This window comes from Oryctolagus cuniculus, chromosome 18, assembly GCF_964237555.1.
Source record: "Oryctolagus cuniculus chromosome 18, mOryCun1.1, whole genome shotgun sequence".
NCBI lineage: Eukaryota > Metazoa > Chordata > Mammalia > Lagomorpha > Leporidae > Oryctolagus > Oryctolagus cuniculus.
Window position 1 is genome coordinate 634913 of NC_091449.1, and position 70470 is coordinate 705382.

General features: G+C 44.9%; 5 protein-coding genes and 1 pseudogene across 14 annotated transcripts in view; 2 read left to right on the top strand and 4 right to left on the bottom strand.

Annotated features, from left to right (window-relative positions):
• LOC108175679 (zinc finger protein 154) overlaps positions 1–3347 on the bottom strand; it is a 40363-nt gene extending 37016 nt beyond the window's left edge. For 2 of the 6 annotated variants that reach the window (XM_051835308.2, XM_070063375.1), the window contains exons 1-2: positions 3108–3334; positions 1485–1606 (exon numbers count right to left, since the gene is read on the bottom strand). In XM_051835308.2, coding sequence (XP_051691268.2) covers positions 1485–1520 — 36 coding nt within the window. In that variant the 5' untranslated portion in view covers positions 1521–1606; positions 3108–3334. Of the gene's footprint in view, positions 1–1484; positions 1607–3107 lie in introns of all 6 variants that reach the window. The other 4 variants (XM_070063379.1, XM_070063378.1, XM_070063376.1 and 1 more) reach the window with 2 other exon arrangements.
• Positions 3348–5538: 2191 nt separating this feature from the next.
• On the bottom strand, positions 5539–31506 carry LOC108175678 (zinc finger and SCAN domain-containing protein 4). Its single transcript, XM_017337914.3, has 4 exons — positions 31441–31506; positions 8899–9378; positions 6774–6939; positions 5539–6684 (listed from the first exon to the last, which is right to left on the bottom strand). Exons 2-4 carry the CDS (start codon positions 9286–9288, stop codon positions 5933–5935), a joined length of 1308 nt encoding a protein of 435 aa, XP_017193403.3. The 5' UTR covers positions 9289–9378; positions 31441–31506; the 3' UTR covers positions 5539–5932.
• LOC100351453 (zinc finger protein 211) lies at positions 28291–40926 on the bottom strand. 5 transcript variants are annotated; one of them, XM_070063358.1, is made up of 4 exons: positions 40809–40926; positions 40481–40519; positions 39823–39964; positions 28291–31508 (listed from the first exon to the last, which is right to left on the bottom strand). In XM_070063358.1, exons 2-4 carry the CDS (start codon positions 40511–40513, stop codon positions 30037–30039), a joined length of 1647 nt encoding a protein of 548 aa, XP_069919459.1. In that variant the 5' UTR covers positions 40514–40519; positions 40809–40926; the 3' UTR covers positions 28291–30036. The 5 variants fall into 5 exon arrangements, with proteins under 5 accessions (XP_069919459.1, XP_069919460.1, XP_017193394.2 ...); XM_070063359.1 differs by having other exon boundaries at positions 39823–39949; positions 40809–40915; XM_017337905.3 differs by having other exon boundaries at positions 40669–40904.
• Positions 40927–53893: 12967 nt separating this feature from the next.
• ORYCUNV1R1575 (vomeronasal 1 receptor oryCunV1R1575) lies at positions 53894–55240 on the top strand. Its single transcript, XM_070062675.1, has one exon. It carries the CDS (start codon positions 54153–54155, stop codon positions 55074–55076), a length of 924 nt encoding a protein of 307 aa, XP_069918776.1. The 5' UTR covers positions 53894–54152; the 3' UTR covers positions 55077–55240.
• A 5192-nt stretch (positions 55241–60432) lies between these two features.
• LOC100350698 (ER membrane protein complex subunit 4 pseudogene) lies at positions 60433–61355 on the top strand (annotated as a pseudogene).
• An 827-nt stretch (positions 61356–62182) lies between these two features.
• Positions 62183–63106, bottom strand: ORYCUNV1R1639 (vomeronasal 1 receptor oryCunV1R1639). The gene is given in 1 exon segment (NM_001167323.1): positions 62183–63106. A coding segment is annotated over 1 exon segment (924 nt).
• Positions 63107–70470: the final 7364 nt, after the last annotated feature.

Sequence of the window (70470 nt, forward strand, 5' to 3'; positions counted from 1 at the left end):
ACCCCATGCCCATCCTGTTCCCAAGCTCCAAAGCACAGTGGAAAATCAATCTCAGGACCATCGTCCTCTCAAGGACTCACTGATCTCGGGATGCAGCCATCAGCAACAACAGGCATGAGGACAACTGCACGTCTAAGCTGGGGGCCTGGCACAGAAGAACCTGTCCCTTCCTGCTGGGTTACCACCCCGAAACGTCCAAGATCGTGCAATTCTCAACACCAGGACCCTAGTGTTGTCAGATTCATTCTCCAGACTGTACACTCCTCACCTTTTCAGAACCCAGTTACCTGCTCGTAGTCACCACCACCTCACTGTTCCATACCACAGCCATCTCCCCCTCTCACATGTGACTTCAGTTTAATCACTTCCACTTCACCACATTGCTCAAACTCCTACCCTGGGGTTATAGGATGGCCAAGACCCAACACCCAACAATGGACAGATGGGTTGCACAGTAGTTGATTAGACACATAGCATGGGAGAAGAGGCCAACACATATCATACGGGCCAAAGTCCAGAAAAAAGTGACAAATAAGGGATACAGGATCCATGGTTGGTAAGACCAAAAGGGTCAGTTGCTCCCTGGTTCCACAATCGTTTTATGTGGATAACTCCATGGGTTAGCAAGGAACTGAAATCTGCCACAAAAGAATACACAGAAATTATGTCTGGTTCTCTTGCTAAGAAGTGGTGTCTGAAGACATTATCAACAGAAGAATGAGGAAGGAAACTTGACTTCCACAGCTCACATTAGTGGTGGCAACCCCAAATCTTCTTCTTCTTTTTTTTTTTTTTTTTTTGACAGGCAGAGTTAGAGAGTGAGACAGAGAGAAAATGAAAGAAAGTGAGAGAGAGAGAGAGAAGAGGAGCAACTGGGACAGAATTTGGCACCCCAACCGGGACTAGAACTCGGGGTGCCATCGCCGCAGGCGGAGGATTAGCCAAGTGAGCTGCGGCGCCGGCCAACCCCAAATCTTATGCAGACTTCCTGCCTGGTTCCATTCTTTGCCCCAGATTTAGCAAAAAGAATCCGTGCCTTACTGTCAGAACCTGTCTCTGTTCACCTAACACTCAAAGACCAGCCCCACTGGTTGCCCACTCCAGGTCAAATGACTCTTACGGGCTGAATGAAACACTCCAGACTTCATCAGAGTCATCACAGAATTCTGCTGATTCCACAGAATGATGAGTAAGCACCATGTCCAGCCTGGGTGTCATCTTGCCTCAAATACAACTATGCATCTGCATCCATCTCACTCCACTCCTCTGAAAGTCTACACCACTTGCCAAACTATTCTGTCAGAGACGCTACTTCCATAGCCACTTACCTCCCTCATCCGAGTCTGTAAAGCCCAATGCCATCACACACATTCAACCGAGAGGCCCAGGCCTCAGCTCCCTCATACCCCTTCCAGGCAGCGTAACAGCTGTAACATCAGAACTGGAAATACCGCTTCTCCTAATGTGATCCACAGCCTACTCACCTTCTTCCTTAACCACCTTATCCTGGATGTCTCCATCTGCAACCACTTGCCAAATTTCCAGACCTATGTGTTTAGCTGCCCATCCAATACCACCATTCACTGGTTTCTTTTCTTTTCTTCTTCTTCTTTTTTTTTTTTTTGACAGGCAGAGTTAGACAGTGAGAGAGAGACAGAGAGAAAGGTCTTCCTTTTTCCGTTGGTTCACCCCCCAAACGGCTGCTACAGCTGGCACGCTGTGCCAATCCGAAACCAGGAGGCAGGCGCGTCCTCCTGGTCTCCCATGTGGGTGCAGGGCCCAAGCACTTGGGCCATCCTCCACTGCCATCCCCGGCCACAGCAGAGAGCTGGCCTGGAAGAGGAGCAACTGGGACAGAACCGGCGCCCCGACCAGGACTAGACCCCGGGGTGCCACTGCCACAGGTGGAGGATTAGCCTAGTGAGCCGCGGCGCCGACCCATTCACTGGTTTCTGAAACACCTCACTTAACATGATCAAATCAAGTGTTTTTCTTAACCCTGAATTCTCCATCTGTTTGTGAAGTTCGCATTCTTACAGCAGCTAAAACAAAAACCATGGGGTCCTGCTTTACTCCTTCACTGTCGTATTCTAAATCCACACCCAGAAAGCAACCACATCTCCTGAGGCGTGCCTATGGCCCGCTAACCATTACCTGGACACGGCAGTAGCCTCCACCCTCTTCTTCTTGCCTCTGCTTTAACCTCACAGTCTATTCTCCACTCTGCACACGATGGAAACTAGTAGGACTTTGCTAAGACCATGTCTCCCTTCTGACCCTACAGAACAGGCACTCCATTTCTCAGGCTGGCATTTAGTCCTGACTTCTCCCTACTCGTCATTCATGTCCACGGCGGACAGTGAACAGATGATTCCTATTCCTTAACCTTGGCTGTCAGAAGAGAACCCCCACATGTAACCTTTGACCTAGGACCCTGGGCCTGGAGGAACAGTACTGAGGAGCCCAGGGCACCGCAATGCAGATCATAGTAGGTGGGGGTAGGGAGCCTTGCACTTTCTCCGCGTTCCTCTGCAGGTTTCATAAGCGCGCCTGCAGCCACGGGAACCACGGCGAGCCAGAGCTCAGAGGAATACATCCAAGTGGCTCAACAGGCTCGCGACGCGTTGGGCTGCCTGTCACCTCCTGCCACCCGTGGGGCTCTGAAAAAGGATGCGGCATCACAGCGCTGCAATTTCCCAACGGCCCCTTGCACTCTGTTCCTCCTCTGAACAGTCTCCGGTAGTTTTAAAACTCCCCCCGAGACGGCCTCTCCTTTGTCCCCAACCCCGCCCCCCGGCCTCAACCGTCCACAGAACAACCTTCATCCAGAAGTGACTCCGCTTCTTTATCGTTGTCCGGGGCAGGGGGCAGACCTCGGGTTTTCCAAATCCCCCCGCCTCAGTCGCACCCCCAAGCCTTTGCACAAGCCAGTCCCTCCGCCAGGTAGACACGCCCACACCGCACCACAGGTGCCGGCGGATACAGCGACCCCGGCCCAACACACGCTCTCCGGGACACCACGTTCGGGACTGCAGTGTCGTGGGCGGGCGCCCCACTCGGAGCTGCAGGGCTCGGCCAGGCGAGGGCCCGCCAGACACAGCACTGACCTGAGCGAGGTCCTGCCGCGCGCCTGTCGCCATTGAACTCTGCGGGCGAAGCGGGGACTTGGGCGCAGGGCTCCTAGCGCAGCCCGGGCTCAGGTAACACAGCGCGGCGTCGCCACGCCGCGCACCTTCTCAGTCCCTGTCCTCCAACCACGCTGCGCGCCCCAGTCTCTGAACCAGTAAATGCACCCGACATAAACCACTATGGCCTCCACGAGGCGGAGGCCGGAAGTCCTGCCCCTCACCGAGATTCTTCCGTTCTGACTCTCATTGGCTCGTCTAAACGCCGCGCGGCGCGGAGCATTCTGGGTAATGTAGTTTCACTCATTCCGAGACCGGAATGGAACAAAGTCTGAACTCCGGAGGTGAGGGCGCTGGAGATGGGTGTTCAAGACCTAGGGCAGGGGAGGGAGTCGGAACCAAACAGCACACCTGAGGAATTCTGTCTGCAACTTATTACCCACGTGTGGAAATCTATTATTTCAAACTCCATAAAGTTCTGTATGCTCCACAGAGACTACCAATCCAAAAACGTGTGAATATTATTTGACTCACTCAGACACAAAAATGTGTGCACTGGTAGGGAAGCTGATAAACACTGTTGTGTTCCAATTAAAATACATGCACTCTGAGGTGCTGAAGCTACCTTCTCAGTCTGTTTTCTACCAGAGACAAGAGAAAAAATATCCCAGATAGTGTGTCTTAATTCATTTTCTGTTGCTGTTTAGCACAATACTGATATCAGAATTTGACCCCTTAAAAATATATAGGAATGTGGCCCCTTTCAAGTTCCCCAGCAGTCCCATCTGGGGTGGGCCACCTATGTTATCGGAATTTGGGGTACCATATATCACCATATGCTTATTAATAAATCCCCAATATTAATAAGCCCAAGTGGGTTCTTGCCTCATATTTAGAGAATTCTAAGTGCCAGAATAAATAACGAGGCAACATGGTACATTTTAAGCTTTTATTTAGTGAGAAAGATGCACAGGAGAGTGAGAGCTTTATCTAAGAGAGAGAGGGCTAAATCTGGGTTCATAAGAGTAGCAGGAACCAGCCACGTGGAAGAGCATCTAGACCTGGAAGCCTATGGGTAGGTAGGCCAGGAAGCCTAGGGCAGGTAGGCCAGGAAGTCTAGGGTAGTAGCCCAGGAACTCTAGGGGGGATTGCCCGAAGGCCATGCACCCTAGAGGCGCAGGGCTACAGCCAGCCCCCTCCTGGCCAGAGGCCTGGGTGAGGGAGGGAGGAAAGGATTTGGACACACTCTGTTCCAGGTTTTTAATTCACTCTCAAAGGGGAGTGCTTAATTAACCTGGTGCACAGGTGTGGCCAGGTAGGGGCCTGAGGCCACACAGGGGCGTGGTGAAGGCATGGTCTTCCAGCTCACAGACCTGATCAATTTTAACCTGTGTGTCTACTTCAATACCACACAGACTGAGTTTTCACCAAAAGGCTTACTTTGGTTTCCACTTCTGGAGGCCCAGGTTGAGGCTAAACGTCTGCCGAAGGCCTTCTTGCTGGCAGAGTCTTGCAGGATTCAGGGAGTGACCATGTGTGTCTGTCTCTCCTCTGGTCTCTCCCTCTTCTTATAAAGCCACCGGTAATTCAATCATAAGGCTCAACCACCAGTGACCTTCTTTAATCTTAATGACTCCCCTCCCCCCCCAGCCAACACCAAAGTTTCTACCCTTTTAATAATTTACAATAAGAATTAAATTTCAGCACATGAACCCTTGGGGGACTTAAATTGAAGTCACCCCCATACACGCCTGTTGCATGATTGTGGACATGGAGCTAACGCAGTTTCTGTTAAACGCTGACCCTTTCATGGAGAGGTTGGATGTTACGGTGCTAGCCTGCCACCTCTCTGGTTGCTAGCATTTAAAATAAAGGTTCTCCCCTCTCTTTTCCCCATCCTCATCCTGTGTTACTGATTTCTATCTCTCTCTCTCTTTTTTTTTTTTTGGACAGGCAGAGTGGACAGTGAGAGAGAGAGAGAGACAGAGAGAAAGGTCTTCCTTTGCCGTTGGTTCACCCTCCAATGGCTGCCGGGGCTGGCACGCCACAGCCGGCGCACCACGCTGATCCGATGGCAGGAGCCAGGTACTTATCCTGGTCTCCCATGGGGTGCAGGGCACAAGTACTTGGGCCATCCTTCACTGCACTCCCTGGCCACAGCAGAGAGCTGGCCTGGAAGAGGGGCAACCGGGACAGAATCCGGTGCCCCGACCGGGACTAAAACCCAGTGTGCCGGTGCCGCAAGGCGGAGGATTAGCCTAGTGAGCTGCGGTGCCAGCCCACTGATTTCTCTTATAGTAGGTACCTGATTTCAGGCTTAGTAACAGTATCTGTGTCTTCTAGGTTGGAACTTTACTATCTTCTCGTGTGAGGGTACATTCCTGGATTGTAGACATCAATGATAAAGATTCACTCATCTAACAGATCTTTATTAGACATATACAATATCAGCCACTTGCAATACATTAATGAGTTCAGAAATCCCAGGGGACAATGTGGACATTGTTCTAGCCAACTGTGAGCAGTGTGCCCCACTGTTAAAGGTGTACCTCAGGGCCATCAGCTTCCTCTGGATGGTTCCGCCCAAAGGACTCAAGCAACTGGAGCCCTGTGGGCTCTGGCCAACCGGTCTCAGCTCTGGCAACAATGCTCACCTCCCTGACTCACTTCTAACACCTGCGTCTAAGTGCGGAGACCCAAGAAGAGCCGGGAGCAAGCTCCAGAGACTTTCTGAGTTCTCACAGAATCTTCTAAATAGTTTTCCAGTGTCTTCTAAATAGATTCTAAATAGTATGGAAACACACACATCACATCAGGGAAGAAGCTGAGGAGGCGTCTGGAGCGGAGCGAGCATTTTTGAGAGCAGTCTTTTGGTGCGTCCTCAGGTGGCGGTGGTATGTGGATGACTGGCGATAGCTTTGGTGGCACAAGGAGCATGTATAGGGTTTCTCGCCTGTGTGAATTCTTTCATGAGCCTTCAAGTTGGTTTTGTGGCTGAAAGGCTTTTGACAAGTGCTGCATACGAAAGGCTTCTCTGTTTGGTGAATCATCTGATGCACACGCAGGTCTGAATTCTGGAAGAAGCCTTTGTGACACTCAGCACAAACGAACGGCCTCTCATTTCTGTGTCTTCTCTGGTGAGCTATCAACTGACAGGAATAGCTAAAGACCTTGGAGCATTCCGCACATTCATATGATTTTGAGGCACTGTGGGACCTCTCTTGATGTCCCCCACTTGTGGAGTTTCCCTCACTACTCTGATTGGTAGGGGCAGGCTCAGGGGAGGATGCATCTGGACTGGGTGAGAGCCCTGTCCTCACCTCCATGGGGCCGTGTTGCTCAGAGGGCCCCTCTAGGCATCCTTCCTGGGACCCCTGGATGCCTTGCTCTGAACTTCTAGAACTGTGTGTGTTCCTGAGAGAAACACATCCCTCTTCAGAACTGCTGGGACTGTCCTCTTCCTGGATAATGACTAGGGAAATGATTTGATCGCTCTGACTGGTAGGAGTGTCATTTACTTGAGTAGTCTTCAAAGAAGCGTTGCAGCCATCTTCTTCTTCTGCAAAACAGAGAAATCACTCAATGAAGCTGCACGCAGGAAGGGGCTCACTAGAACACTTCTCTGGCGTGCAGATTCCCCTCACTCACCTTGTGCTGTTGCCACGGAAGTGCCGTGGTGAGTACATAAGGGTGTCCTCGTGTTGTCTGCTGTTGGGGTTCCTGCTGACAGCTGTCTCTTGAGGTAAAAGATGACGTCTTTTAGAGGCATATTCTCTGAAAAAAGGGCTTCCTGTCCCTGCATGTAGACGTGGACCTGTAACCAAAGTCAGATCACCATTGAGTCTGCAGCTGTTGTAGGACAAGAGGCCTTCTGGGAGTCCAGCCCTCGGCAGGATTTCACAAGACCCTCAACTCGAGCTCATCTCCTTGTCTTGCCATCGTTTCTGATGGCGTCCTTCTTGTTATTGCCAACTTATTGCTATGTTCTACAGTCACTGTGGACACTGGGTTTGCAAGCACTGAATCACTGCTTCTAGGAAAATACAGTGTTAGTGCCCTGGGAGCTTGTGGCCTCAGTATTTTCTCCAACGGCTTAACTTTATGTGAGTATATACCGAAAGTGTTTATGAATATTTAATATATATTTTCTCGATTAATTAACACTGTACTAATGGCCAAAAACGTTGTTAACTCATGCCTGAAGGAAGACTATCTAATATATGTATTGAGTTCATAAGATATACTATCCTCTTGCTTTTAGGAATAGTAGTAACAGCACTTAAGCACTGCACACACATTATTTTAAAAAATTAAATTACCAACAAAAAGCACAAGTGTGAAAATGCATGAAATAATTGAGAGCTGAAACAGAATGTAGACTTGTTCACCACCATCTGGAATGTGCTCAGCAGATGACTCAATAAATTTTTTTTGCCACGCTACACAAGTTTGCAGATGACAACATGCTTTGGGTATTGGCTTGGAAGTTACGAGTGAATTTTAATGGTTTTAAAATATGAGATACAAGAATGAGTATTCGGGGTTGGCACTGTGGTCTAAATTAAGCCTCCACCTGCAGTGCCAACATCCCATGTGGGTGCCAGTTTGAGTCCCTGCTAATGTGCCTGGGAAAACAGCAGAAGATGGCCCAAGTCCTTGGGTCCCTGCACCCATGTGGAAGACAAGGAAGAAGTCTTGGCTCCTGGCTTCAGCTGAAGGGAGTGGCCAAGAGCCACCGAGAGCCGCCGAGAGCCGCCGAGAGCCGCCGAGAGCCGCCGAGAGCCGCCTTAAAAGTGGCCTTGATAAAATAGAAAAACAGGAACTTAAGACAAACAGTTTCAACCCCTCCCCATCGTGCCCTTTTGACCTAGTACTTTTCCACTGAAACCCCCTCCCCTGTGCTTGCTCAAGCTTGACAAAGAAACTGCAAGGCACATAAGGCACGTAGCCACCCGTTCCTCTTCCTCTATGACCCCCTCCCCTTGTCCATGTACTTTGCCCAACTGTGTAGTTGCCCAATGAACTTAAGCCACCCTATAATATGTTAATCTTGTGGTTTTGCCCTTTAAAAGCTGTGTGAAATGATTGCTCGGGGCTCTCTCTCTCTTTCCCGCTGCTTGCAGCAGCAGAGGGCCCATTTGTGCAAATGAAATAAAACTGCCTCTTGCTTTTTGCATCGCCTGGTCTGGAGTCTGTGTTTCTGGGGTCATCACAAAAGGGCACCACTTTTGGGTTCCTTCATCAGCCTGGCCCATCTCTTGCTGTTGTGGCCATTTAGGGAGTGAACTAGCAGATGGAAACTCTCACTCGCTCTTTCTCTCTCTCTCTCTCTATCTCTGCCTTTCAAATAAATAAATAAATAAATCTTTTAAAAACAACTTAAAAAAGAATGAGGATTCATTGTGATTTAATATCTTTCCAGATAAAAATCACAATAAGCCTTTTTGAGGAAAATAACCAGTTTTTAAGGCATTTCTTCCTCATCCTTGAGTTATTAGCTCAAATATTAATTTCTCAGAGTCCCTTGCCACCGTACCAAACAAAATTAGCTCCATGTTTGGCTCCTATATGTGCTACAGAACAAATACATACCTTTTTGCTTTTTTTTTCTTGCTTCCTTAAACCCGTGGAAATTCTCCTTGGTGAAGAAGAGTGGTGGGAGAGTACTCTGACTAATAAGGGGGTCTACAATAACTGTCTCTACCTCCAGGTGGTTCCACCTGACTCTCGCCTCCCTGTTCCCTCCCCCCAGGGCTCAGATCCCTTGACTTACTAAGACAGGTGGCTTCGTGCAATCATCATTTAGGTCTTCCATTAGTTTCTCCAGGTTTCTGTCTCTTGCTTCCCATTTCTTCTTCAACGTGGATGTGTCCCTGGCATGGCCACTCTTCAGAAACTGCTCAAAAACCAGTTGAGCGATCATTTCTTCCTTGCTGTGCTTTTCTGGCTGCAGCCATGAGTAAAAAGACTCAAGGAGTCTCTGCAGCTCCTGCCTTGAACTTGCGTTACTGTTGTACTGAAATGTGTCGACTATGCTCGAGCCCTCAGATGTCTCTTCCATCTGGACAGCGGATTCTTGGGTTGTTGTCAACTCTGGGTTGTCTGGATTAAGATCATTCCTGGATGGTTTCCTTTTCAATGAAGTTGTAAGATCTAAAGCCATTTTTAGTTAAGAGTTCTCAGACTCCGATTTAACCATTCAGCCCTCTTTGTGTCTCTGAAAATGTTTCAACAGTTGGTGAATGTCTAAACACTGCAATAAATAGAAGAGATATATGTAATTAATTGCACCACTGATACAGTTAAAGACAAACAAGTCAGTCCGATGGCTTCATGGATGAATTCTACCAGATACTAAAGAAATTATACAGTCCCCCAGAACACAGAAAAAGAGGGAATATTACCCATTTTGGCTAATGAATTGAGGACTTCACTGAAGACAAACTTCACAAGTGCTTTAAAATAATCCAAAGCATAATACTCACAAATCAAATTTAAAGAAAACAATACAGTATAAACAAGTGGTGTTCATTTTCAAAATTGAAGATTATTGGGTTAAAGTTCAAAGACCAATTAATTACACTGAGAGAATATAACAATGTTACATCTCAGTATATATGTTAAATTAAGTGAATATGAGCACTCACTCCTGAAAAAGGCATTTAATGAACTAGAAATAAAGAAACCACCTTGATGTGAAAAAGTTTCTACAAAACAAATACAACAAAAATGTTAAAAGTTTCTGGACTGTTCCTTAGCCAGTGAAACAAGGAAGGAAAATATCAAATATTATGTGATTATTTATAGAAGTCCTGATTTTGTTCACACAAATATGTCCATCATTTAGTAACCTAAGAGAATGTAGCAAAGTACCCAAACACAGGCCAATAAATAAACTGAGTTTTTTATTATTGTTATCACAAGCATCGGAAAAATATTTTAAAAAGGCTTTTCCGCTTATATTTGCATTAAACATCAATATTTAAGAATAAATCAAGGGGGCTGGCACTATCTCTCCCTCTCACTGTCTGTAACTCTACCTCTCAAATAAATAAAAATATCTTAAAAAAAGAAAAATAGCAATATGTGTATGTATATAAGGTCTACTGAATATAGCAAGATGTTAAAAATTGTTAATATTTAAATAAATTTATAGAAAACTTAAATTCTACTTCGTGCAAAATGAATAAGACTTTCCTCCCTTCCCAAACTAGAGCATTTACCTTAGAAAAACTGTAATTGAGAAATTTCTCTACCTCTTTTTGACAGAGTGTAAACATTTTCTAAAGCAAAACAAACCTTTTGCCAAGTTTGAAAGCCACAAATGTTTTTCTCAAGGGCCTGGTAGCCATTTTATTTGCGATGCAATCAAGGAAAACAAGGCTCCTGTTTCATTTTTGTGGGATGGTAGGAGCCCAACTTCAATGGGTGCCTGGCTTCAGGTTGTAAACCCATCTCATATATATTCAAGTTTGTGCCATCATAATCAGAATAGTCCTAATTTCAATCTAAATGTGTCATATTTGATGGGCTATATTGTGATTTATTCATATAAACATTTATGATAGCAATGAAAAGAAAGAACTGCTTCATTAAACAACCTGTATTAATCTTGAACCATAATGTGAACTGAATAATCCAGACACCAAATACTTTGTTTATATTTTTAAAAGATTTGTTTGTTTATTCAAGAGGTAGAGTTACAGACAGAGAGAGAGTCAGAGTGAAAATTTTTCCATCCACTGTTTCACTCCCCAGATGGCTTCAACATCCAGAGCCAGGCCGATCGGAAGCAGAGAGTTGGATTGGAAGTGGAGCAGCAGGGACTTGACCCAGCATCCATATAGTATGCCGGCACTGCAGGCGGCGCCTTTGCTCCTTACGCAACAGTGCCAGCCCCTTGTTTATCTATTTTTTTGTTTGTTTTTTTGATAGGCAGAGTTAGACAGTGAGAGAGAGAGACAGAGAGGTCTTCCTTCCATTGGTTCACCCCCTAAAAGCTGCCACGGTTGCCATGTTGAGCCAATGTGAAGCCGGGAGCCAAGTGCTTCCTCCTGGTCTCCCATAGCGGTGCAGGGCCCAAGCACTTGGGCCATCCTCCACTGCCTTCCCAGCCACAGCAGAGAGCTGGACTGGAAGAGCCCCTTGTTTATTCTTAAGGATATGTTAATGTCAGACTGCTATCTTTATTTAATCATATATAAAGTCCAGTTACAATTTAGTCTTTTTAATTTTTATTTAATATTTGTATAGGTGACCAGATTAATCAATGTTATCAATGCTCTTTAGGATGTTAGTTACTTTTGAGGCAATAGTAGAGGCTGGGATGGGTGTATGGAGGGCTTTATAGGAGCCTTGTCTCAGCATGGGCTAAAGAACATAGGAAATTAGATTTCCAGTCTTAGTGGGTAATATTTTACTGCTTTTTCCCCTAGGAAGTAATTCCATAGGCATGCTGACTTTTCACCAAGCTATATGCTTATGATTTTTACAGCTTTCTGTATATAATTAGACTTCAATAAAAATACCCAATTGAAATACTAAATGCATGGGACCATCACTGTGGCATAGCAGGTAAAAGATGCTGCCTGTGATGCCAGTTTTCCATTTGAGTGCTGATTCATGTCTTGGCTGCTGCTTTTCTGATCCAGCTCCCTGCTAATGGCCTGGGAAAATCAGCAGAGAATGGCCAAAGTGCTAGGGTCCCTGCCACCCATCTGGAGACAGGATTAAATTCCTGGCTCCTGGCTTCAGCCTGGCTGAGCGCTGGCTGTTGTGGCTATCTGGGGAATGAACCAACAGATGGAAGATATCACTCTGTCTCTCCCTCTCTGTCTGTAATTTTGACATTCAAAAATAAATACATAACTCTTTAAAATACTAAATGTAGGATGGGCATTTTTGGCTCAATAGTTCAGATGCCTCTTGAGATACCCACATCCCATATTGTAGAGCCTGGGTTTGAGTTCTGACTCTGATTCTGATCCAACTTCCTGATGATGTACATTCTGGGAGGCAGCAGGTAATGGCTTAAATACTTGGGTTCCTGCCATCCATGTGGAATACCTGGATTGAACGCTAAACTGATGGTTTTCACCTGGCCCAGCCCTTGCTGTTGCAGGCAAATAAAATACAAATATTAAATAAAATAAAAAGACTAGATTGTAACTGGACTTTGTATGATTAAATAAAGAGAGTAGTCTGACATTAACATGTCCTTTGCATAATGAATTAGGAAGAAGTAGATTATTCCTAATAGCAAAGACAAAGAAAAAACCTAAGTGTGTGTCAACTGATGAATAGATGAATATGTGGAATGGGGGCCAGCACTGTGGCATAGGAGGTTAAGCACCCAACGGCAGTTCTGGCATATTAGAAATTTAATAAGACAGTAGATCCTGAGTGTTTCACCAGAAAAAATACTGAAGAGATGGATATGTTAACTGACTTGGTTGTGGTAATCATTTCACAATGTTTAACACATTACATTGTATACTAATTATATCAATTGTCAATTATATCTCAAAAAGGCTGGAAAAAATAAATGTTAAAAAAATTAACAGATTTAATCCCTTTTTTATTACTGCTCTATTAAAAATAACATTTCATGCCATAATAAAAAAATATGTGTTTGGGGGCCAGTGCTGTTGTGTAGCAGGTAAAGCTACTGCCTGCAGTGCCAGCATCACATATGGGTGCTGTTTCCAGTCCCAGCTGCTCCACTTCTAATCCAGCCCCCTGCTAAGGCTCATGGGAAAGCAGTAGAAGATGGCACCAGTCCTTGGGCCCCTGCACACAAGTGAGACCCAGAAGAAGCTCCTGGCTCCTGGCTTCAGCCTGGCCCAGTTCCAGCCCTTGCAGCCATTTGGAGAGTGAACCAGTAGATGGAAGACCTCGCTCTGTCTTTCTCTCTCTCTCTAACATTGCCTTTCAAATAAATGAAAAAATCTTTAAACAAAGGGTGTGGTGGGAATGATGTATGGGCACACAAAACCTAATTGGTTTGCTAGTTATTGTTTCCTGCTCATGGTAATCTCTTCAGTTTTGATTAGACTTGACATTCCAATCTTATTAACCTGTTCCACCTCTTTTCCAGGCCCCTGGTCCAGCCAGCCCCACCCAGACTGTTTTGACCATTTGGGGAGTGAATTAGTGGCTGGAAGCTCTGTCTCTCTCTAACTAAGCCTTTCAAATAAATTTTGTAAAAAAATTTATGGGCGGGGGGGCGACACAATGGCTTAGTGGGTAAGGTCGCTGCCTGCAGCGCTGGCACCCAATATGGGCACTGGTTCGAGTCCCAGCTGTTCAACTTCCGATCCAGCTCTCTGCTGTGGCCTGGGGAAGCAGTAGAAGATGGCCCAAGTCCTTGGGCCCCTGTATCCACGTGGGAGACCAGGAAGAAGCTCCTGACTCCTGGCTTCGGATCAGCAGAGCTCCAGCCATAGCGGCCAACTGGGGAGTGAACCATTGGATGGATGCCTGCCTCTCTCTCTCTCTCTCTCTGCCTCTCCTCTCTGTGTAACACTGACTTTCAAATAAATAAACAAATCTTTTCAAAGAAATTCCAGATATAAGCAATTTGAGTTTTAAATCTTGTGCCCTTCTGAGGAGTGTGATGAAATCTTGGGCTGTCCTACTCTCTCCTTCTCAGAAATAATTTTGTACAATGTGTCCCCACTGTACACACTACTCACATTAATTATTTAATACCATCTTGGTTAATCATCTATACCATCATGGAATCACAGTGCTTGTGTCCAAGTAACCCTTATTTTATTTAATAATTACCCCAAGTTACAATAATAGTAACGACAGAAATTCAGCTATTCCAAAAAGCAGTCACAAAGTGCTTCCTTTGAGCGAAAAGGTGAAAGTTTTCAACGTAAGGGAAAAAATACTAAACTAAGATGTATGATAAAAATGAAGCACAGTGCATACAGAATTCAGCACTGACTGAGGTTACAGGCATCTACTGAGGGTCTTGGTATAGATCACTCGTGGATAAAGGAAAACTGTTGTTGGCACATTTTAAATTTCATCCCTACCCCATTCCAATCTGTTGTGGACCAACACTTACATAAAATGCAATGAAAATAAACTGCTAGGAGGCCGGCACCATGGCTCAATAGGTTAATCCTCCGCCTGTGGCACCGGCACACCAGGTTCTAGTCCCGGTCAGGGTGCCAGATTCTGTCCCAGTCGCTCCTCTTTCTGTCCAGCTCTCTGCTGTGGCCTGGGAGTACAGTGAAGGATGGCCCAAGTCTTTGGGACCTGCACACTGCCAGCCACTTGGGGGGTGAACCAACGGAGAAGGAAGACCTTTCTCTCTGTCTCTCTCTCTCACTGTCCACTCTACCTGTAAAAAAAAAAAAAAAAAAAAAAAAAAAAAAAAAAAAAAAAAAAGAAAAAAGAAAAGAAAAAGAAAAAAGAAAAAAAAAATAAACTGCTAGGAACATTAAATTAGTAAGACAACAGAGCCACACCAAGAGGCTTTCCCAGGAGAAGTCTCTTTCAATCAATGCCAGGACCGGGACTGGCATTGTGATACAGCGGTTTATGCTGCTGCCAAAATGCTGGCATCCTTTACTGGAATCCCAGTTCAAGTTAAGCAACTCCATTTCTTCTTTTTTTAAATTTATCTGGCAGATACAGTTAGACAGTGAGAGAGAGAGACAGAAAGGTCTTCCTTCCATTGGTTCCCCCTCCAAATGGCTGCCACAGCCGGAGCTGTGCCGATCCAAAGCCAGGAGACAGGTGCTTCCTCCTGGTCTCTCACATGAATGCAGGTGCCCAAGCACTTGGGCCATCCTTGATTGCCTTCCTGGGCCACAGCAGAGAGCTGGACTGGAAGAGGAGCAGCCGGGACTAGAACCTGGTGCCCATATGGGATGCCAGTGCCACAGGTGGAGGATTAACCAAGTGAGCCACGGTGCTGGCCCCGCTACTCCACTTCGGACCCAGCTCCCTGCTAATGAGCCTGGAAGGCAATGGAAGATGACCCAGGCGCTTGGGTTCCTGCCACCCCTGTGGAGACATAGATGGAATTCTAGGCTCCTGGCTTCTTGCCAGACTAGCAGCCATTTTACGGCCATTTGGAGTGAACCAGCAGATGCAAGATGTTCTCTCTCTCTCTCTGCCTTTCAAATAAATAAATAAATAAATAAACCTTAAAAATATAAAAATCAGGCCAGAACCACAGAGCCCACAGCATCAATCCCTTATGGGTATGAGTAATTATCATGAAAGACCATACCCCTCTTCTGGGAGACTCCCATATTTTTGTATATAGGCTTCGTTCCCCCAGTAACTGCCTACATATGCACGCATACACACCAGAACACAAGTTAAATTGCTCTTCCATTCTGGAAACTTACCTCTTTCTTGGTCGAACCTCAAGCTGGATAACCCTGGACAGAATGTGGAGCTGCTGAGGAGACCAGCTGCCTTCTGCACTGGTCTGCTATGAAGTGGAGTGGCTTCCCAAGGTTCCTGCCTTTTATGAGCTCAGTGATTTAAATACATGATGGGATGAAACTTTCAACCAAATCTTTAATCCTAGCCTGGGGCAATGGACCACAACAAGCATCAATATTTCTGCAGTGAAATGTAACGACATTCATATTAAGTGCCGATATGAAGACTTGCATTAGTCTGACATACGTTCTAGTCAAGTTTTGTCATAAGGGACTGTTATTAAAGCTTGTTAAAGTTTTTCATTTTCAGAGATGTATAGATTGCAAACGTAGAGAACATGGCTTCTTGATGTTCTCTCCTTCTGTGCCAATCCCGAGCTAGTGAGACAGAGGGGACTCCAGGAACCTAGAAGTTTTCCTAACCCAGGAAAGAGATGTTGGGGGCTGAGCCTAGGGTCATGTCAGTGGGAAAGAGAGATAAGTGACTATTTTATGTTGAGCAAGCCCTTGAGTTTTTTTTTTTTTTTTTTTTGACAGGCAGAGTGGACAGTGAGAGAGAGAGACAGAGAGAAAGGTCTTCCTTTGCCGTTGGTTCACCCTCCAATGGCCGCCGCGGCCAGCGCGCTGCGGCCGGCGCACCGCGCTGATCCGATGGCAGGAGCCAGGAGCCAGGTGCTTTTCCTGGTCTCCCATGGGGTGCAGGGCCCAAGCACCTGGGCCATCCTCCACTGCACTCCCTGGCCACAGCAGAGGGCTGGCCTGCAAGAGGGGCAACCGGGACAGAATCCGGCGCCCCGACCGGGACTAGAACCCGATGTGCCGGCACCGCAAGGGGGAGGATTAGCCTAGTGAGCCGCGGCGCCGGCCAGCCCTTGAGTTTGATAGCCTTAACGGGATGGCTGAGGGAGAGGGTGGAGAACAAATGATGAGAAGCTTCCGGTCTGAGCTGTCACCTGGTGCAGGGTGGGGTAGGCTCTCTTCCATGATCCTTTCCCCCACATCTCACACCCCTACACACACCTTTCTCAGAAAGAAAGGTTTCAAGCTCATGACAGCAGCCTGGGCCCCTCAGGAATGCAGGCTCCAGGGCTTAGATGATCCCTTGTTGCTGCTGCCTGCCGAGCTCCTGGCCTCTCCTTGACACCCAGTTAGTTGTTGGCTGTTTACATTGTCCTAGAGCTGCACTGATGAGGTGGCTCCCGATTCCTCTCACTGGGAATAATGGCCTGGTTCCTCCCACCACATTGCTCTGCATTCGTTCTTCTCTACAGGGAATTTCATCCACTTAAAAAAAATTTTATCATTTATTTGGAAAACAGAGAGACAGAGGAGACAGTGCAATAGAAATAGAGAGCAATTTCATCTTCTGGTTCACTCCCCAAATAACCTATTACAGGCAGGGGTGGTCCAGGCAGAAGCTAGGAGTCCAGAACCCAATCTGTCTCCCGGGTGGGTGGCAGGGACCCAAGTATTTGAGCCATCAACTGCTGCCTCCCAAGATGCACAATAGCAGGAAGCCAGAATTGGGAGGTGAGATGGGACTTGAATACAGGCACCTTGACATGGGATGCAGGCATCTATCCCAACTGACGTCATAACCACTGTATTAGAAGTGTCCACCCTGAGTTTCCTCCACTTATGCTCTTCATAATCTAAAGGAATTTCCAGGACTATATATATATATGAATGTTATATAATATGAAATATATATATATACTTCATCCTTCATATCCCTGAGATTTAACTTTTGTCACAGAATGAGGAAATAGGCCTTTATTCTGAATCATGATTTAAGTTACCATATTTTTCTTTTTTTTTAAATATTTATTTCTTTGAAAGTCAGAGATATACAGCGTGAGGAGAGGCAGAGAGAAAGAGGTCTTCCATCCGATGGTTCACTCCTCAGATGGCCCTTCCGGCCGGAGCTACGCCAATCTGAAGCCAGGAGCCAGGAGCTTCTTCCAGGTCTCCCACATGGGTGCAGGGGCCCAAGGACTTTCCCAGGCCACAGCAGAGAGCTGGATTGGAAGAGGAGCATCCAGGACTAGAAGTGGTGCCCATATGGGATGCTGGCACTTCAGGCCAGGGTGTTTACCCACTGCACCACAGTGCTGGCCCCAAATTAGCATATTTTTCCGTCACAAACTTATCTAGATGTAAAAGGCATGTGATCTGGAATGATCTGCCTCTAGGGTTTTTTTTTTTTTTTTTAAGATTTATCTATTTATTTGAAACGCAGAGTTACAGAGAGAGTTAAGGAGAGGCAGCGAAAGAGAGAGAGAGAGGTCTTCCATCCGCTGGTTCACTCTCTAGATGGCCGCAAAGGCCAGAGCTGTGCTGACCCAAAGCCAGGGGCCAGGAGCTTCTTCTGGGTCTCCCACATGAGTGCAGGGATCCAAAGACTTGGGCCATCTTCTACTGCTTTCCCAGGCCACAGCAGAGAGCTGGATCAGAAATGGAGCGGCTGGGACTCAATCTGGCACCCATTTGGGATGCCAGCACTGCAGGCGGTAGCCTTGCCTGCTGCACCACAGCGCTGGCCCCTGCCTCCAGCCTTTTACATCAACTTCCTTTCAAATATTCTTGTCTTCATAATTATAGCTATTTCTAGGAAGAAATATGGCCAGATTAAATCTGATTTTGTTTACCATTCTGAAATGCCCTTTCTGGGTCTTTGTTTATCTCTACCTGTATGAGATAACTCATTGCTATTCCTTAAAATTCACAGACTTGTCTCAATCCCAGTCTGTAGAATGTGGCCTTATCTGGAAATGGTGCTGATTTTAATACCTGCCCCCCCAAAATCCAAAATGTCATAATCTCAAACATTGAAATCCCCAAATATCAAAAATGCATAAAGTCTTAAATTCTGGATAGCACAATCCTGAAAGACTAAAATCCTGAATTTTGATATTCTAAAACACAAAACCCAAGAAAACTGCAATTCCCATGGAGAAAATGCTCTGCAAGAGGGGTAGAAAGCCAAATTCTGGGATGGGAACAGGGCATGTGATATGTCAACCATGAAAACTTCAGATTAAAATTAACCAACTGGCATTGGCATTCCTTCCAGCTGATGAAATTCCAGGAAATTTTCATGAATTTGTGAGGTATTTTTTGAAGAAGCCAGGAATGTGACTGTAGGATAAAAAGACACTTAAATAATGATTTATGTATTTGAATGGCAGTGTTACAGAAAGGGAAGAAGAGACAGAGAGAGAGAGAGAGATCTTCCATTTGCTGGATCACTCCCTAAATGACTGCAGCAGCCAAGGCTGGGCCAGGTTGACGCCAGACGCCATGAGCTTCTTCCAGGTCTCCTATTTGGGTGCAGGGGCCTGAGGACTTGGGCCATGCTCCACTGCTTTCCCAGGTGTGTTAGCAGAGAGCTGGATTGGAAGTGAAGCAGCTGGGACAGGATGATGGTCACTTAACCTGCTGTGCCACAGCACCGACCTTAAGAAGACACCTAAAAATGGTGTTTCTCTGCAGCCCCTAGTATGAATTCCACCAAATCGATGGTCTATAAATATACGTGTATGAAGAGGAGTTTCCACATACGCACAGAAGCACTACACAGATGATGGAATTCAGTAGCAAAGGCTCATGCCAGGATATATCCATCGCAGAATTCCAAAAACAAATGAATGTGAACAACTTCCCTGAGAAGCACGGCCTCAAAGGAAAAAATGCAGCTCTCCATAATGATGCAAGACTTCAAAGCATAGTTAGCAATGAGGAAGGCTGGCCATCTTTCAGGAATTAGTTCTGTGGAATTCCCTGTAATCTAACACTGAAACACATTTTATCCTAAGGCATATTTTCTTTTTTCTCCCCAAATTCTTATGTGTTTTTGTCTATTTTTTGGTAGATTTATTTATTTATTTTGAAAATCAGAGTTACAGAGAGAGAGAGAGAGAGCGAGGGAGAGAGAGGGAGAGAATCATCTTCCATCTGTTGGTTCACTCCCCAGACGGCCACAACAGCCAGCAGTGGCCCAGGCCAAGGCCAGACAAGAGCTTCATCCGGGTTATCCAGGTGGGAGCAGAGGCTCCAGCACTTGGGCCATCCTTTGCTGCTTTTCTCAGGCCATTAGCAGGGAACTGGATCAGAAGTGGAATAGCTGGGATGCGAACCAGTGCCCATATGGTTTGTTGGAGTCTCAGTCGGTGACTTAACCCCCAAATTACAACGCTGGCCCCTTTACTGTTTACTTTAAATTTTATTGACATAATGGTTGTACAGAATAGTTGTACATATTTATGGGATACATTGACAATTCAATATATAAATATCATGTATAATGATGAAATCAATGTAATCAACATTTCTGTTTCAAACAGAAGGAATAAATATAGGGCTCCTGTGTGTTTTTTCAAAAATTTTACTTTATTTGAGAGGCTCAGAGACATCTCCAATCTTCAGGTTTACTTCTCAAAGGCCTGGAATCCACAGACTCAGTTCTGGTCTGCCACATGAATGGCAGAGACCCAAGTATTGGAGCTGTCACCTGCTGCCTCCCAGGGTGTTCATTAAGAGGAAGCTGGAATTGGAAGTGGCGTTTCAACTCAAACCCAGGCCCTCTGCTATGGGATGTGGGTGTCCCAAGGCATGGCTTAACCATGATGCCAAATGCCCACCTTTTTTTTTTAATCTTTTAAAGTCATTTTTCACAGTATGTTTTTTAACTTTTAAATTTAGTTATTTGTTTGAAAGGCAGAGTTACAAAGAGGCAGAGAGAGATATATCGGTTTTCCAAAGACTGGTTCATTCTCCAGATGGCCACAACTGCTGGAGCTGTGCTGATCCGAAGCCAAGAGCCAGGAGCTTCCTCTGGGTCTCCCACGTGCATGCAGGGGCCCAAGGACCTGGGCCATCCTCTACTGTTCTCCCAGGCCACAGCAGAGAGCTGGATTGGAAGTGGAGCAGCGGGATCGAACTGGTGCCCATAGGGGATGCTAGCACTGCAAGAAGTAGCTTTACCCACTACACCACACCTCTCACACTATTTTAAATTGTCAGCATCATTTATTGTATTTGTTTTGCTTTGTATTTTATCTGCACATCATTTCCAATACTGGACGTACAATTATCTAAAACCTTTTAGAGATCTTTAACTTACTGTATGATTTTTTTCTGCAGATTCAATTCTGTGAAAATGCATTATCATAATATGTTGACTTGTGTTTCATCATGTGCATGTACATAAAAGCATTCAAATTTCAACAAATGAAGAGATGTCCTTTTTGTACCTCTGCATTTATGAATGATAAAATTCCCTGTACTCTCAGCTCTTTGGTCAACTCAGTGGTGACCTCTCACATTTTTGACTGATCCCAAAAGACAGATTGTCCAGTCATTTCAGATGATCACAGGTATAAAGCTGAGTACACACAACCATCATGATATACATGTGTACATTTTGCTTGTACTAAAATATTTATTTATTTGAAGGCAGAGTTACAAAAGAATAGGAGAAGCAGGTCTTCCATCCACTGGTTCACTCCACAAATGGCTTAGGGCTGAGGCTGGGCCAGGGTTGCCCCCACAGGTGGCAGAAGCATTTGGGCTATCTTTTGCTGCTTTCCCAGGCACATTACCAGGGAGCTGGATCACACTGGAGCAACTGGGACTTTAACTGGTACTCACATGGAATGTCAGTTTTGCAGGTGGTGGCTTTACCAATTTTGCATCGGAATGCCAGCCCCTACATTTTGCTTTTTGAGCTATTTCTTTATGAGTATAGTCTGTCTGTTTATAACTTGGTATTGGCTGAGGGTGCTCGCATAAGTATCTAAGAATATTAATGAACAGACTTGACTCTATAAAAATTAGAACGGGGTTGGGGATTTGGCCTCGTGGTTAAGATGCTGGTTAACACACTGAAAATGATCCAAGTACTTGGGGCTCTGCCACTCATGTGGCAGACCCAAACAGAGTTCTGGGCAAGCCCTATCTATTGCAGCTTTTTGGGGAGTGGGCCAGCAGGGATGAAAGGCAGAGTTCCAGAGGGAGAAAAAAGCAGAGTTACACATATATACACTTGTATAATGTCCAGTCAGGGTAATGGGTGTATATATTTTAAGATTTATTTATTTACTTGAAAAGCAGAGTTATGGGAGAGGGAGGGAGAGGGAAGGGGGGGAGAGAGAGAAAGAGAAAGAGGGTGAGAGAGAGCAAGAGCGTGAGCGAGCTGGGAGGGCTGGGCCTACAGAAAGCCAGGAGCCTGGAACTCTGTGTGGATCCTTCACATGAGCCGCAGGAGCACAAGCACTTGGGCCATCTTCCAATGCCTTCCCAGGCACATGAGCAGAGAGCTGGATCAGAAGTGCAGCAGTTGGGGCTTGACTGGTGCTGATATGGGATGCTCGCATTGCAGACATCAGCTTAATCTGCCACACCACAATTGCGGCCCCAGAGTAAACGTATTTATCACTTTAAACATTGAACATCTATGGTGAAAACAACCAAAATGTAATTTTTTTCTTTTAAGATTCATTTATTGGGCCCAGAGCTCTGGCACAGTGGGTTAGCACCCTGACCTGAAGCGCTGGAATCCATATGGGTGCTGGTTCAAGTCCCAACAGCTCCACTTTCTTTTCTTGTCTTCTGTTTTTTTTTTTTTTTTTTTTTTGACAGGCAGAGTGGACAGTGAAAGAGAGAGGCAGAGAGAAAGGTCTTCCTTTGCCAATGGTTCACCCTCCAGTGGCTGCCACGGCCGGCGCACCACGCTGATCCGAAGGCAGGAGCCAGGTGCTTCTCCTGGTCTCCCATGGGGTACAGGGCCTAAGCACTTGGGGCATCCTCCACTGCACTCCCTGGCCACAACAGAGAGCTGGCCTGGAAGAGGGGCAACTGGGACAGAATCTGGTGCCCCGACCAGGACTAGAACCCAGTGTGCTGGCGCTGCAAGGCGGAGGATTAGCCTATTGAGCCACGGCGCCGGCCACCGACTGCTCCACTTTCAATCCAGCTCTCTGCTCTAGCCAGGGATAGCAGTGGAAGATGGCCTGAGTCCTTGGGTCCCTACACCCATGTGGGGGACCTGGAAGAAGCTCCTGACTCCTGGCTTCCGATCAGTGCAGCTCCAGCTGTTGTGGCCAATTGGGGAGTGAACCATTGGATGGAAAACCTCTTTCTCTCTGCCCCTCGTCTCTGTGTAAGTCTGATTTTTTTTTAAAGATTCATTTACCTATTTGAAAGGCAGAATTACAGAGAGATGGAGAATCTTCCACCCACTGGTTCACTCTACAAATGTCCAGATGGCCAGAGCTGGGGCAATCTGAAGCAAAGACAAGAGATTCCTCTAAGTCTCCATTGTAGGTTCAGGGGGCCAAGTACTTGGGCCACCTTCCACAGCTCTCCCAGGAGCATTAGCAAGGTGCTGGATCAGAAGTGGAGCAGCCAGGACTTGAGCTGACACCCATATGGGATCCGGTGTGGCAGGCAGCAGCTTTTACCCACTCCAGCACAAAACTGGCTAGCGAAAATCCAATCTTAGAGGGCTATTTTTTTTAAAAAAGATTTATTTATTTATTGAAAGTCAGAGTTACACAGAGAGAGGAGAGGCAGAGAGAGAGAGAGAGGTCTTCCATTCGATGGTTCACTCCCCAATTGACCACAACGGCTGAAGCTGTGCTGATCCGAAGCCAGGAAGCCAGGAGCTTCTTCCAGGTCTCCCACGTGGCTGCAGGGACCCAAAGACTTGGGCCATCTTCTACTGCTTTCCCAGGCCATAGCAGAGAGCTGGATGGGAAGAGGAGCAGCTGGGACTGGAACCGGCGCCCATATGGGATACCGGCGCTTTAGGCCAGGGCGTTAACCCACTGCTCCATACCGCCGGCCCCTCTTAGAAGGTTATTAAAAAATATTTATTTGACATGCACAGTTAAAGAGAGGTAGAGGTAGATAGAGAGAGCTTCCATCTGCTGGATCACTCCCCAAATGGTTACAATGGCTGGAGCTGGGCCAGTCCAAAGCCAGGAGCCAGGAACCACTTCTGGTTCTCCCAAGTGGGTTCAGGGGCCCAAGGATTTGGGCCATCTACTGCTTCTTTCCCAGGTACATTAGCAAGGAGTTGGATCAGAAGTGGAGCAGGCAGGACTCAAATTGGTGCCCATATTGGATGCTGGCACTGCTGGTGGAGGATTTACTTGCTATGCCACAGCGCCAGCCCAAGAGGCTCTTTTATTTTATTTATTTATGATTTATTTATTTATTCAAAAGTCAGAGTTGCACAGAGAGAGGAGAGGCAGAGAGAGAGAGAGAGAGAGAGAGAGAGAGAGAGATATCTTCCATCTGATGGTTTACTCCCCAATTGTCTGCAATGGCAGGAGATGCACAGATCTGAAGCCAGGAGCCAGGAGCTTCTTCCGGGTCTCCCCCATGGGTGCAGGGGCTCAAGCACTTGGGTCACATTCTACTGCTTTCCCAGGCCATAGCAGAGAGCTGGATTGGAAGTGGAGCAGTGGGTCACGAACCAGCATCCAGATGGGATGCTAGTGTTTCAGGCCAGGGCATTAACCTGCTGTGCCACAGGTCTGGCCCCTCTTTCGTTTTGAATAGAGAAATATATAGCACTTTATCTACAGTCACTCTATTGTATAAAAAACCCCAGAACTTTTGTCATTAAAATGGCAATCTTTGGAGCCTGTGCTGAGGCATAGTGGGTAAGGGTGCCACCTGCAGTGCCGGCATCCTATATGGGCACCAGTTCTAATCCTGGGTGCTCCACTTCTGATCCAGCTCTCTGCAGTGACCTGGGAAAACAGAAGACGGCCCAAGTCCTTGGGCCCCCACACTCACGTGGGAGACCAGGAAGAAGCCCTTGCCTCCTGACTTCAGCACAGCTCTGGCCATTACAGCCATCTGGGAAGTGAACCAGCAGATAAAGACCTCTCTCTCTCTGCCTCTGCCTCTCTGCAACTCTGCCTTTCAAACAAACAAACAAACAAACAAAATAAATAAATAAATAAATGGCAATCTTGTTAGGACAGAACACAATCTTATTAGAACTCACCAGAAAGTTAAATCAATCTTTTATTTATGCGGTTTTCAAGTGTATTTGGATAATATGAAGGAATCTTTTGATGTACTTAGTTTTCTTACAAAGGAAATAATCATGTTGAACAACAGTATTTATATAGGCTATATTGCTGATCTTAATAGATATTATTTGGGAAGCATACAGCTAATGCTGAGAATCCAATGTTACAGTTTACAATTGAAAATTTGGGTGCTGGCATGGTGGCACAGTGGGTCAAGCTGCTGCTTGCAACTCTGGCATCCCACACTGTAATGATGCTTTGAGTCCTGCCTGCCTGCCTGCAGTCCAGCTTCCTGCTCAGGAGCCTGGGAAAACCACAGAAGGTCACCCAATACTCGGGCCCCTTCATCAATGTGGGAGACCCAGATGGAGTTCCTGGCTTTGGCCTGGCCTAGCTGTAGCTATTCAGGCAGTCTAGGGAGTAAACCAGCAGATGGAAGATCTGCTATTCTGCCTTTTAAATAAATAGATCATTAACAACAAGAAATTTTAAGTCGCAAAGTTTATGCTGATCTGAGGCTTTTGTTTCTTTAGAAAAGATCTATTTATTTGAAAAGCAGAGTTACAGAGGCAAGGGGGGGCACAGGTCTTCCATGCGCTGGTCCACTCCCCAAATGGCCGCAATGACTGGAGCTGGACTGATCCAAAGCCAGGAGCCGTGTGCTTCTTCCAGGTCTAACCTGCGGGTGGAGGGGCCTAAGAACTTGGGCCCTCTTCAACTGCTTTCCCAGGCCATAGCAGAGAGCTGGATTAAAAGTGGAGCAGCCAGGACTTGAATCGGTGCCCATATGGGATGCCGGCACTGCAGCTGGCAGCTTTACCCGCTATGCCACAGTGCTGGCCCCTCATGCTTTTCTTACATAGCTTCTGATGGAACACTGGTGGGTCTTAAAAGCCAGATACTATAGTGTTGTATTTTCAATAGAAGCACATGCAGTTTGTGTTGTCAATTATACCTGTATTAAACTTTTTAAAATAGTTACTTCCAAATCATTTTACTACACGTGATCTGTTACAGAGGTTCCTGGCAGCTAGTAGACCATTATGGAGAGAACAGATGCCATGTTTCTGCCAATTCTTGTTCAGTGACATCATGTTGACAATTTTTTTTTTTTTTTTACTTATTTGACAGGTAGAGTTAGAGAGAGAGAGAGAGAGAGAGAGAGAGAGACAGAGAGAAAGGTCTTCCTTCCGTTGGTTCACCCCCCAAATGGCCGCCACAGCCAGCGCTGCGCCGATCTGAAGCCAGGAACCAGGTGCTTCCTCCTGGTCTCCCATGTGGGTGCAGGTGCCCAAGCACCTGGGCCATCCTCCACTGCCCTCCTGGGCCACAGCAGAGCTGGACTGGAAGAGAAGCAACCGGGCCTAGAACCCGGCGCCCACATGGGATGCCAGCACCACAGGTGGAGGACTAGCTAAGTGAGCCACAGTGCAGGCCCCGATGTTGACAGTTTGAAAGTGGCCATATGGGAGGATGTATACCAGGGAGATTGGCAAATACTAAACCATGGTTTGATTTACTGCACTACTCAATGTCTACATTTAGAAATAATGTAATACAGATTAAATTTAAAAGTCTGTGTTATATGTGCTCATACACTGTATAGCATGAAAACAACTGGAGAACAAAAATGAGCTAATTTATAACTCAAAAATGAGCTACTTTATTTTATGGTTGGAACAAGATTTGGCTTTCAAATTCGTGCGTGACATTAAACATGAATGTCATTGTTAATGGACCGAAGAGTGTGGAAAGAATCCAATTATGGTATTTAGGAGGTAGACCTATAATGGGAGGTCTAAGGTCACTCATGGCATGCCTTCAGAAGGTGGTCTTCATGAAAGGATTGGTTAAATTTTACAGACTAGGTCTGTAAAATTGACTCTGTTTTCTGGCTTACCATGTGATCCTTTATCCACACGTACTGTGCTCTACCATTGCCATCTCCCACCTCACCAAAGGCCACGCCTGATCTTGGGCTATAAACCTCCAAAACAGTGAGCCAAAACAGGCCTTTCCTTCATTAGTTTGTTCCAGGTGTTGAACGGTAGTATTGCAAACTGACTAACAAAATAAAAATAAGCAAGATACAAACATTTTACCAAAGATATATAGGTGGCAAAGCAACACATGAAAAACTGTTGGACATCTTTGGGAAATATAATTAAAAACACTAGCTGGTTTATTTATTAAAAGGGTAAAGTGTGGTGGAATGAGAAGGCCATGCCAAGATGGCCACTGGCAACAGAAACTGCCTGGCAACAGGCTGTGATTGGTTAGGGCATAGACCGCCCCTTGACTGGATAGGCTGCCTTGGCTATATAAGCTGCTGTAGCAACTGAAATAAACGAGTCTGCAAGCTGCTCTCCTCTGGCCTGCTTTCACCCTGGGGTCTGTGTGGTTTCTCCGTACCTCTTGCCCCACCATGCTCTTCCTCCTAGAAACGAATCCACTGCAACAGTAAAGTTTGCTGTGGTGCTACAGCATAGTGGGTAAAGCCACTGCCTGCAGTGCCAGCATCTCATATGGGTGCCGGTTCGAGTACCGGTTGTTCCACTTCTGATCCAGCTGTCTGCTATGGCCTGGGAAAGCAGTGGAAGATGGCCCAAGTCCTTGGGCCCCTGCACCCATGTGGAAAGATCTGGAGGAGACTCCTGGCTTCGGATCGGCAAAGCTCCAGTTGTTGTGGCCAACTGGGGAGTGAACTAGCACTCTGCCTCTAATTCTCTGTGTAATTCTTTCAAATAAATAAATTAAATCTTAAAAAAGGGGGGGGGGCGTAAAATTTATGAGATAGACCCTACAAATATTTGCAAGAGTATGGAAGAACTGGAATTCTGGGGGGTAAGCAGCAAATAACCACTTTGGCTCACTTGCAGCTTTTTGTTTTTCTGCCAATCCTGGCATCAATTTTATTGCTGTTGGGTACAGCCTCTTCATCCCTATGCCTTAAGTCTCTCCAGGTTAGCACAGTGCTTAGTTTCCACTGGGCCAGGGGCAAGGGAGAAAATCTGCTTCCCGAGCCTGCCCTGGCCCAGCTCCTCAGCTGCCTCCACCCACACCCAGCCTACACCAAGTCACATAAACATGGCTATGGGCATAGCCCAGAACAGCAGTTAGGCAGGTTAACGTGTAAACACATGTGGGACCAGGGACCGGGGCCAGATCCAGTCACCCAGCCCAACCCCAACCTGAGACCACAGTTAAGTCTGGAAAAGCAGGGGCCTGACCCCAATCTCTGGCTCTTTCGGAACTCTCTCCTTTCTTTCTCTTCTTCTTTCTCTCCATCTCTCTCTTTCTAGATTTATTTATCTGAAAGGCGGTTACAGAAAGAGGGGGAGAGACAGAGAGAGGTATTTCCCATCTGCTTGCTCACTCCCCAAATGGCCAGGGCTGGGCTGGGCTGGGCCAAACTGAAGCCAGGAGCCTGGAGCTTCATCTGGGTCACCCACATGTGTAGCAGGGGCCCAAGCACTTGGACCATCTTCTGCTACTTTCCCAGGTGCATTAGCAGAGAGCTGGACTGGAAGTGGAGCAGCCAGGAGACAAACTGATGCTCGTGCTACAGGAAGCAGCTTTATCCCCTACACCATAGTGCCAGCCCCTTGCACAGCTTCTTAATAAGTTAATATTAACATATCTCTTGCCTCTGGCATTGTACTTTGAGTTAACCCAAGTAAAATAACATACATATAAAGAATTACACACATTTGTAGCAGCTTTATTTGAAACAATCAAAACCCAAAAATAAGCTAAGTGCCCATAAACAGATGAATGAATTAAGAAATGGTGTATCCATAGAAAATAGTACTCAGCAATAAATAAGATCATAGAAACATCATTGAAAAATTTCAAGATAATTATGTATCATGAAAGATACCAGAAAATAAAAAATAAACATTCTGGGAATCAAATCATATTAAATTCTAGAGTATATACACTACCCTATTATAAGGGAAAGTAAATCATTGGTTGCTGGGAGGGCCAAGGGTGGGTGGTTAGCAGAGCATGAGATAAGTTAGTGGTGACTGGTATGTTCATTATAATTTGATAGTTTATTACCAGGTTTGGTAACCCTATATTCATGTTTCCTGATGATGTTGAAGTGTCAACCTTGTCTCAGTAGCAGCAAATATTGTTTGTTTCCACACAAAATGACGTCTAGGTCACAAAGCCACCTGGACTAAGGGAGTGCCCTTCTCTCTACACCTGTTTTGCCTTCTGTAGCTACGGCTGCTGTTACACATAAAACTTAGCTCTTTTTTTTTTTTTTCCTGATAGTGATCTCAGCTACAAAAGATACAAGTACCTGAAGGTCCTGAGAATGTACACACAGATTCAGAAAATCACTAAAACATTTATAAGGAGTACATTCCAGCTAGTTTGCTGTTGGTTTCTCTACTTCCCATTAATCCTGTGTTTCTGAGCCAATTATTTTTCCTTCTGGTCTCCGTAATCTTAGTGATGCTAGCCTACTGAATTATGTTAATTAGGACACTCAGCTCCTTTGCAGGACCTGAAGTAGAAAATGCCTTCAACAGTGCTAGAGATTACTATCCCTGTAAACAAAACAATTCAGACTGTTCCCAGAAGCACTGGAGGTTATCCTACCTCCTCAGGTGTCCCCCGAGCCCACAAAAATTCTGGTGTGTCAATCCAGAAATTAAGACCATAAAACCCTGTAGTTTTTCTTAGGAGTCTTGGAGACCAGTTCAAATCAAGACAAGTCTGAAAGGAGCTATATCCTGTGGCATATGGTTGTCTCAGATATACAAATTGTGATTCCCTCCCATCCCACCTCCCACCCTGTGGTAGTCCATAATGCTGGCATGGCCCAGTCATTTTAAAGTGACCTCATATAGTAAATGGAGCCTCCAGGATTAAAAAGAGCTTAAACAATAAAGACTTTATGATAAAAAACTAATGTGAGTAAGGCGGTTTCCATGTTGGTAACTTGGAGACTGGGGGAAAAAATATCTATGACAAGCATCAAGACTACAACAAGTCTCTGAAAAAGGCAGTCCTTCACAAACAGCCAAAAACTCTTACCAGGATCTCTGTTACAAAACTGGGTCAAGTCCATGCCCTTTTGACAAGGGAATGAGGAGCCCCTGAAGTCTCACACCACTCACGATTTCCTCCAGCAAATGAGTAAACCCAGAGGTTGGCATCCCTGAACCTGTTGGGTGGTGACTAATGTGTATTGTGTGGGTCTGGCAGGTGGCAGAAGTGAAATGGTTTCTGTCTCAGAACTGTAAAGTGGCAAGGACCCTGGGCAGGTTAGAAAGTGTAATATAACTCCTTAAAGATTCCACATACCTGGAACTTAAAGAGAATCTTCTCAGTGTGTATCTTCAGTTATTGGGGCTTTAATTCAAGTACATGGCTCACTCACAAGTGTTCTTCTCCAGTGTAATGAAACTAAAAAGAAACTGCATACTCCCTGTACAGCTAAGGCTTTTCTGCAGTGTGAACTCTCTTGTGTTGAATGAGGACAGATTTGCTGCCAAAAGATTTCCCACATTCACTGCACTGATAAGGCCTTCTCCCTGTATGAATTCTGCGGTGTTGAATAAGGCTAGAACTTTGGCTAAAGGATTTCCCACATTCACTGCACTCATAGGGCCTTTCACCAGTGTGAACCCTTAGGTGTTTAATGAGGTTAGATTTGCAGCTAAATGTTTTTCCACATTCACTGCACTCAATAGGTCTTTCTCCAGTGTGAACTCTGTGGTGGTTCTTAAGGTTGGAACTATGGCTAAAGGATTTTCCACATTCCTCACACACATAAGGTCTTTCTCCTGTGTGAACTTTCCGATGTGAACTGAAGCTGGAGCTTTGTTTAAAAGATTTTCCACATTTACTACATTCATATGGCCTTTCTCCAGTGTGAAGTCTCCGGTGGTGAATGAGGCTAGAACTTCTGCTAAAAGATTTCCCACATTCACCGCACTCGTGGGGCCTTTCTCCAGTGTGAACTCTCTGGTGGTAAATGAGGCTGAAGTTCTGGCTGAAAGATTTTCCACATTCACTACACTCATAAGGCCTTTCTCCAGTGTGAACTCTCTGATGTTGAATGAGGTTGGATCTTTGACTAAAGGATTTCCCACATTCACCACACTCATAAGGCCTTTCTCCAGTGTGAACTTTCCTGTGGCTATTGAGGCTGTAGATCTGGCTGAAGGATTTCCCACATTCATTGCACTTGAAAGGCCTTTCTCCAGTGTGAACTCTTTGATGTATAATGAAGCTGGAGTAGTAGGTAAAGAATTTTCCACACTCATTGCATTCATAAGGCCTATCTTCACTGTGGACTTTCTGGTGCTGAATGAGATTACATCTTCGTGTGCAGGCTTTCCCACACTTGCCACACTCAAAAATCCCTTCTCTAGTGAGGACTTTCTGGTCCTGAACAAGTGTGTCTATGTGGCTAAGGGCTTTCTTGCATCCTCCCCAGTTGTGATAACCTTTCCCACTGAGAAAGGAAGCCCTACACTTGTTACTGTTACCTGGTCTCTCCCCTGTGTCAGTGGCCTGTTGTAGAAATCCCATGCTGGCCAGAAGGCCCTCCCTAACCTCTTTGCAGGTAAAAGGCTTCCCTAACACATGGACTATACCACTATTTATGAATGAGGCTCTGTCTACAAAGTTTCTGAAGGATACCTTCCTAGTGTTTTGTTCCTTGTGTGGTTGAAGGTTTGCAGTGAAGGAGAATTGTTCCCCATGTGTGTATGGTTTCTGCTCATGATGTGTTCCCTGGTGTTCAGCTGAGTGCAAAATGTCTCTCAGGACCAGGCCACATATATCACAGGGATAGGCATTTTGGAAAGATGAACCTTCTTTGGGAGTCCTGACCTGTGATAGTCCTAAAGAAATGCTCTGTTCAGAAAGTGCCTCTTCATGCTCCACTCCAAGGCAACAACCTGAAAATAAAGAGGTAACGGTGAAGGACATGTTTCCCTTAACGAGAGGAGATGAAACAATCACGGATTTATATCTCACATAGCAAAGAACCAGTCCAGGGGATTGTTTTCAGGAAAAGCAAGTTGGCGTCAGGTGGAGGAAGCAACCACCATGCATTACTGGGCCCCTGGGGTCACAGCATAGAGTAAGCCTTGTCAGGAACAAAACACAAGAATAAGGTTTGATACAAGGAATGAGGCATGTTCTGTAATTCATTCCTGTCAATGACTTAGCAGCATATCTGATCTGCTGGTGACGTGATGCTATGAAGTATATATCCAGGGCATGGAAAATCTGACTGGAATAGTAAATGGTGTTCAGGGATGATTAAAGGACATATGTGCCCTTCAGAACACAAGAAATTAAAAACACACAAAGGGAACAGTGAGGAACAGGTGAGATAAAGAGCCAGGCAGGTGGGAATTAGCTCTAGGCTGAAAGCAAAAATAAAAATGCTAAGTAGTAGAAACAACTAAGTTGGTAAATGTCAACAATGGAGATGAGAAGGTAGAAATGAGGTGTCACTGTCACTGGCAATGGCACCAAAACATAGGTTAAGCTGGACAGGTTCCTAGTATAATCTGAACCATAGTCTTGATGCCATGTCCTCCCTATTTCCCTATGCCATGTCCTCCCTATTTCCCTAGGCCAGGCCCTCTCAGACTCCACCTTGATTAGACTGAGGTCAATAACAATCTCTGAAGGAGACTCTTCTCCTAGCCCAAATGAGTAACTATGGGAACAGAGTAATGTAAATTCTATGGGAAAGATGAGACACATGAGCAGCTAACACTAGCCCAGAACACCTCAGCACACAACAGAGCAAAGGAAAATTAAGGAAGTTAAACTTGGTATATATTCAAGTTAGAGTACTGTAACTTTAGGATGTTCAATGTAATCCCATGGTAACTACTAAAAATATACAGAAAATACATAAAGGAAATAACAAGAAATGCAAGTTTCACTAAAAATACCAGCTGAACACAAAAGAACTAGTGATATAATAAATCAGTCCCTCTTCATCAGTTACTACTCCTTTTTTTTATTTTAATTTTAATTTTTTTTGACAGGCAGAGTGGACAGTGAGAGAGAGAGACAGAGAGAAAGGTCTTCCTTTGCCGTTGGTTCACCCTCCAATGGCCGCCACAGCCTGCACGCTGCGGCCGGCGCACTGCGCTGATCCAATGGCAGGAGCCAGGTACTTATCCTGGTCTCCCATGGGGTGCAGGGCCCAAGCACTTGGGCCATCCTCCACTGTACTCCCTTGCCACAGCAGAGAGCTGGCCTGGAAGAGGGGCAGCCGGGACAGAATCCAGCGCCCCAACCGGGACTAGAACCTGGTGTGCCAGCGCCGCAAGGCGGAGGATTAGCCTAGTGAGCTGTGGCGCCGGCCCAGTTATTACTCTTAAATGCATTAAATTCCCCAAGCAAAAAACAAAGACTGGCAAAATGGGCAATAAAACCATGATCTAACTATATGCTGTCTTTAAGAGATTCATTTTATATCAAAACACACAAATAAGTTGAAAATGACATGATAGTCCATGGAAATAGTAACCCTAAGAGGGTAGGAATTGCTACATTAGAAACTTTAAACCAGAAAAGGTCACAAAGATAAAGAAGATATCCTATATCAATAAAAGGCTCAACAAAGCAAGAAGATAACCATTATAAACACTTATGCACTAAACACATGGAACAAAAACTGACAGAACTGAAGAGAGAAACAGAGTTCCTCAATAATTGGAGATATTAATACTCCATTTTTAATAAGGGATAGAACAACCAGAGAGAAGATAACAAAACAGAGGACCTAGAAGACACAATAAACTAGTTATAACAAATATATAGAGAACATTCTATACAACAACAATATATTTCTTTCAGTGCACCTGAGACAGTCTCCTGGATAGATCATACTTTATGCCATAAATGATGCCTCACTATATTTTTATTTTTAAAAAATATTTATTTATTTGAAAGGCAGAGTTACAGAGAGAAAAGGAGAGAGAGAGAGATCTTCTATCTGCTGGCTCACTCCCAAATGGTTGCAATGGCCTGGGCTGATCAAGCTGAAGCCCAAATGGGTCTTCATGTGGGTCACAGGGTCCCAAGTACTTGGGTCAACTTCTGTTACCTTCCCAGGCACACTAACAGGGAGCTGGATGGGAAGTGGAGCAGCCACAACATGAACCAGTACCCATATGGAACGCTGGTGTTACAGGCAGTGGCTTAACCCACTATGCTCTAACACTGGTCTCAAGCCTTATTATATTTAAAAAGAGAGACTTCATACAATGTATCTTCTCTGACAACAATAGGATGAAGCTGGTAATTAATAACAAGGAAAATTGGAAGATTTGTAACTTTAAAAATTAAACAATGCAGTCTAAAACACACAATGGAGTAAATTAGAAATCACAGAGAAGAATGAAAATGAAAACACACAAACCAAAACTCTCAGAATACAGCAAAAGCAGAAAAGGGAAAATTTATTCTATAAACATAAACATTAAAAAAGAAGAAAGATCTTGATTCAACAGACTATCTTTACCTACTTAAAAAGAACAAATTAAAGATACTAAAAAAAAAAAAAAAAAAAAAAAAAAAAAAATCCAGACTCAACAGTCTACCTTTACAACTTAAGGAACTACAAAAAGAACAAGTTAAAGACAAATTTAGCAGAAAAAAAAGATTAAAGCCAAGATGAAAAATGTTTAATAACCTTGAAAGAGTTATTAAAATGTACAGGCCTTTATCTAGTTTGACTAAGAACAAGATAAAAGACCAAATTACTAAAATAAAAAATTGAGAGTGGGATCATTCTAGAGAAATAACAAGGGTAGTAAGACTAAAATAACTGTAGGCCAACAAACTGAGTAACCAGTATGAATGGACAAATTCCTAGGTACACAAAACCCAGCAAGACCTAATCACAAAGAAATAAAAAGCCTGAATAGATACTAACTTGTAAGGTGACAAAATTTGCAATAAAAAATCAGCAACAAAAAAAGTCCTAGACCTGATGGCTTCAATGATGTATTCTACCAACCATTTAACAAAGACCACATATCCTTTTCAAATTCTTTCCCCAAATTCTTAAGTGAACACTTCCAAATATTTTCTACAAGTTCAGCATTCCAAAGACACTACAAGAAAACCAGAGACCAATATTCTTGATGGTTACTGATGCAAAAATAATCAACTAAATATTATCAAACAAAATTCTGCAGTATATCAAAAGGATTACACACCATGAGCAACTAGAATTTATTCTTGTAATGCAAGGATGGTTTAACATATAAAAATAGGCCAACATATGGCAAAAAGCATATGATCATTTCAATGGTGTACAAAAAACATTAGCCAAAATTCAACACCTTTTCATGAGTAAAACACTTAAACTGGGAATAGAGAGAAATTACTTTTAATTTTTGAGAAATTACCTTCAATAACAAAAGCCTTATACAAAAAAAATCCAAGGCTAAAATTATACTCAATGGTGAGAAACTGAATGCTTTTTGTGCAAGATCAGGAACAAGAAAAGGACATTTGCTTTTACCATTTTATTCAACATAACAGTGGAAGTTCTAATCATAGCAATTAGATAAGAGAAAGAAAAAAAATGGGATCTGAATGGAGAAATAAGTAAAATTGTTTGTTTAGCTGTTATAAATAGAAAACCCTAAAGATTCCACCAAAATAAAACTGTTTTTTTCATATGTTAGGGGCTGGCGCTGTGGCGCAGTGGGTTAATGCCCTGGCCTGAAGTGCCATTATCCCATATGGGTGCCGGTTCTAGTCCTAGCTGCTCCTCTTCCCATCCAGCTCTCTGCTTTGGCCTGGGAAAGAAGTAGAAGATGGCCCAAGTCCTTGGGCCCTTGCACCCACGTGGGAGACCTGGAAGAAGTTCCTGGCTTCTGGTTTTGGATGGGCACAGCTCCGGCCGTTGCGGCCAATTGGGGAGTAAACCATCAGATAAAAGACCTCTATCTCTCTCTGCCTCTCCTCTCTGTGTGTAACTCTGACTTTCAAACAAATAAACAAATCTTAAAAAAAAAAAAACACTTATAATAAACAAATTCAGGAAATGGGTAGAAATAAGACATGCAAAAATAAGTTGAATTTCTATACATTAATAATAAGCACTATGAAAAGGAAACTATGAAAAAAATTCTGTTTATAACAGTAGTAAAAGACTTGTTCACTAAAAATGACTAAATACTGCTAAAAGGATCTAAAGATTAATAATGAATGAAAATACATCATATGATCATGGATTGGAGGACTCATATTATTAAGATGTGTGTGCCACCCAAGTGATCTACAGATTGAATGCAACAGCTATCAAAAATCCCAATGATTTTCTTTTGCAGAAATTGAACATCCATCCTAAAATTCATAAAGGGACCCTGGACAGTTACAACAATTTTGCATAAGATCAAAGTTAAAGAATTCATACTTTCCAAACTTAACAGCAAGTCTATGGTAATTAAAACAGAGTGGTACTAATATAAAGATGGATATGTAGATAAATGGAATAGAACACAAAGCCCAGCATTAAACTCTCAAACATCTGGTCAAATGATTTTCAACACGGGGCCAAGCCAATTCATTAAGGGAAAGGAGAGACTTTTCAACACATGATGTTAAGAACACTGGATATCCACATGCTTTGAATGAAGTTACACCCTTAGCTTATGCCATATACAAAGCTTAATCCAGGCTGGATCAGATATCTAAATGTAACAGTCAAAACTATCAAACTCCCAGAAAAGGGGCCTGTGTTGTGGCATAGTGGGTAAGCCCTACTTGCAGTGCTGGCTGCCCACATGGGTGCAGGTTTGAGTCCTAACTACTCCACTTCCAACCCAGCTCCCTGCTACTGTGCCTGGGAAAGCAGTGGTGGATGACCCAAGTGCTTGGGCCTCTGCCCCAACTCAGAAGAAGCTTCAGGTTCCTGTTTTTTTTTTTTTGACAGGCAGAGTTAGACAGTGAGAGAGACAGAGAGAAAGGTCTTCTTTTTTCCGTTGGTTCACCCCCGAAGTGGCCGCTATGGCCGGCGTGTTGCGGCTGGTGCGCTGCGCCGATCCAAAGCCAGGAGCCAGGTGCTTCCTCCTGGTCTCCCATGCGGGTGCAGGGCCCAAGGACCTGGGCCATCCTCCACTGCACTCCCAGGCCACAGCAGAGAGCTGGACTGGAAGAGGAGACCCCGGGACAGAATGCGGTGCCCCAACTGGGACTAGAATCCGGGGTGCCAGCGCCATAGGCAGAGGATTAGCCTAGTAAGCCGCGGCGCCAGCCGATGGCTCCTGGCTTTATTTGGCCCAGCCTTGGCCATTGCGGCCATTCTGGGGGAGTGAACGTGGAAGACCTCTCTCTGCTTCTCTCTCTCTTTCTCTGTTATTCAGCCTTAATAAATAAATCTTTATTAAAAAAAATTCCAGAAGAAAACATAATGAAATTTCTTGTGATTTCTTGGACATGACAACACAGTAAAAGGGCAACCCACAGAATGGGAGAAAACATTTGGAAATTATGTATCTGATCCAGAACATATCACATACATGAATGTAGCTGAATATATCAAATTATTAAAATAAATCACCTTTCTCGGCTGGCGCCGCGGCTCACTAGGCTAATCCTCCGCCTTGCGGGGCTGGCACACTGGGTGCTAGTCCTGGTCGGGGTGCCGGATTCTGTCCCGGCTGCCCCTCTTCCAGGCCAGCTCTCTGCTGTGGCCAGGGAGTGCAGTGGAGGATGGCCCAAGTACTTGGGCCCTGCACCCCATGGGAGACCAGGATAAGTACCTGGCTCCTGCCATTGGATCAGCGCAGTGCGCCGGCCGCAGCGTGCAGGCTGTGGCGGCCATTGGAGGGTGAACCAATGGCAAAAGGAAGACCTTTCTCTCTGTCTCTCTCACTGTCCACTCTGTCAAAAAAAAATCACCTTTCTCATATAAAATCCAATAATTTTAAACAACCTACTTTAAAAAGTCAAAGGACAGGGCCGGCGCTGTGGTACAGTGGTTTAATCCTCTGCCTGTGGCTCTGGCATCCCATATGAGTGCCGGTTCTAGTCCCAGCTGCTCTTCTTTCAATCCACCTCTCTGCTATGGCCTGGGAAAGCAGAAGAGCATGGCCCAAGTCCTTGGGCCCTTGCACCCATGTGAGAGACTAGGAAGAAGTTCCTGGCTCCTGGCTTTGGATTGGCACAGTTCTGGCCATTGCAGCCATTTGGGAAGTGATCCATCAGAAGGAAGACCTTTCTCTCTGTCTCTCCCTCTCTGTCTGTAACTCTAACTCTCAAATAAAATAAATAAAATCTTAAAAAGAAAAAAAAAGTCAAAGGACTTGAATAAACATTTCTCCAAAAGAGATATAAAAATGGCCAATTAGCATAGTAAAAAAAAATGCTCAACAGAACTAATCAGCATGGAAATCACAACTACAGTGAGATCATCTCACATCCATCTGGACAGTTAACATTAGAAAATAATAAGTGTTGGTAAAGTTATGGAGGGACTAATTTGTATACTGCTAATAGCAACATACAGTGGTGCAGTTATCATGAAAAACAGTACAGTAATTCCTCGAAAAATTAAAAATAGGGGCATTTGGCTCAGCAGTTAAGTCACTGCTTGGGATGCCTTCATCCCGTATCAGGGTTCCTGTGTGAGTCCCGGCTACTCTGGTTCTGATCCAGGTTCCTGCTAATAAGTACCCTAGAAGGCAGCAGATGACAGCTCAAGTATGTGAGTTCCTGCCACCCCAGTAAGAGACATGGATGGTGTACCCTGCTCCTGGCTTTGGCCTGGCCCAGTCCTGGCTGTTGTGGGCATTTGGGAATTGAATCAGTGGATGGAAGCTCGCTCTCTATTGGCCTTTCAAATAAAAAATTGAAAAGCAAATAAATGAATAGAATTTCCATATGATCTAGCAATTCCACTTCTGGTATACTCAAAAGAACTGAAAGCAAGGACATGCAAAGATATTTGTACTTCTGCATTTACAGTAGATTTATTTATCCACAAAAGCAAAAAGGTAAAAATATCCCATGTGCCCACTGATGGATGAGTAGATAAACAAAATGTGGTAAATACATACAATGGAGTATTAATCTGCCTTAAAAAGGAACGAAATTCTAACACATGCTATAACATGTATGAACCTTTTAGAAATTATGCTAAGTACGGGGCTGGCTTTGTGGCATAGTGGGCTAAGCTCTGCCTGTGGTGCTGGCATCCCATATGGGCACAGGTTCGAGTCCCAGCTGCTCTTCTGATCCAGCTCTCTGCTGATGCCCTGGGAAAGCAGTGGAAGATGGCCCTTGTGCTTGGGCCCCTGCACTCACATGGGAGAATGGGAAGAAGCTCCTGGCTCAGCTTGGCATAGATCTGGCCATTGTAGTCATTTAGGGAGTGAACCATCAGATGGAAGACCTTTCTTTCTTTCTTTTTTTTTTTGGACAGGCAGAGTGGATAGTGAGAGAGAGAGAGTCCTTTCTGTCTGTAGCTCTGCCTCTCAAATAAATAAATAAAATCTTACCCCCCCAAAAAAAATTATGGTAAATGAAATAAACCAGACAGAAAAGAACAAATCCCATACAATTAATTGCACTCACATGAGGTACTTAGAGTAGTTAAAATCAGAGACAGAGAGAAAGAATGTTGGCTGCCAAGGGATGAGAACAATGATTGTTTAATGGGTACAGAGTTTTAGTTTTGCAAGATGAAAAAAATTCTACGGAAGGATGGTAGTGATGTTTGCATAACAAGGTAAATATACTAAATGCCACTGACCAATTTCATAAAAATTGCTAAAATGGTAAGTTTTATGTTATGAATATTTAACCACAATTTAAAAGAAATGAAGAAAAACTTGGAGGAGATTCTTGCAAAACAGTTTGTGTAAGAAGTGACAATGTCAATGACTACCTTTCAGGAATGAACAAATGGCAGATATAGGAAGGGAGCAAAACTTGGGTGCCTTGGACCCACACAGTCAGCACACAGGGGCAAGGCAAGCTAGGTGTGACCTATTAGACTTACTGAAAGATGACTGATCCCGATCTTACCCATGAGGCTTTTGGGGAACAGGTATTGGGGTACTAAGGGGAAGGATGTAAGCAAAATGCACCTATCCAGGGAACTGGGAAGGAAGCAGTATGCATGGGCCAAACAGGACCATGACCAAAAGGACAGAGCTACTTTTGAGGAAAAGGAGAAGAAGCAGAGCCGAGTCCAAAGCACAGAGTAGGTTATGAGGGTCTTACCCAGGGCGGATGTAAGAGCGAAGTTCTCCAGCATCACATCCAGGTATAGGCGTCTCTGAGCCTCATCCAGGAGATCCCACTCCTCCCAGGAGAAGTGCACAGCCACATCTTCAAAGGTCACACTGCCCTGGCACGACAGGGACTGCAGGAATGAAGAACAGTTTCCCTAGGGAAGACCCATAATTCCTGTCCCCACATACCCACCCCCACGTTTATTCTCCTTCCAAGCTCCCTAACTCAGATACCAGACCCTTCCGCCACTGGTGCCTGCCTCATGTTCCCAACAGTCACTGGGCTCCTATTTTCTACTGCAAGCTGCTGAAACCTGTCAACCCCTGGGTGAGATGACGTCTCTCTGACCCCAACGCCCGCTGCCCGCCTCCTGCCTTTCCACCACACGAGTTCGTTCCCACTGACGAGAAAGGAGACCTACAGTTCCCTGAACGCAGCCTCCTCCTCAAGGAGTCCCACGGACTGGTCTAAGTACCTCTGCTAAGTACCCACGGCTGTCCACTGGTGGCCCCCAAATGGAAAGCTGCCTACGTAACTCCTGTCCTGGACCCCGAACTCTGAGCTTGGGAATGCGAGTCCCAAACACCACAAATCCAGAGAAGACGGAAGGTCAGGAGCAGGGGGAGATGGGGCGACCTTCACTCACCCGTGGAGGTTCCGAAAGCACTTCGGCAGCCATGGGAAGCTGTGGGAAGAGACCACCGAGGGTGTGACCACACAGGCGCTCCGTGGCCGCCCCTCCACCTGTCAGCTCTCCCACCCCCTTCACGCCGGCTGTCAGGAACAGGGACCCCCACCAGGAGCGCCCCGGCGGCCCTGAGAACACAGATTTACCTCAGCCACTTCCCACAGCGCGGCGGCCGCCATCGGACTCTCCGGGTCAGCGGGGCTGCAGCCGTCGGCGACCGGGGCAGAATGCGCTCGGCTGTCCCCGGACGGCCCGTCAGGCGGCGGGGTCCCGCGCTCCGACTCACCTCTAGCGCCCTCTCTGTCCGTCACTTCCTTCCCGACGCGGGGTACAGGCGTAAACCGCTGAGAGCGGACCTCGCAGGGCGGGGCGGGGGAGCCCAGTGACGCCACGAAGACGCCGGAAGGCCCGCCCCAGCGCCTACGTCCGCACGGAACCTCTGATTTTCATTGGATGCAGGGACTGCCGGTCTTCGCCCGAAGTAGCTGGGGCAGGCCCCAGAGCTGTCCAGTCCTCCCTGGGGAGGCTCTCTCTTTTTTTTTTTTTTTTTTTTTTGACAGGCAGAGTGGACAGTGAGAGAGAGAGAGAGAGAGAGACAGAGAGAAAGGTCTTCCTTTACCGTTGGTTCACCCTCCAATGGCCGCTGGGGCCAGCGCGCTGCGCTGATCCCAAGGCAGGAGCCAGGTGCTTCTCCTGGTCTCCCATGCAGGTGCAGAGCCCAAGCACTTGGGCCATCCTCCACTGCACTCCCGGGCCACAGCAGAGAGCTGGCCTGAAAGAGAGGCAACCGGGACAGAATCCGGCACCCTGACAAGGACTAGAACCCGGGGTGCCGGCGCCACAGGGGGAGGATTAGCCTATTGAGCCACCGCGCCGTTGCGGTTTTTAAAAAGGGTCTCAGTAGGATTTCTGGGGGGTCTTAACCGAGCCTGACTGTGCACGTCACTATTTAAACCTGGATTCGGACTCGCAGAAGCCGACCCTGGTGGACATCTTACGGGAGATGGAAGCAGAACAATAAGTAATTGTTCCCCAAATGCGGGCGGCCTGAAGTGTGCAAGTCAGTTCTGTCAGGGAGGAGACAGAGGACGTACTGGGCAGTCCAGAAGCCGAACACAAGACAGTGCTTCCACATCAGCCCTGAGCTTTGTACTTGCATGCTCATTTTCCTAACATACATGGACCTTTTTAGCGGATAAAAATAGTATTAAATGTCACTTCTTAAGGAGCATTACAATAACATATTCATGAAACAGAAAATTCTCTTCATGTTAGCTCTATATTTTACTCTTATTGAGTTGTCAAAGATTTTGTGTTGATAAAGAAAAATTATGACTTAGAAGTTATGATCATGGGCAGGAAACAAGATAAGGACTGCTTTATATCTAAAAATATGAAAATTAATTGAAGGCAGAAAATAAATAGGGCATCTTTGAATAAACAGAAAATGTATGATTATATGTATGTACTAGCGATGCATTTTCAAGCAAAACTAATTGATATTGATAAAGTATATCAGGAAGAAAAGTAAAGAATTATAGAGGCTAATCCTCCGCCTAGCAGCGCCGGCACACCGGGTTCTAGTCCCAGTCGGGGCGCCGGATTCTGTCCCGGTTGCCCCTCTTCCAGTCCAGCTCTCTGCTGTGGCCAGGGAGTGCAGTGGAGGATGGCCCAAGTCCTTGGGCCCTGCACCCGCATGGGAGACCAGGAGAAGCACCTGGCTCCTGCCTTCGGATCAGCGCGATGCGCCAGCTGCGGCGGCCACTGGAGGGTGAACCAACGGCAAAAGGAAGACCTTTCTCTCTGTCTCTCTCTCTTACTGTCCACTCTGCCTGTAAAAAAAAAAAAAAAAAAAAAAAAAAAAAAAAAAAGAATTATAGATGGTGTTGAGAAAGCAATAATTACTCAGAATTGTATCAGTGTATCATTTATTTAAAATATTAAACAACTAAGTTTTAACCAATTTGGAAGTTTAACATTTCAACAAATTCATTTAAAAAATCCAATTGCTTTTTAAAAAAGATTTATTTATTTGAAAGATGGAGTTAGAGGTGGAGGCAGAGGCAGAGAGAGGTCTTCCTTCTGCTGGTTTACTCCCCAGATGGCTGCTATGGCCGGAGCTGAGCCAATCCGATGTGGGTGCAGGGGCCCAAGGACCTGGGCCATCTGTTTTCCCAGGCCACAGCAGAGAGCTAGATTGGAAGTGGAGCAGCTGAGATTCGAACTGGTGCTCATATGGGATGCTGGCACTGCAGCGGTGTCTTCACTCCTTGTGTTGCAGTGCTGGTCCCCAGCTTCCCATCTTGAAATAGAATGCCACTCTGTTGGGCATAGAATAGTCTATTTTTGTAAGATAGCTTCAGCAGGAATGAGAAACAGCAGAATAATTCCATCGTGGTTTGTTCTGGTCTGTTGAGCCTAGCTCAGGCACTCATGTACATTTTACCTAAACCTCCTTCACAGTCCAACACACAGCACTAGGTTTCCATGGTGTAATTCAAGATCTACCTGTCTGAGCAGGCTTTTCGACTCTCACATCCACTTTTCTGAGAACAGCATGAGGTGATGTGGTGCAGCCTGGACACAGGAGGGGATGCTGCTGTTACACACCTGTGGGCATCCTGGGGCTTTATGTATTGTAATAGGCAAAACAGAGATTTGATTGTGGGTGAAAAATAATAGTTAAAGTTAAGCAAATTAAGTTCAGTTTCCTATGAAATGAACAGCCATTAAGTGTATGAACTCTTCCTTCTACATTAAGTGAGGATTCACATTTTGCGCAGTTGTCTCTATCAAATATCATGCTGTCATTGGGCTCAAAGGTAGACCCACAGGCTTAATTCTTACTCAGATTGCTTCAGCTAACCCTTTAGTTATTTTGTCAAAAAAGATTGATCAGACAATGGCAGCTCTTGTATTAGTACACTTAACTGGGATACAACAGAAGTAAACTTTTCTTCTATTTTCACAAGTGGGACAGACAGATCTACCAGAGGTAAATCCTCATGTAGTTCAACATTAAGATGGAGTTCATGTGGATGAGATGGTGTGCTCATTGGTGTGCCACCATTCAATATGTCCAGGTACCGTCTGAGAGTCGTCTGCAGCCTCTTGCTGTACACAGAGCCTCACTGAAGGCTGCTCCCATGTACCACAGCGCCTCCAGTCTGCAGCAGGACCCTCCTCATCACCTCTCTGTGTCAGAGTCATCGGACTTCCATCACTAGTGACTTGTCCTTTGTCTCCGCGTGGGAAAGGCCCACTGCAGACTCTGGAGCATGGATCCTGTTTGTCTTTTGGGAAGTACGCATGTGTTCTTGCTCCTGAGCACCTTGAGAGGACAGTTACTTTCCAAGCATCAGCCAACACTCTTCTGCCTCAGGATGCTTCTGTCAGATATTCCTTTTCAGATTTTTAAATCTGAAAATTTTAAAATCTTTAAAAAAGATTTTCTAGGTTATCAGTGGTTCCACCCCAGTAGATCAACCCACCACCCATTCCACCTTTATCTGGAACCTCTGGTTCAGTGACGTAATGTGGGACTTGGCGTGACTGGGCTATCAGTATAAATAATAAGCTGTACCCACTGGGCTTGTTGTCCCCCTACCCATTCAATTTACACTAGCTTGGAAAGCTAACCTAAGAGCTGTTGACATGGTCTTCTTTAGCACTGTGCTGCTGTTTAGATATGGCTTGAAATCTTGATAATGTTAATACCAACATGGAAGGAACAGTTCTGACTTGGTCAGTGAAGTGTTACGGGACTACAGGGAAAGAACTTTTATCATGGACCTGAACATCTCCAAAGAGCTCCTTTAGTGACTAGAGTAGGGAATAGATGAGAGAGGGTCCCAGAGAACAACTGAAACTCCTTTCCTCAAGGAAGTGGCCAAGACACAGACAGCACATTCCCTAGTGATGACAGCTATCCAAGCCTTGGGAAATTTATAATACACAGTTCTACAAAGAGTGGGAGAGAAGGACAACTAGAGAAAGATTGGGTAAAAGACGGTTGCCTCAATGAGACATGGCTCATCTAAGGACAGCTGTTAGGGAGTTAACATCTTAGCTATATAATGGTTGCTCCACCACATGCTTCAAGTCACACCGGTCTGTCTCCCTCTCTCCCTCTCTCTTATCCTCCCCCATCACTCTGCCTTTCAATAATACCTAAACATAGAAAGTTGAAACCTGCTAATCAGTAAAAGGGATGACTTATTGACACATCATCCTGATTAATATCAGGAGTATGAAAAGCCAGACATCAAACAGCTCTGATGATATGTTTTTTTTTTTCTGCATGTGATGATGTTTGGCATTTTAGAAAGCTGGTGACCACCACAGCTAACTAATTCCAAGGAGTGCTGGGAGCTTCCCTAGAGTCTGCCTTTCATGTGAAGACCCCAGATCCAGGACTGTGACCCCACCCATCTCCTTACCCAAATCTTGCACATCAAAGCAGCATTTCTGCTGCACCTCAGCCATGCCAGCACCAATTACCAGACAACAAGGGGCCATCCCTACAACCCAAAGCCTGCCAGAGCACATATAAATATGTTGGTTCAGCCCTCCCCTCCTCCTGCTTCTGCCTCCTAAGCAAAGTCTCATGCTTCCTGCGTGGCGCTGTCTCCCTGCTCTCTGCAAATCTCAGCAACAAGTGCTTTCAGTGATGTTAATTTCATGGTGCCATCACTCAATCACTTCTAAAATTAGAATCCTGGGATTACAAAGGACACAGATTATACTTTCCTATGACTTTATAGAACAAGCCAAAAGCCAAAACTGATTTCAGCTGGCAGAACAGTAGTCGTCACTTTATGGGGAAATCTCCTGGAAAAGGACAAGTGGGAATGTATGGCATCATGGAATCATGGAGTTCTTCTAGATCTTTTGCAGCATGTAGGTTACATTTTAAATTTTACATTAAAAAGAAAAGAGTATTTGCCATCTCTTCTAGTATAAATAAAGTTTGTTCATTTCCCTGAATGCAAATGTTACTTACACTGGAGTCTGGTTGATGGCTTTGCCTAATATTATGGCATGGATATCACTTATGACCAGATTTCACTGTGTTCTGACAGGGCCTTGAAGCATTGGCATACCAGTAGCCTAAACCCATCTAATGCTTGGAACAAAAGGAAGCAAAACTTGTTTGTAAAACGGCTGATTCTTGTCCAAGGAAAAGTTTCTGGAGTGCCTTGTTGTATCAGAAAGAAGTTCCCAGGAAACAATGTTGACATGGTAACAGGACTGTGGGCAAAGGAAACCAGATTGAAGAAGTACTTATTGGCTTTATTCTGATGTTGTATCAGAGTAAATAGTGACAACTTCAGAACTCCAGATTATAACCCAATGAGAAGTTTTAGAATCTGTGAATCCTTGTTGATACGGATACATGAGTGAAAGCGAGAAAAAAAAGAAAGGCGGAATAATGGGGGATAGGAAGTCTACCCCACAGTGCAATGTCACCTAATAAGAACACACCAAGTTAGCAAATCATCCGTGGTTCCTAAAACTGTGAGTAAAAGACCATATATTTACATAACTTAGAATATCTCCTGAGTGTTCAATAACTATAAAAGAAAAGCAGTAGGTTTGAAGACAGGACATCTGACAACATTAAAATAATCAAAACTAACATACCCAGTACTGAAAAAACTAGAGCATCCTGTGCTACCTAAAGACAATGCCCCAAGGAAGATGGAGTATCCCTCCTGTGGTTTCCCTGAGAAATATTCAAAAGTTTAATCTTTTGGCAACATGGAAGTTTTACAAAAAAATTGGCCCACAATCTTTAAAAAAATGACAATTTCAAGGAATTCTGTGAAAGGCTTAGGGATTGATTTATTAAAGAATTTAAAGAGACATGGAAACTGAGTGTAATATGTGATTCGCCTTGGATCTGCACAAGGGAAATATTGAAGGGTACCGTTGGGACAGATTGTGGTAGTGCATTATAATATGCTGTTTAATAATAGTAATGTGCAAATATTGAAATTCCAGGTCTTTATAGTAGGACTGTGATTAAATAAGAAAACATCTCTATGTTAGGAATTATGCTTTTAAATATGCACTGCTACATTTCTAACTCCACTCAAATTGTTTATATGTAGTTATGTTTTGTGTATATGTCTTATATATATGTGAATAAAATAAGGTAAAGAATGATAAAGTAAATGGATAAAAAGAGTAGAAATTGCTAAATTGAATATTGACATGTGTATTGTTTCTACTGCATTTTTCTGTAAATCTGAAATAAAATTTTCAAAATATGAAAATTGATGTGCTTCACTTCCTAGAAAATAAGATCTATCATATAATCAACCAAATTAATAAAACAATTTGATGCAATTGCATCTATTTTTCACATTTTTTAAAAAGATTTATGGCTGGCACTGCAGCTCACTAGGCTAATCCTCTGCCTTGTGGCACCGGCACACAGGGTTCTAGTCCCAGTCGGGGCACCGGATTCTGTCCTGGTTGCCCCTCTTCCAGGCCAGCTCTCTGCTGTGGCCAGGCAGTGCAGTGGAGTACTTGGGCCCTGCACCCCATGAGAGACCAGGATAAGTACCTGGCTCCTGCCATCGGATCAGCGCGGTGCGCTGGCTGCGGCGTGCTGGCCGCGACGGCCATTGGAAGGTGAACCAACGGCAAAAGAAGACCTTTCTCTCTCTCTCTCACTGTCCACTCTGCCTGTCAAAAAAAAATAAAAATTTATTTATTTATTTGAAAGTCAGAGTTACACAGAGTGAGGAGAGTCAGAGAGAGAGAGAGAGAGAGAGAGAGAGAGAGGTCTTCAATCTGCTGGTTCACTCCCCAGTTGGCCATTACAGCAGGAGCTGTGCTGATCCGAAGCCAGGAGCCAGGAGCCTCCTCCGGGTCTCCTACACCGGTGCAGCCCAAGGACTTGCCATCTTTTCCTGCTTTCCCAGGCCAGAACAGAAAGCTGGATCAGAAGAAGAGTAGCTGGGACTGGAACCGGTGCCCATATGGGTTCCCAGCACTTCAGGCCAGGGCGTTAACCCGCTGTGGCACAGCGCCAGCCCCTTCACAGTTTTAAGAGTAGAAATAGAAGGGATCCTCCTTGAACTTCTAATAAGTTTCTACAAAAAAAGCTACAATACATACAATATAATGTAAACATTTTCCCTAAGTTCAATGGTGAAAGAAGAAATTTCACTGAATGTCCTTGAGCATAGGCTATTACGACGATTCAGTATGAAAAAAGGCATGCATATGGATGGGAAAGTATCAATCTTTTTTCTTCATCTCATTAAAGCATTTTAAAATAGAATCAGTATGAGCTCTACCACGAACAACTGAACTGTTCAGGTTAGTAACCATCCCTATTCTTATGTTTTCCTGAACTCAAATTCTGCTCTTGGCTCTTTTCTGTAGGCAGGCATTGTGCTGTGGAAGCTTAAGTTGCCACGTGAGATGCCTGCGTCCTGGAGAGGATGCCTGGGGTGGAGTCCCAGCTACTCCCCGCTTCTGACCCAGCTGCTGCCAATATTCCTGTGGCAGCAGATGATGGTGCAGGCATCTGGGACTCTGCACCCTTGGGGGAGACCCAGACAGAGCTCCTGACTCCTGACCACTGACCCCTGACCCCTAACCCTGGCCTGGCCTGGTTGATGTCTGGCTGGTAGCAGGTATTTGGGAAGTGAGCCAGTGGATGGAAGTTTCTCTCTCTCTCTCTCTCTCTCTCTCTCTCTGCTTTACAAATAAATGAATCTTCACAAATCCATTAGGCTAAAAGTGATTCTTTAAAAACCCATATGGTTATCATCATGTATAACTTTCTAATTTGGGTGTATCCCTTACGTTCTGTTTCCCTCAACCAGAGTAGAAAGTCCGTGGAAGCAAAACTGTTTGAATGTATTGTGTCCTGTCATATCCCAGGTACTCAGAAAAGTGCCTGACCATAATTTATAAAACAGATAGTTCTTGAAGTACTGAATAGATGTGTCCCAGTCATATTCCCATCTATTTGGCCCACTCTGACGGCTCTTCCTAATTTTATTCGTATACTGCACACATTCAGTTTCAGAACCCGTAGGAATAAAAGTAATCCTATCTGCAGCCAAAACCAACAAGGTGATTAAAACTCCAGCAGAACACGTGTTCACCTTCCTCTCCTGCTTGCTAGGGCTCAGTGTCTCCACTCAGCTTCCACTGGGATTATTGCCTGTTTCAAACGTGAGGTCTCGCCTGTCCGTCTATGACATCTCGTCCTGTATTAATAATATCTTTAATGGATCTGCACAATTCACAAATGTTTTTCACAGGTAATTTCCATTCCCCATGCAGACACTGTCACCGCACTGCTGGGTGAAATGATAATCACTTCCCAGCAAGAAGATGAGATCATGGAGTCCCACACCCTTATCTCAGGTCCAGGGTCCTCTTTCCACTCCTGCACACTGTGGTCCTGACAGCGATGGCAGCCAGGTAAGTGCTGATTCGTTTCAGAGGACTGTTGTATTCTGAGAAGGCCTTCACCTCAGAAAATCCAGTAAGAATCACAGAAAATAACTCTTTTTCTGGGATTGGAACATAAATCTAGGAACACACATACATGCCCATATGAGGGTACTTCAAAAAGTTCATGGGGAAATGCAATTAGAAGTTTATTTTGGTGCAACTTATTTAAATCCATGCAGTTTTTTAGTAATAGAATGTTCTATGAATTTTTGGATACCCCTTCATATTTATGCATATATATTCAGGAAAGATGTTTCCTATTGTACTTTTAAAATTTTCTTGAACATGTAATACTTGTATCCCTTTAGAGCATACAGTGCAATGCATTGTCACATATATATGCTGTAAACTGATCAAGTCAGCAATGTCTTTTGGTAATCCCTTGGCATACTGCCGCCTCCTTCCCTGCACAGGGGCCGCTACACCTCTCTTCTTTCCCCCTCACTCCTGCTGACGCTGAAGCCAGCCTCACTCCTCCCTGCCTGAACACTCCGCCTGTCACAGCACTTGCTCACAAGGCTTCACTCTGCAGACGTGGGCCGAGCAGTGAGCCAGAGATGAGCCCAGGCTGCTGAGCAGGTGCCTGGTGTCTGAGAGACAGGTGCTGGTGTGTGCATTGGCTTTTGCTTTCTTCTGTCATGGTTGTGAGGAAGTACATGTTGGACTACATGGAGTCTGTAACGATGCCTGAAATTTCTGTCCTTAGTAAAAGAATGTTGAAATGCATTGGGGTAAAGGAAGTCTCATTCTCTCTGCTATGTCATGGGAGAAAAAAAAAACTTATTTCAACAAATATGTGGCTAACTATTCATAAAGCTCAAACATTTTTTAAGGGATCAACCAAGAGCTTTAAGGTCTCAAAATTTAATTATTCTCATGGCTTGAAACCTATTTTGATAGTGCCTTGTGTTTTCTTTCTACTCAGTTCCTTCAGTCGCCTACAGCATATTTTTGTTTAATCAAACCTAAAATGAAGCGAGCGTTAGAGCTGCTGCCAGAGACTTTTTCATGAGCAGCTGTAGATCCTTCTCAGGAGGTGAGACGTGTTGACTGAGGTCACCCCAGTGTCTCCACAGAAGCCCAAGGGTCAGGGAAATTGTGCGCCTTCCTCGCCTTGTGAATGCCTGTGGGTGTTCACAGGCCTGGGTGATAAAACTCACCACAACGTAAGTCACAGGTTCCTGTTATGCACCTGGCTCTGTAAGGAACCTGAAACCCCTGCACTACCCGTCATTGTGTAACTCAAGTCACAATTTCTGGTCCACATCATGCCTGGGCTTCCCCTCCCCCTCCTTGGTTGCTCACCGGTGACTGTAAATCGGCCTTTTCAACCTTCTCTGGTCTTTTTAAAATGATGCCTTTCAATGAAAAATGGGAGCGTGTCCGGAGGAACCCAAAGCTGAGATGCGCACTCTGCCACCCTCCTCCCCTCCCGACCCCGCCCCTCCGCCTGGGGTGACAGAACCTCACAGGGTGAGGCTTTCCATGCTTCCTGCATTCACAAACCTCGGGAAAGACCTCTCACACCTCACCTCTGCCTGACCAACTTGCTGTCTTCCCTCCTCTCCACATCCCCTTCACGAAGCTCGCTGGCGGGTGTGCGTGCACGGTGGGGGCAGTTGCTGGCGGCACCTTGTGCTCACCTGGGAGTCCTGTTGCTCAGATGGGCTGGAGTTTTCGTCGCTGCTCACAGCCGTAATACAATTAAAACAGTGGACGTATGGCACACATAGTGAAGTACTTTAAATGCAACTGTGGGGGCCGGCACCGTGGCTCACTTGGTTAATCCTCTGCCTGCGGTGCCGGCATCCCATGTGGGCGCCGGGTTCTAGTCCAGGTCGGAGCGCCAGATTCTGTCCCGGTTGCCCCTCCCCCACTCCAGCTCTCTGCTGTGGCCTGGGAGTGCAGTAGAAGATGGCCCAAGTGCCCCTGCACCTGCGTGGGAGTCCAGGAAGAAGCACCTGGCTTCTGGCTTCAGATCGGTGCAGCGCCATAGTGCCATTTGGGGGGTGCACCAACTAAGGTTGTCTCTCTCTCTCTCTCTCTCTCTCACTGTCTATGACTCTACCTGTCAAATTAAAACATGCAACTGTCACAAAAATATGTGAGAAAATAACTTAGGATATTATAATATATATTTTCCTACCAAAATGGATTTCAAAATCTTTCCATATCATGGACACTTAAGGAACTTAAATAGTAACTTACATTTGTTGATTTATTTTATACATACACACACACACAAGATAGAGGATGCAAAATTACTTTCAGTAGAAATAACCCTTCAATTAAAATTCAGCAAATGTTAAACATGTATATGCTATATTTGAAACTCAAAAAATCATCATTCATCTGGGTAGCACTGTCTGAACTATTGCAGTGATTGGATTTATGATTTTTTTCTGGTAAGAATTGTTGTTCAATTTACAATTTTTTTCCATTTTCTGGTAAGTGTTGTGGTCTTCTATTTTAACTTCTATACATTTAACTTCCCACTGTGTTTCTTTTTCATTTTGTTGTTGGTAACTTTTGTCTTACAGAAGTTTCCCTCGTGAAATTTTTTAGAGAGATTTATTTTATTTATTTGAAAGAGAGAGTTACAGAGAGAGGTAGAGAGAGGTCTTCCATCAGCTGGTTTACTCCCCAGATGGCTGCAACGGCCAGCGCTGATCTGATCCGAAGCCAGGAGCCAGGAGTTTGTTCCAGGTCTCCCATGTGGGTGCAGGGGCCCCAACTTGGATCACCTTCCACCGCTTTCCCAGGCCAGAGCAGAGAGCTGGATTTGAAGTGGAGCAGCTGGGACTTGAGCCGGCGCCCATATGGGATGCCTGCACTGCAGGATGGGGCTTTTACCTGCTGTGCCACAGCGTTGGCTCCTCTCATGTAAATTTCAGTCTTCAATAAGACTAATTCTCATGCTGAAGATTTGGTCTAGGATTAGTCATCATTTTCCCAGCCCAAAGTATGCACTGCACCCAGTGTTTTTTATTGGGGAACTTTGCCAATTTTTACTGTCTATGCCCCATGTGTTACTTATCTCTCTTTTTAGAATGAGTGCTAGAAATTTACCCTTAGGCTTTTGACTCCATCTCCAAATAGTTTCCTTGCACATTTCAAAGGAACTGTTTTCTTGGGGTGAGTATCTCTTTGCTGCCACATCCCCAGCGGTCACGAGTATGAAGGATTCCGTGGACACTGATGGTCATAACCTAGGTCTGAGACCTCTAATGCTGTTACCTCCTGACTTAGGGAAATTCTTCCAAAATGAGTACCATCCATCATTGTGCTTTGCTTACACAATAAAAATAATACAGTCTGTACGAAAAACACAGCAGAAAATGATTGGCACTTTCCTCTTTTCAAAATCAGTTTCCAGGATGATTACACTGGCAGGCAAACTCTTTCTGTCTGGTTCTAGCCGAATCCAGAGATCCCCACTGATAAAGCATCAATCACGTGGATTGGAAGCACGTGGAGGCAGGTTTAATTGTGGGTAAGATACTCGCCAGGTGATGGCCTCTGGCCTACAGATGCAACAGCGCAGGTGCAGAGGAGGAGGTCTTGACCATTGTTTCCTCCCCAGCAGGACCAAGCAGGCCAGAGCATGACGGGAACCTGAAGGCTCAGAAAACGGGGAAGCCACTGACCAGGACCTGGTTCCTGTGCTAAAGGTCTCCAATCAGAACTTGCCACACCAGTACTCCCCAGCGGCTGCCCTCTCCCCCATCCCATAAACCTGTCCCATACCCCAGGTGAGAGAGAGAGCTAAGCTTTGCTTCACCTTCTCCTTGCTGGCTGACTTCAACAATAAAGCCTTTTGTGTTGTTGTTTTCCTCAAAGCAAGTGCCACAGTAAATGGCTCCTCTGAGTGTCGGGCAGTGAGCCCTTGCTGGATGTCATCGTGAGTTGGTTCCCTGACATCTTCCACAGGAAAACATCCTGTTTTGATATAATCTTGAAGATGTTTAACATATTTGTTGAGGTTCAAGTCATGGATGTAACTATTCCTTTTGTGCTCCATTTGTACCAATGTTTTGCAAAAGACTCCTTTTCAAGTTACGTTTCCTCCTCGCAAAAACCAGGGTATCTGCACCATCCTAGCTTTCTTGTTTGACAAGCAGCGTTGGGGACATTTGGATGTTTTCTGCCCCACACCCCGCAGCATCGTTTATCTTCAAGACGGTTGGCTTTCTTTGAGAAATCACCTCTTGAAATCTCAGTCTTGCGACTTGAGATGCTCAAGGAAAAGGGGCTGTTGGCGATGACTGTTCGTGGGAGGGAAATGAGAAATACATGTGTGTTTTAAAGTCACTGCAGGCTGTAATTCTGCCAAGACTTGTGTCGCTTGGAGCTGTGTAGATTTTATATTCATCCACAGAGATGCATAGTTTTTGCCTTGTGCTAAGTCTTCCTTACCAATTACACTAATATACTTTGATATATTTCAAATTATTAATGCAGTATATTGTGCAAATATGATGTGATAAAAGCTTAATATTTCCTTCCAGGTATTTTTGTTTTCATGTGTGTGTCTGTGTTTTCAAGTCATTTGAACTACTTCTTTCATGTGCACTAAGAACACCATGGTGATAATCAAGCTAAATTTTCTTTTAATTAGCAATGTTATGGGTAGTGATACCCAATATCTACTATTGTTTTTCAGTAGTTATGTGAAATATTGTTACTTGTATAAGTCAAACTACAAATTAGATTACTTCATAAAGCCTATTTTAGTTTCTTATCCTTCACTACTGTTCCAACTCTGCCCCTGTGTTTTGATCCTCAAGTTGAAGTGTTTTAAGTGAGACATATGCTACACTCATTCTGTGTCTTGGCCTTTTGTGTAAGAATGTATCATAGAGAAAAGTCCATGTCCAAGCACAGAGATCTGCCCAACTCCTCTCTGCAGCTCCAGAGAAACTGTGGGGCACTTGCCCATCACCCCTTCAACTGTAAGGAGAGACTGAGGCTATTTAGAATTCAGTCTTCATTGAGCTTCCTGGGATGCATGAACGAAAGCGCTGACCATTTAAAGTAGAATATAGAGAAAAGGCTGCATATTGAAAAGTGAGACACATTGGCATTTGTTTGATTGTTCATTCTTTCTCACTTCAGCTGCAACCTGTGCCCTCTAGCACTTGCTGTGATGTGTTCTGCCAGCCTGGATATTGGGATTATCTTCCTCACTCAGACAGGGATTGGCCTTGTGGGAAATTCCTCCCTCCTTTGTCTTTATAACTTCACTCTGCTAACTGGACATCTTTTGAGGCCCACAGATTTATTTCTCAATCAACTGGTCTTGGCCAATTCCATTGTTCTTATCTCTAAAGGTATACCCCAGACCTTGGCGGCTTTTGGATGGAATTATTTGCTGGATGATATAGGATGTAAACTTATCTTCTATTTTTACAGAGTGGCAACAGGAGTGTCCTTCAGTACCATCTGCCTTTTCAATGGTTTCCAGGCCATTAAACTTGACCCCAGTATTTGGAGATGGATGGAGCTTAAGATAAGGTCCCTAAAGTTCCTTGGCTTCTGCTGTTTCTTCTGCTGGGTTCTGCATATTTTAGTAAATTCTTGTCTTCCTATAATAGTGAGTGGTCCATTGAATATCAAAAATACCAGTATAGAAAATAATTATGGGTACTGTTCTTGGCATTTAAGTGGAAATCTTTTAGATTCATTTTATACAATCCTGTATTTTTCTCCTGACCTCATAAGTTTGGGCTTCATGATCTGGGCCAGCAGCTCAACCATCTTTATCCTGTACAGACATAAACAGAGAGTCCAACATATTCACAGGCACCGACTCTCTTCCAGGCCTTCCCATGAGGTCAGAGCCACCAACACCATCCTAATCCTGGTGAGTTTCTTTGTCACCTTTTATTCAATATATATCACGATGGCACTGTGGGTGACACTGGTTGAAAATCAAGGCCAGTGGATCGTGAACACCTCTGTGCTTGTGGCATCGTGTTTCCCAGCGTTCAGCCCCTTCGTGCTCATCATCAGTGACACCAGAGTCTCTCGGTTGTGTTCTGGCTGCAGGGCGGGGAGAAGTGCTTCCTAATCTGCTTGCAGTGCTGTGAGTCTGTTCTCTCCTGGGTGTTCAAGTATTCATTCCAGTGTCTGTTCATCAGAGGACTGCGTATGTCAGGATTGTGTGTCACCATTTCAAGAAGGGCAGTCCTGTCCTCATATCACTACACGAGTGTTGCGATGGAGGAAAAATGAACCTTGTACGCATAATTAAGCAAAGACTCATTTAATTCTTAGATTTGTCATTAGAGAAGTTCAGGACATTTTCAAATATCACATCGGAGAGACCTAAGCCTAAGGCCCCAGGCAAATCTTTAATTTGAGGACTTACATAAATTCCTGGAAACTTTTATTTGTTTGTTTCTAATGTTATATTTTTTGTTTTCTAATTTTATCTTTTAACTATCTTTACATTAAAAATTTATTTTGTTTTAACTGACAAGTAATAATTTTGTATACTTATGGGGTCCAATGTACTGTTCTGATCTATGTATACGTTGTTGAAAGATCTAGTCAACCTATTAGCATATCTATCACTTTGCCAACTTATCTTTTTTAATGTTCATGTTAAAAATCTATTATTTTAGTATTTTGAAAAATATAATAACTTTTAGTAAAAAAAAACTTTAAAAGCTGAGTAAGATGTTTTGATATGGTAAAATCCCCTGAAAGATCAATCAATCAATCAATTTTTTAAAAAGAAAAAAGATGTAGAGCTTACAGACAGAGATGCAAAGCAAGACTTTAAGGAAGAAAGCTGGAGGAGGGGAGAAGGAGGAAGTACTGGGCAGTGAGCAGCCCTCTCCCAAGGGCTGAGAAGAGGCAGGTGCTTCCTCAGGACAGCAATAATCTCTGTTAATTGCTAGAAGGGCACAGATAGTACTAACCTCCCTGACTCCTGTTAGGCCTGGAAGTGATGTGTATGTGTTTTGGCAGATGCAAGCTTAGAAACCCAAGAGAAGCACAATTAGCCTCGTCCTTGGGTAGGGGCCTCCCCTCTAAGCATCCCAACTTCCCTCTGGTGGTTAGTTGGCTTGCAAGAGAATGCCCTTCCCACTTTAAATTAGGTTCACATTAGCAAATTATATGTATTTAAAAGATAGCTCGGGAATCCCATAAACCCCACAATACTGTAAACTCTTTTGCAAGAGTTTATGCAACAACCGAAAAGTCTGAAGAGTTCGCACAAGCCCGGATGCTTCCACAATTACTAACACAAGACTGCAGCTTCAGAAAGCCTCCATTATTAGGAAAATGGCGCAGTCTTTATGGCGCGATCTACACCCTGACATCATCCTAGGCTCTAGCCACCCCCCACCCCTGCATTGCTGGAAGCCAGGTAGCCACATGGCCCAACCACTGGTGTCAAGCTCCACCCCCATCCTAATGGGATTCGCTGCTCCTGCTTCCCTGCCTGCCCTCCAGCAAAGTTTTAAAAGGACCTGTTCCTGAACACGTGGCTCTCTTGGCTCAGCTCCTCTTCTCTTCTCTCTCTCTTTCTTCCTTTCCTCCATCTCTCTCTCTCTCTCTCTCTCTCTCTCTCTCTCTCTCTCTCTCTCTCTCCTCCTTCTCTCCCTTCCTTCCTCTCCCCTTCCCTCCAGCCTGCGGGGTTTTCCCCGTAAACCCTTTCCCTTACTGCGGCGTTTGGTGTGTTTTGTGACGACCTTACATCCATCATTCTTCAGGCGGTCCTTTTCATTCTGGTCGTGTTTTGTCGACCAGACACTGAATTCTCACTGCAGTTTCTTGAACGCATCTGTGTGTTTCGTTGCTTGTGGATGCACCCAAATCTTCTGTGCTGCCTGGACTGCTGTGCTCACTGCTGCGTGCAGCTCCAGGGAGTCCTTTGAGTCCATGCTGCTTGGCAGGGGAGTCACGCAGTGCCCAGAGGCAGCCACACCCTGCCTTGTCCCCCTCACCTCCCTTTCCCGCAACATCCTAAAATTGCCTCCTGCCAAGACCAGAAGGCCAGTCCCACACCAGATTCTAAGAGATGTGGGGCTGTTCTGCATGGGCTGTACTAGCTCACTGAGGACCCCTGCCAGCTGCCCAGCACTGAGGGAACAGCCATAGAGAAGGCTGGATCCTCACCAACTTTACCGAACCATTCAATCCAAGATGGAGCTGGAGAGCGTACAATGAAGACTCCCCAGGCAAAATCACATCAAACTCATTTTCCACATACACTTGGCTTTATTATCCTGCATCCTGAAACTGAAATACCCACGTTGTCACATCCCCAAGAAGGAAACCAACTCCAATAAACACAATGGATGAATTTCACCACAGAATCTGGAAGCTCACAAAGCACTGGTCTAGTGCAGTGAATTTTTGTTTTAGCTAAGACTGCATTGTGCATCACATCCTTATGAGTGATATCTGAACAGGCATAGAATATCCTAGGCCACTTGTCACACATGCATCTCCATCAGCCTGAGGGATTTCTGAAAGAGGAGGAAGAGAAAGAGAAGAGGGGACAGAAGAGTGCATGCATCGATTTACTGCTAGTACAAGAGTGAGGAATGTTAGGAGACAAACTACACATCAATACTAGATGTTCCACTCCCTTGGTGACTAGGTGGCAGAAATGGAGGCTCGCAGAGATGATGCTACTCTGACTATAGTACTGCTTTCAGAGAGATTTTGACCTTGAGAAAGTTCATTGAACTGTGTAATTTTTTTAAACATTTTATTTATTTGTTTGAAAGATAGAGCTACAGACAGTGAGAGGGAGAGAGGGAGAGAGAGGGAAAGGTCTTCTATCCACTGGTTCACTCCCCAACTGGCCGCAAAGGCTGGAGCTGAACCAATCCGAAGCCAGGAACCAGGAGCTTCCTCCAAGTCTCCCTCATGGGTGCAGGGGCCCAAGGACTTGGGCCATCTTCCACTGCCTTCCCAGGCTACAGCAGAGAGCTGGATTAGAAGTGGAACAGCCAGGACTAGAACTGGCACCAGTATGGGGTGCTGGCACCGCAGGCAGAGGATTAACCTACTGTACCACAGTGCCAGCCCAGAGCTGTGTAATTATAATGTGAGTAGTTTTTCAAACACCAGGTATGAAATAAAACTTCACAGCAAGAAATCCATGCTAATAAACTTTAAAAGGTTACTCATAGTGTCATAAATGTCTAAAATTTTCCCCCATTAGGTTTGCTGCTGATAAAGATTCTGTCTGAGGACAGGCACTTGGCATAGCAGTTAAGACTTTGCTTGGAAGACTGGCATCTCATATCTGAGTAATTGGGTTCAAGTCTCAGCTCCTTTGCTTCTGATCCAGCATCACACTAATGTGCACCCTGGGAGGCAGAAGAACCACCTGAAGAAGAATGATGGAGGCTTTCTGAAGCTGCAGTCTTGTGTTAGTAATTGTGGAAGCATCCGGGCTTGTGCGAACTCTTCAGACTTTTCGGTTGTTGCATAAACTCTTGCAAAAGAGTTTACAGTATTGTGGGGTTTATGGGATTCCCGAGCTATCTTTTAAATACATATAATTTGCTAATGTGAACCTAATTTAAAGTGGGAAGGGCATTCTCTTGCAAGCCAACTAACCACCAGAGGGAAGTTGGGATGCTTAGAGGGGAGGCCCCTACCCAAGGACGAGACTAATTGTGCTTCTCTTGGGTTTCTAAGCTTGCATCTGCCAAAACACATACGCATCACTTCCAGGCCTAACAGGAGTCAGGGAGGTTAGTACTATCTGTGCCCTTCTAGCAATTAACAGAGATTATTGCTGTCCTGAGGAAGCACCTGCCTCTTCTCAGGCAATCACCCGTTCCCCTTGGGAGAGGGCTGCTCACTGCCCAGTACTTCCTCCTTCTCCCCTCCTCCAGCTTTCTTCCTTAAAGTCTTGCTTTGCATCTCTGTCTGTAAGCTCTACATCTTTTTTTTTTTTTTGAAGATTGATTGTTTGATTTGAAAGCTAGAGCTACAGAGAGGCAGAGGCAGAGAGAGAGAGAAAGGTCTTCCATCTGTCAGTTCACTCCCCAGATGGCTGCAAAGGCCAGAGCTGAGCCTATCCGAAGCCAGGAGCCAGGAACCAGGAGCTTCTTCCGGGTCTCTCACACGAGTGCAGGGCCCAAGGACTTGGGCCATCTTCTACTGCTTTCCCAGGCCATAGCTGAGAGCTGGATCAGAAGTGGAGCCACTAGGACTGAAACCAGCACCTATATGGGATGCTGGGACTGCAGACAGCAGCTGCTACCAGCTACACCACAGTGCCGGCCCCTCTACATCTTCTCAGTTACACACAAATACTCTTTGTAACTCTACTAGATGATCAGTGTATGACCTTTAACAACATACCTGCTACTTTCACCAAGAAATGACCAACACATTATTTTTTAATTTATTTAAATTTTTTAGAGATTTATTTATTTACTTGAAAGTCAGATTTACACAGAGAGAGAAGGAGAGGCAGAGAGAGAGAGATCTTCCATCTGCTGGTTCACTTACCAGTTAGCTGCAACTGCTCGAGCTTTGTGATCTGAAGCCAGGAGCCAGGAACTAGAAGCTTCCTCCAGCTCTTCCCCCTCAGGTACAGAGGCTCAAGGACTTGGGCCATGTTCTACTGCTTTCCCAGGCCATAGCAGAGAGCTGGATTGGAAGTGAAGCAATGGGAATTGGAACTGGTACCCATATGGGATGCCGGCACTGTAGGTGGCGACTTTACCCACTACACCACAGTGCCAGCCCCAAAAGAATAGATTTTTAACATAAACATTAAAAAAGATAAGTTGGTGAGGTGATAGATATGCTACTTAGCTTGATTGGATCCTTCTACAATGTATACATAGATCAGAACAGCACATTGTACCCCATAAGCATACACTATTATTGAGATGTTAGACACCAGTGGGCCTGCGCAGGAGTACTGTGGGGCTCCATGGGATGCGCAGCCATGGAGCCCCCACGTCAAGGTCGGTCTGATAGCTGTTGCTGTGTCTTTATCACAAGGTGGATGTTGCTAGTTTCGGTTAGGGCAATGCTTTCCCACGGTCGCGACTTTCCAGAGGAGTTGAGAATGTTGTAAACAACAAGATGGCGTCGAGGACCGCGTGGTGAGCCTGCCTGCTGCGTGACACCTCATCTGATTGGCCCGAGGATGCGTGCACACTGCGTGAACAGACAGCGGATTGGAGTGTTCCGTGCATGGACTTGAGCCCGCTTGCAATTGGCCAGATTTTGTATATAAGCTGTGTGCTGAGGAAGGAGGGGGCTTTCCTGTCCACTCTCCTCCCTTCATTCTTTCTCTGTCACTGTTATTTTCTCATTAAAAGTCTACTGAAGACCGATAAGCTGCGAACAGTGTCATTCCTTTGCGGGCAAGGGAGCGGCAAGTACCATTCAGGGTGAAAGCTTCCTGGCTTTAATAAGCAGTCACCGTCTTGATGGCCCAAGGGAGCCTGGTCAGGAACTGATGCTGGTGCTTCAAGTTGGCCATTAAGCTGAGTGGGCCTAGAGAAGGCAGGAGGGACCAGATTAGTGGCCAGGGAGACTCATTGTACCGTTACTTGGACAAACAAGTGCCTTATACCAGCATGCAAGAGACAGACTGGGTCCTGATGGAGAAGCGCTGCTGGGACATTGACTTAGGTCCCCTGAAACAGATTCCAATGAACCTCTTCACCATGTATATTGCAGGCAATGCTCTCCATCATCCCCCTCAATGAGGGCGTGTATGATGGACGGGCAACCCATGCAGGCACTGATGGCTATTTCAGCCGCTTTAAAGATACTATAAAGTTGGCCAGCGCCACAGCTCCCTTGGCTAATCCTCCGCCTTGCGGCGCCGGTACTCTGGTTGGGGCACCGGATTCTGTCCGGTTGCTCCTCTTCCAGTCCAGCTCTCTGCTGTGGCCAGGGAGTGCAGTGGAGGATGGCCCAAGTGCTTGGGCCCTGCACCCACATGGGAGACGAGGAGGAAGCACCTGGCTCCTGGCTTCGCATGGGCGCAGTGCCGGCCATAGCGGCCATTGGGGGGTGAACCAACGGAAGAAAGACCTTTCTCTCTGTCTCTCTCTGTATTAAAAAAAAAAAGACGCTATAAAGTTGAAGGTAGTAATTTCCTCAGGGTTTGGTCTATTTTATTGGGAACCTGATGGGTTTGGCATTGGCTGTTTACAAGTGCTAGTCTATGGGATTGCTGCCAACACATGCATCAGATGGGTTAGCCTACACGAAGCACCCTGAGAGAATGGAGTTGGGTGGAAGAGGATTACTTTTTTTCATGAGTTTCTCACATTTGTGGAAATCACAGGGGTCAACACATCAGAGTGCAGTGGCTAAGCCTTGCCCTGGGAAACCACCATGACAATCATGGTATCTCCCTGCCAGGTACGTCTGAGGACCACTTCTGTGACAGTGAGCACCTGCCCTATGGATTTGCTTCTCACTAACATTCTTCTTTAGACTCCATCGGCTCGTAAGCACCCACTCAAGGTAATCACCGATCTGGAAAGAACCAAAAGCTCTTTCCCCCTGGAGAGACAGATTCCAGAAAGACAATATGTATATTACTGCTGTCATAAGGAAATTATACCACAAACCCTGACTGAAAATAATGTAGAAAACTTTATGTGTGTTTCCAATACAGAGTAAAACAACAAATACAAACAAACTCTATGTAAACAAAACAACAGTTGCTGCTAAATCAATAACCATACAGCATCTCCATTTAATAAATTATAGTTGAGAACAATGCCTAAAAACAAGTATACAGAATTACTATTTGTCAATTAAATGAAGTAATTTTTAAAGTAAAAAATGGTTAAAAGATAAAATTAGACCAACAAAAAAGTAGTTAGAAACAAACAAATAAAAAAGTTTCCAGGAATTTATGTAAGTCCTCAAATTAAAGATTTGCCTGGGGCCTTAGGCTTAGGTCTCTCCGATGTGATATTTGAAAATGTCCTGAACTTCTCTACTGACAAATCTAAGAATTAAATGAGTCTTTGCTTAATTATGCGTACAAGGTTCATTTTTCCTCCATTGCAACACTCGTGTAGTGATATGAGGACAGGACTGCCCTTCTTGAAATGGTGACACACAATCCTGACATACGCAGTCCTCTGATGAACAGACACTGGAATGAATACTTGAACACCCAGGAGAGAACAGACTCACAGCACTGCAAGCAGATTAGGAAGCACTTCTCCCCGCCCTGCAGCCAGAACACAACCGAGAGACTCTGGTGTCACTGATGATGAGCACGAAGGGGCTGAATGCTGGGAAACACGATGCCACAAGCACAGAGGTGTTCACGATCCACTGGCCTTGATTTGCAACCAGTGTCATCCACAGTGTCATCGTGATATATATTGAATAAAAGGTGACAAAGAAACTCACCAGGATTAGGATGATGTTGGTGGCTCTGACCTCATGGGAAGGCCTGGAAGAGAGTCGGTGCCTGTGAATATGTTGGACTCTCTGTTTATGTCTGTACAGGATAAAGATGGTTGAGCTGCTGGCCCAGATCATGAAGCCCAAACTTATGAGGTCAGGAGAAAAATACAGGATTGTATAAAATGAATCTAAAAGATTTCCACTTAAATGCCAAGAACAGTACCCATAATTATTTTCTATACTGGTATTTTTGATATTCAATGGACCACTCACTATTATAGGAAGACAAGAATTTACTAAAATATGCAGAACCCAGCAGAAGAAACAGCAGAAGCCAAGGAACTTTAGGGACCTTATCTTAAGCTCCATCCATCTCCAAATACTGGGGTCAAGTTTAATGGCCTGGAAACCATTGAAAAGGCAGATGGTACTGAAGGACACTCCTGTTGCCACTCTGTAAAAATAGAAGATAAGTTTACATCCTATATCATCCAGCAAATAATTCCATCCAAAAGCCGCCAAGGTCTGGGGTATACCTTTAGAGATAAGAACAATGGAATTGGCCAAGACCAGTTGATTGAGAAATAAATCTGTGGGCCTCAAAAGATGTCCAGTTAGCAGAGTGAAGTTATAAAGACAAAGGAGGGAGGAATTTCCCACAAGGCCAATCCCTGTCTGAGTGAGGAAGATAATCCCAATATCCAGGCTGGCAGAACACATCACAGCAAGTGCTAGAGGGCACAGGTTGCAGCTGAAGTGAGAAAGAATGAACAATCAAACAAATGCCAATGTGTCTCACTTTTCAATATGCAGCCTTTTCTCTATATTCTACTTTAAATGGTCAGCGCTTTCGTTCATGCATCCCAGGAAGCTCAATGAAGACTGAATTCTAAATAGCCTCAGTCTCTCCTTACAGTTGAAGGGGTGATGGGCAAGTGCCCCACAGTTTCTCTGGAGCTGCAGAGAGGAGTTGGGCAGATCTCTGTGCTTGGACGTGGACTTTTCTCTATGATACATTCTTACACAAAAGGCCAAGACACAGAATGAGTGTAGCATATGTCTCATTTAAAACACTTCAACTTGAGGATCAAAACACAGGGGCAGAGTTGGAACAGTAGTGAAGGATAAGAAACTAAAATAGGCTTTATGAAGTAATCTAATTTGTAGTTTGACTTATACAAGTAACAATATTTCACATAACTACTGAAAAACAATAGTAGATATTGGGTATCACTACCCATAACATTGCTAATTAAAAGAAAATTTAGCTTGATTATCACCATGGTGTTCTTAGTGCACATGAAAGAAGTAGTTCAAATGACTTGAAAACACAGACACACACATGAAAACAAAAATACCTGGAAGGAAATATTAAGCTTTTATCACATCATATTTGCACAATATACTGCATTAATAATTTGAAATATATCAAAGTATATTAGTGTAATTGGTAAGGAAGACTTAGCACAAGGCAAAAACTATGCATCTCTGTGGATGAATATAAAATCTACACAGCTCCAAGCGACACAAGTCTTGGCAGAATTACAGCCTGCAGTGACTTTAAAACACACATGTATTTCTCATTTCCCTCCCACGAACAGTCATCGCCAACAGCCCCTTTTCCTTGAGCATCTCAAGTCGCAAGACTGAGATTTCAAGAGGTGATTTCTCAAAGAAAGCCAACCGTCTTGAAGATAAACGATGCTGCGGGGTGTGGGGCAGAAAACATCCAAATGTCCCCAACGCTGCTTGTCAAACAAGAAAGCTAGGATGGTGCAGATACCCTGGTTTTTGCGAGGAGGAAACATAACTTGAAAAGGAGTCTTTTGCAAAACATTGGTACAAATGGAGCACAAAAGGAATAGTTACATCCATGACTTGAACCTCAACAAATATGTTAAACATCTTCAAGATTATATCAAAACAGGATGTTTTCCTGTGGAAGATGTCAGGGAACCAACTCACGATGACATCCAGCAAGGGCTCACTGCCCGACACTCAGAGGAGCCATTTACTGTGGCACTTGCTTTGAGGAAAACAACAACACAAAAGGCTTTATTGTTGAAGTCAGCCAGCAAGGAGAAGGTGAAGCAAAGCTTAGCTCTCTCTCTCACCTGGGGTATGGGACAGGTTTATGGGATGGGGGAGAGGGCAGCCGCTGGGGAGTACTGGTGTGGCAAGTTCTGATTGGAGACCTTTAGCACAGGAACCAGGTCCTGGTCAGTGGCTTCCCCGTTTTCTGAGCCTTCAGGTTCCCGTCATGCTCTGGCCTGCTTGGTCCTGCTGGGGAGGAAACAATGGTCAAGACCTCCTCCTCTGCACCTGCGCTGTTGCATCTGTAGGCCAGAGGCCATCACCTGGCGAGTATCTTACCCACAATTAAACCTGCCTCCACGTGCTTCCAATCCACGTGATTGATGCTTTATCAGTGGGGATCTCTGGATTCGGCTAGAACCAGACAGAAAGAGTTTGCCTGCCAGTGTAATCATCCTGGAAACTGATTTTGAAAAGAGGAAAGTGCCAATCATTTTCTGCTGTGTTTTTCGTACAGACTGTATTATTTTTATTGTGTAAGCAAAGCACAATGATGGATGGTACTCATTTTGGAAGAATTTCCCTAAGTCAGGAGGTAACAGCATTAGAGGTCTCAGACCTAGGTTATGACCATCAGTGTCCACGGAATCCTTCATACTCGTGACCGCTGGGGATGTGGCAGCAAAGAGATACTCACCCCAAGAAAACAGTTCCTTTGAAATGTGCAAGGAAACTATTTGGAGATGGAGTCAAAAGCCTAAGGGTAAATTTCTAGCACTCATTCTAAAAAGAGAGATAAGTAACACATGGGGCATAGACAGTAAAAATTGGCAAAGTTCCCCAATAAAAAACACTGGGTGCAGTGCATACTTTGGGCTGGGAAAATGATGACTAATCCTAGACCAAATCTTCAGCATGAGAATTAGTCTTATTGAAGACTGAAATTTACATGAGAGGAGCCAACGCTGTGGCACAGCAGGTAAAAGCCCCATCCTGCAGTGCAGGCATCCCATATGGGCGCCGGCTCAAGTCCCAGCTGCTCCACTTCAAATCCAGCTCTCTGCTCTGGCCTGGGAAAGCGGTGGAAGGTGATCCAAGTTGGGGCCCCTGCACCCACATGGGAGACCTGGAACAAACTCCTGGCTCCTGGCTTCGGATCAGATCAGCGCTGGCCGTTGCAGCCATCTGGGGAGTAAACCAGCTGATGGAAGACCTCTCTCTACCTCTCTCTGTAACTCTCTCTTTCAAATAAATAAAATAAATCTCTCTAAAAAATTTCACGAGGGAAACTTCTGTAAGACAAAAGTTACCAACAACAAAATGAAAAAGAAACACAGTGGGAAGTTAAATGTATAGAAGTTAAAATAGAAGACCACAACACTTACCAGAAAATGGAAAAAAATTGTAAATTGAACAACAATTCTTACCAGAAAAAAATCATAAATCCAATCACTGCAATAGTTCAGACAGTGCTACCCAGATGAATGATGATTTTTTGAGTTTCAAATATAGCATATACATGTTTAACATTTGCTGAATTTTAATTGAAGGGTTATTTCTACTGAAAGTAATTTTGCATCCTCTATCTTGTGTGTGTGTGTATGTATAAAATAAATCAACAAATGTAAGTTACTATTTAAGTTCCTTAAGTGTCCATGATATGGAAAGATTTTGAAATCCATTTTGGTAGGAAAATATATATTATAATATCCTAAGTTATTTTCTCACATATTTTTGTGACAGTTGCATGTTTTAATTTGACAGGTAGAGTCATAGACAGTGAGAGAGAGAGAGAGAGAGAGAGACAACCTTAGTTGGTGCACCCCCCAAATGGCACTATGGCGCTGCACCGATCTGAAGCCAGAAGCCAGGTGCTTCTTCCTGGACTCCCACGCAGGTGCAGGGGCACTTGGGCCATCTTCTACTGCACTCCCAGGCCACAGCAGAGAGCTGGAGTGGGGGAGGGGCAACCGGGACAGAATCTGGCGCTCCGACCTGGACTAGAACCCGGCGCCCACATGGGATGCCGGCACCGCAGGCAGAGGATTAACCAAGTGAGCCACGGTGCCGGCCCCCACAGTTGCATTTAAAGTACTTCACTATGTGTGCCATACGTCCACTGTTTTAATTGTATTACGGCTGTGAGCAGCGACGAAAACTCCAGCCCATCTGAGCAACAGGACTCCCAGGTGAGCACAAGGTGCCGCCAGCAACTGCCCCCACCGTGCACGCACACCCGCCAGCGAGCTTCGTGAAGGGGATGTGGAGAGGAGGGAAGACAGCAAGTTGGTCAGGCAGAGGTGAGGTGTGAGAGGTCTTTCCCGAGGTTTGTGAATGCAGGAAGCATGGAAAGCCTCACCCTGTGAGGTTCTGTCACCCCAGGCGGAGGGGCGGGGTCGGGAGGGGAGGAGGGTGGCAGAGTGCGCATCTCAGCTTTGGGTTCCTCCGGACACGCTCCCATTTTTCATTGAAAGGCATCATTTTAAAAAGACCAGAGAAGGTTGAAAAGGCCGATTTACAGTCACCGGTGAGCAACCAAGGAGGGGGAGGGGAAGCCCAGGCATGATGTGGACCAGAAATTGTGACTTGAGTTACACAATGACGGGTAGTGCAGGGGTTTCAGGTTCCTTACAGAGCCAGGTGCATAACAGGAACCTGTGACTTATGTTGTGGTGAGTTTTATCACCCAGGCCTGTGAACACCCACAGGCATTCACAAGGCGAGGAAGGCGCACAATTTCCCTGACCCTTGGGCTTCTGTGGAGACACTGGGGTGACCTCAGTCAACACGTCTCACCTCCTGAGAAGGATCTACAGCTGCTCATGAAAAAGTCTCTGGCAGCAGCTCTAACGCTCGCTTCATTTTAGGTTTGATTAAACAAAAATATGCTGTAGGCGACTGAAGGAACTGAGTAGAAAGAAAACACAAGGCACTATCAAAATAGGTTTCAAGCCATGAGAATAATTAAATTTTGAGACCTTAAAGCTCTTGGTTGATCCCTTAAAAAATGTTTGAGCTTTATGAATAGTTAGCCACATATTTGTTGAAATAAGTTTTTTTTTTCTCCCATGACATAGCAGAGAGAATGAGACTTCCTTTACCCCAATGCATTTCAACATTCTTTTACTAAGGACAGAAATTTCAGGCATCGTTACAGACTCCATGTAGTCCAACATGTACTTCCTCACAACCATGACAGAAGAAAGCAAAAGCCAATGCACACACCAGCACCTGTCTCTCAGACACCAGGCACCTGCTCAGCAGCCTGGGCTCATCTCTGGCTCACTGCTCGGCCCACGTCTGCAGAGTGAAGCCTTGTGAGCAAGTGCTGTGACAGGCGGAGTGTTCAGGCAGGGAGGAGTGAGGCTGGCTTCAGCGTCAGCAGGAGTGAGGGGGAAAGAAGAGAGGTGTAGCGGCCCCTGTGCAGGGAAGGAGGCGGCAGTATGCCAAGGGATTACCAAAAGACATTGCTGACTTGATCAGTTTACAGCATATATATGTGACAATGCATTGCACTGTATGCTCTAAAGGGATACAAGTATTACATGTTCAAGAAAATTTTAAAAGTACAATAGGAAACATCTTTCCTGAATATATATGCATAAATATGAAGGGGTATCCAAAAATTCATAGAACATTCTATTACTAAAAAACTGCATGGATTTAAATAAGTTGCACCAAAATAAACTTCTAATTGCATTTCCCCATGAACTTTTTGAAGTACCCTCATATGGGCATGTATGTGTGTTCCTAGATTTATGTTCCAATCCCAGAAAAAGAGTTATTTTCTGTGATTCTTACTGGATTTTCTGAGGTGAAGGCCTTCTCAGAATACAACAGTCCTCTGAAACGAATCAGCACTTACCTGGCTGCCATCGCTGTCAGGACCACAGTGTGCAGGAGTGGAAAGAGGACCCTGGACCTGAGATAAGGGTGTGGGACTCCATGATCTCATCTTCTTGCTGGGAAGTGATTATCATTTCACCCAGCAGTGCGGTGACAGTGTCTGCATGGGGAATGGAAATTACCTGTGAAAAACATTTGTGAATTGTGCAGATCCATTAAAGATATTATTAATACAGGACGAGATGTCATAGACGGACAGGCGAGACCTCACGTTTGAAACAGGCAATAATCCCAGTGGAAGCTGAGTGGAGACACTGAGCCCTAGCAAGCAGGAGAGGAAGGTGAACACGTGTTCTGCTGGAGTTTTAATCACCTTGTTGGTTTTGGCTGCAGATAGGATTACTTTTATTCCTACGGGTTCTGAAACTGAATGTGTGCAGTATACGAATAAAATTAGGAAGAGCCGTCAGAGTGGGCCAAATAGATGGGAATATGACTGGGACACATCTATTCAGTACTTCAAGAACTATCTGTTTTATAAATTATGGTCAGGCACTTTTCTGAGTACCTGGGATATGACAGGACACAATACATTCAAACAGTTTTGCTTCCACGGACTTTCTACTCTGGTTGAGGGAAACAGAACGTAAGGGATACACCCAAATTAGAAAGTTATACATGATGATAACCATATGGGTTTTTAAAGAATCACTTTTAACCTAATGGATTTGTGAAGATTCATTTATTTGTAAAGCAGTGAGAGAGAGAGAGAGAAACTTCCATCCACTGGCTCACTTCCCAAATACCTGCTACCAGCCAGACATCAACCAGGCCAGGCCAGGGTCAGGGGTCAGTGGTCAGGAGTCAGGAGCTCTGTCTGGGTCTCCCCCAAGGGTGCAGAGTCCCAGATGCCTGCACCATCATCTGCTGCCACAGGAATATTGGCAGCAGCTGGGTCAGAAGCGGGGAGTAGCTGGGACTCCACCCCAGGCGTCCTCTCCAGGACGCAGGCATCTCACATGGCAACTTAAGCTTCCACAGCACAATGCCTGCCTACGGGAAAGAGCCAAGAGCAGAATTTGAGTTCAGGAAAACATAAGAATAGGGATGGTTACTAACCTGAACAGTTCAGTTGTTCGTGGTAGAGCTCATACTGATTCTATTTTAAAATGCTTTAATGAGATGAAGAAAAAAGATTGATACTTTCCCATCCATATGCATGCCTTTTTTCATACTGAATCGTCGTAATAGCCTATGCTCAAGGACATTCAGTGAAATTTCTTCTTTCACCATTGAACTTAGGGAAAATGTTTACATTATATTGTATGTATTGTAGCTTTTTTTGTAGGAACTTATTAGAAGTTCAAGGAGGATCCCTTCTATTTCTACTCTTAAAACTGTGAAGGGGCTGGCGCTGTGCCACAGCGGGTTAACGCCCCGGCCTGAAGTGCTGGCAACCCATATGGGCACCGGTTGCAGTCCCGGCTGCTCCTCTTCTGATCCAGCTCTCTGTTCTGGCCTGGGAAAGCAGGAAAAGATGGCAAGTCCTTGGGCTGCACCGGTGTAGGAGACCTGGAGGAAGCTCCTGGCTCCTGGCTTCGGATCAGCACAGCTCCTGCTGTTATTGCCACTGGGGAGTGAACCAGTGGATGGAAGACCTCTCTCTCTCTCTATCTCTCTCTCTGCCTGTCCTCACTCTGTGTAACTCTGACTTTCAAATAAATAAATAAATCTTTTTAAAAAATGTGAAAAATAGATGCAATTGCATCAAATTGTTTTATTAATTTGGTTGATTATATAATAGATCTTATTTTCTAGGAAGTGAAGCACATCAGTTTTCATATTTTGAAAATTTTAGTTCAGATTTACAGAAAAAATGCAGTAGAAACAATACACATGTCAATATTCCATTTAGCAATTTCTAATCTTTTTATCCATTTACTTTATCATTCTTTACCTCTATTTTCTTCACATATATATAAGACATATACACAAAACATAACTGCATATAAACAATTTGAGTGGAGTTTAGAAATATAGCAGTGCATATTTAAAAGCATAATTCATAACATAGAGATGTTTTCTTATATAATCACAGTCCTACTATAAAGACTTGGAATTTAAACATTTGCACATTACTATTATTAAAAGCATATTATAATGTACTACCACAATCTGTCCAAACAGTACCCTTGAATATTTCC

What these genes read in the sequence shown, in the direction of transcription:
- LOC108175678 (XM_017337914.3), bottom strand. Translation starts at nt 9,288, where the DNA reads ATGGCTTTAGATCTTACAACTTCATTGAAAAGGAAACCATCCAGGAAT. An exon ending in GCACGAAGCCACCTGTCTTA is followed by an intron (nt 6,940 to 8,898) that starts GTAAGTCAAGGG and finishes CTTTGGTTACAG; the next exon opens with GTCCACGTCTACATGCAGGG. An exon ending in TTCCGTGGCAACAGCACAAG is followed by an intron (nt 6,685 to 6,773) that starts GTGAGTGAGGGG and finishes TCTGTTTTGCAG; the next exon opens with AAGAAGAAGATGGCTGCAAC.
- LOC100351453 (XM_017337905.3), bottom strand. Translation starts at nt 40,701, where the DNA reads ATGGCGGCCGCCGCGCTGTGGGAAGTGGCTGAG. An exon ending in CGCTGTGGGAAGTGGCTGAG is followed by an intron (nt 40,520 to 40,668) that starts GTAAATCTGTGT and finishes CTCTTCCCACAG; the next exon opens with CTTCCCATGGCTGCCGAAGT. An exon ending in TGCTTTCGGAACCTCCACGG is followed by an intron (nt 39,965 to 40,480) that starts GTGAGTGAAGGT and finishes TCATTCCTGCAG; the next exon opens with TCCCTGTCGTGCCAGGGCAG.
- ORYCUNV1R1575 (XM_070062675.1), top strand. Translation starts at nt 54,153, where the DNA reads ATGTGTTCTGCCAGCCTGGATATTGGGATTATCTTCCTCACTCAGACA.